Source organism: Meriones unguiculatus, chromosome 10, assembly GCF_030254825.1.
Source record: "Meriones unguiculatus strain TT.TT164.6M chromosome 10, Bangor_MerUng_6.1, whole genome shotgun sequence".
Taxonomy (NCBI): Eukaryota; Metazoa; Chordata; class Mammalia; order Rodentia; family Muridae; genus Meriones; species Meriones unguiculatus.
Window position 1 is genome coordinate 112204942 of NC_083358.1, and position 60948 is coordinate 112265889.

At 41.6% G+C, this 60948-nt stretch overlaps 1 protein-coding gene across 6 annotated transcripts; it reads left to right on the forward strand.

Moving 5' to 3' along the window:
* Nucleotides 1–24043: 24043 nt before the first annotated feature.
* Nucleotides 24044–60349, forward strand: Them4 (thioesterase superfamily member 4). 6 transcript variants are annotated; one of them, XM_021663415.2, is made up of 7 exons: nucleotides 24044–24254; nucleotides 30875–31061; nucleotides 35781–35940; nucleotides 36726–36833; nucleotides 41915–42039; nucleotides 49884–49952; nucleotides 52221–54664. In XM_021663415.2, the coding sequence occupies exons 1-6, from the start codon at nucleotides 24183–24185 to the stop codon at nucleotides 49949–49951; spliced, it is 720 nt and encodes a 239-aa protein (XP_021519090.2). In that variant the 5' UTR covers nucleotides 24044–24182; the 3' UTR covers nucleotide 49952; nucleotides 52221–54664. The 6 variants fall into 6 exon arrangements, with proteins under 6 accessions (XP_021519090.2, XP_021519093.2, XP_021519094.2 ...); XM_021663420.2 differs by lacking the exon at nucleotides 24044–24254 and adding an exon at nucleotides 24269–24573; XM_021663418.2 differs by lacking the exon at nucleotides 49884–49952 and having other exon boundaries at nucleotides 24045–24254.
* Nucleotides 60350–60948: the final 599 nt, after the last annotated feature.

Below are 60948 nucleotides of genomic sequence, written 5' to 3' on the forward strand. Positions count from 1 at the left end.
AAACTGGAAGGTTGATGGTGCCTGTATTGATGAAAGCAACTTCTCTGGCAGTGAACTCAGCTCTACAGGAACCCAATTACAATTACCCTGTACCACCTATGGCTCTGATAGAGCCCCTTGCTGGATGGAGATGCTCTGGGCACCTGGTGATGAAAAGGTATGGAGAAGGGTGAAGCTGCAGCCTGCCTTCCAGCCTAGTTGCTTCCCTCTTTTATCATGTGGGAAATTCCCTGTGTCAGATGCCAAGCCTGAACCCTGTTGTTCTGCCACTTGCTCCTTTTGCTTTCCAAGCACCCTTTAGTCAACAATTCTCTAGGTGCATAACCAACTCTGCAATCCTTTTCAACACCAGATAGTTTTGTGAACCTTCTGAGTTTCCAACGTTCCCTGAACCTTTTTCACAATGGTATATATGAAGACCACAAAACAAACCAGAAAATTAACTCCAGGAGCAAGACAGGAGACCACCCAGCAGCAAGAGCTGCTCTTTTGCCAATCTCCTTAAACAACATTGCCAACCTATCAAAACCTGAGGATTAATCCACTATGTTAGAATCAAAGTTACCCATTGTGCCTAAGTCACGTTGGGCACCTCCTTTAGATTTTCACTAAACCTACTTTTTTTAATGTTTTATTTTATTTTTTTAATATTTAAACATATATTATTTTTAAATATATTTTTTTATTTATTATACTTTATTCAGTTTGTATCCCAGCTGTGGACCCATACTGCTTCCCTCCCAATCCTGCCCTCCCTCCCTCCTCCCCTTCCTCTTCTCCTCCCATGACCATTCCCCAGTCCACTGATAGTGGAGGACCTCCTCCCCTTCCATCTGGCCCTAGCCTTTCAAGTCTCATCAGGACTGTCTTTCATAGCCTCCTCTGTGGCCTGGTCAGGCTACCACCCACCAGGGGTTGGTGATCAAAGAGCCAGCCACTAAGTTTATGTCAGAGACAGCCCCTACTCCCCTTATTAGCAAGCCCATTTGGAGACCAAGATGACACGAGCTACCTCTGTGCATGGGGTCCAGGTTATCTCCATGAATGGTCCTTGGTTGGAGTGTCAGTCTCAGAGAAGACCCTTAGACCCAGATTTTTTTGGTTCTGTTGTTCTCCTTGTGGAGTTCCAGACCCTTCTAAACCTACTTTATTTGGGGTTCTTAAACACCTTTAACACCCTTCCAACCACCCTACCTTAGGTAGATTAGAAGGAAAAGGGACTGTAGACCTTCTTTATCTACTTCCTGCTGTTAGGGTCAATGGGACTTGAGGGGATTACCACCCTCAGTCAGCAGGATGGCAGCAGTCCAGTCCAAATGCCAACACCAAGCAACAACATGAAGTCAGCGAAAGCCACAAGACTTTGTTGGATTCCCCCAAGAAGTTCTCTAGAATGTTTCCCTCTGCAAAGTCAAGTGTAGAAGCATGAAGATCAGTGCAGCACTCTCAATCCAAAAAGGAATGCCTCCCTAGCCATGGGCCTCTACGTATCTCCTCTCCTCAGAGTCCCCTCAAGGATGATCTCAGCAGGCCAAAGTCATACCCCTTACATGTGAGAGCTCACAGAAAAACATCACATGCCTTCTCTCAAGACAACCTACAGCAAAACATCATGTGCCCAACTTGCAGGAAAATAACCCATGAAAAAAACTCGGTCTTCAAGAAACCAGAAACTTCCACTTCACTGAATCCTAGATGCCAGCATAGAAACACAATCAATAACTGTCAATGCATTATGTTTCCATGACAACCCAGCTAGCCTATCACAACAGTCCCTGAATATTCCAACATAGCTAAAGAACAAAGAAAAGGACCATAAAAGTGCCTGTCTGAAGATATCCAAAACATTGACTGAAGGCATCTCTTAATGAAATCCATGAAAACACAAACCAGCACTGTGAGAAAATTAATGAAAATTAGGAAAACCAAACACTTAGAGGAAATGAAAAAAAAAAATGCTTCAGGACCTGAAAACGAAAATAGAGCCAATAAGGGAAACAAAAGTTGAAGAAATTCTGAAAATGTAAAATTCGGCATTTTAATACAAACAATCAGTGAAACACTAGTTGGTTCTTTGAGAAAATCAATAAGATCAATAAACCTTATCCAAACTAACTTAAAGCTATAGCCAGAATATCTAAATTAACCAAAACAGAAACAAAAAGGAAAATATAACAAATACCTAGGAAATCTAGAGATTCACAAGGGCCTACTTTAAAAGCCTGTGCTCCAACAAAACAGAAAAGCTAAAAGAAATGGATAATTTTCTCCATAGGTACTACTTACAAGAGCTATATCAAGGTCAGATAAGCAACGTAAACAGACTATGATCCCTAGTGAAATAAAAACAGTCAATAAAGTCACCTTACCTGCCCCCGCCTTCCAAACAGTCCACCCAACCATTGCTTGTATCAGCCTCCAACTCAGGCAGAGACTCCCTGATAGATCAGAGCTCATGCAGGCTGCCAGAAGTCCAGGTAGACCACCCACCCTCAGATCTCCTCCACTCTATCTGTGCGCTCTTCTCTGACACTATTCCCAATCTCCCCTCCCCTTCTCTTTATCTATTCCCAGCTCTCAACTATGGCAGAGAAACCGTGATCAACAAGAGACCACTCCAGCCACCAGAAATCTAGCCCCCAACTACTGTGGAGACTCCCTTCTCAACCACAGTCAGCAAAAGACAGAAGACCAGAAAGGAAACGGAAACCAAAATACAAAACACTCATCCAACAAAGACAAACCCAAAAATCAACACCTAGACCTATGATCACCCCAAGCACAAAGGCCTAGATGCCAACAAAAGAACATAATCAACAACAGCCGGGGCAATATGTCACCACCATAGCCCAGTTATCCTACAACAAGCCATGAATATTCCAACACAGCTGAAACCCAAGAAAAAGACCTTCAAACCAAATTTATGATGATGATACAGATCCTTTCAAAAGACATGAATAAATCCTTTAAAGAACTAAGAAGATGCCTAGCATAACTGTCTTCTGAGAAGCTTCGTGCTAGAGGTGATGGAAACAGATACAGAGACCCACACCCAAACAACAGGCATAGCTCATGAAGTCATGTAGAATAGTGTTGGAAATGATTGAGGGTGACAGAGGGGTCAAGGACCAAAAGGAGACCTACAGAGTAAACTAACCAGGGCCCATGGGGGCTCAAAGAGACTGATCCACCAACTAAAGCGCATACATGGGCTGGACCTAGGCCCCCTACACATATGTAGCAGATGTGCATCTTGTTCTTTATGTAGTTTCCTAACAATTTTAGCTTTGTTATCTTTTACTCTTGCCTGCATTTGGATTACATTCCCATAGCTGAGCAGCCTTGACTAGCCACAATAAGGGAAGATGCACCTAGTCCTACTGCAACCCAAAGTGGGTTGATATTCATGGGAGGCCTCCCCTTCTCTGAGGAAAAATTAAGGGTAGAATTGGGATATGGGAGGTGTAAGTAAGAAACTGGAATGGGAGGAAGGAAGGGAAGCTTCAATTATGATGTAAAGTTAATTAATTATAGTTAATTAATTAATTAAGGAAGAAAAATGAAGAGAATGGGCATGTTGAAAAATGTTAATCTCACATTAACATTAACTAGCAAAAATCAAAAGAAGAAAAGTACATACATACCACAACAACAACAAAATAAGAGGAATTATCAGTCATTGGACATTGTTATCTCTCAATATCAATGATATCAATTCCCAATAAAAAGACACAGACTAACAGAATGGGTGTGAAAACAGGATCCATCCTCCTGCATACAACAAACACACCTCAAAATCAAAGATAGACATTACCTCAGAATAAAGGGTTGGAGAATGCAAACAGCCCTAAGAAGCAAGCTGGGGGAGAATACTTCATACTCATAAAGGAAAAAATACACCAAAATGATGATCTCAATTCTCAATATCTTGCCCCTAATGCAAGAGCACCCACATTTCTTTAAAAACTTGCTAAAATCTTAAATCATACATCAACCCTCACACACTGATAGTACAAGACCTTAATACCCCACTCTCACCAGTGGACAGGTCATCCAGACAAAAACTCAACAGAGAAATGATGGTGCTAACAGAAAGTATGAACCAAATGGAACTAACTACATACTTGGTAACAAAGCAATCAAGTTACAATCCACAGACCCAGAGAAGCTAAATAACAAGGAGAGCTCTAACGCATATGTGTAGATCTCCCCAAGAAGGAGACATAGAATAGATTTTGCAGGTTGTCTGGGGGTAGGTGGGGATGGGAATCGGAGGGATCAGGTGGAGAAGGGATGAACAGAGAGAAAGAGTACAGGGAAAGACAATGGGAATTTGGAGCCTTTGTGGGGGAGATGTGGAACTTCATGGAACCCACACATGTGACCCTAGCAAGGACTCCTAGTAATGAAGAAAAAGGAGCCTGAACCATCAGTCTTCATTAACCAGGCAAGGCTTCCAGTGGTAGTACTGGGTCACCAACTCAACCATAAAACCTTCTACTTACATTTTCTTCCTGCAAGATGTGCTGGGGCAATGGTGGCTTAGAGTTTGTGGGAGTAACCAGCCAATGACTGGTCTAACTTGAAACCCACACCACAAGAAAGAGCCCATGCCTGCCTGACACTGCCTGGATGCATAACAAGATACAATAAGAGAAGCTGGATTGCCAGAAACCTAGAGTAGAACCAAACATGATTAGAAAAAAAAAGGAGAAGGAAGGAAGACAGAGAGAGAGAGAGTCAATAAAATGATTTCTAATGATATTCTGATTTACTTTTGGATTGGTGCCTAGTCCTATCATTATCAGAGAGGCTTCCCCAGCAACTGACAGAAACAAATTCAAAGAACCACAGCCAAACATTAGGCAAATATCAGAGAACACAGCAAAAGATGGGAAGCTAGGATTGTCAGAACCAAAGTGGTCAAAGGTACCAGTAGAATATGGCCTTCTGACTCTACTTAACAGGGCACATAGGGGCTCACAGAGACTGAAGCAGCAGTCAGGAAACCTGTATGGGTCTGCTCTAAGCTCTCTTCATATGCATTGTGGGGTTTAGCTTGAAGGTTTTCTCAGACTCCTAAGAGTCTGAGAAAGACATCTCCAACTCTTTTGACTGCTCTTAAGACCCTCTTCCTCCTACTGGGTTGACTCATCCAGCCTTGATATGATGGTTTATGCTCACTCTTATTGTATCTTGTTATGCTATGCTAGGTTGATATCCCTGGGAGGTCTGTTTTTTTCTGGAGAGAAACAGAGGAGCAGTGGATTTGGAGAAGAGGGAAAGGACAGGGGAGGGAGAAGGGACAGGACTTGGAGGGAGTAAAGGTAGAGGAAGAGAAGGCTGCAGTCAGGATGTACTGTATGAGTGAAGAATAAATAAAAAGGAAATAAAGTTACCTCATCCAAAAAGGGCCAGAGCCAGATGGTTTTAGCACAAAATTCACCAAGACTTCCAAAGAACAGTTAACACCAATACTCCTTGAATTATTTCACTAAAGAGCAACAGAAGGGACATTGCCCAACTCATTTTTGAGCCTACTGTTACACAGATACCCAAGCCACATAAAGTCCCAACAAAGAAAAAAATTACAGACCAATTTCCCTTATGAAAAATTATGCAAAGATATTCAATAAAATACTCAAAATCTAAATCCAAAAGCATATCAAAAGATCATCCACCATGCTCATGTAGGCTTCCTCTCAATGACACAAGGATGGTTCATATACAAAAACCAATAAATTGAATCTACCATTTCAACAAATTGAAAGACAAAAGCCACACAATCATCCCATTAGATGTAGAAAAGGCTTTTGACAAAATCCAACACCATTCAGAATAAAAGTCCTGAAGAGATTAGAGACATAATAGATATAACTAAGTATAACAAAGCATTATACAGCAAGCCCTTAACCAACATCAATTTAATGAGGAGAGACTCAAACCAATTACACTAAAATCAGGAACAAGACAAGGTTGTCTACTCTCTATATACCTACAGAATATAGTACTTGATGTCTTAGATAAGGCATTAAGACATCTGAAGGAAATCCAGGGTATACAAATTAGAAGGGAAGAAGTCAAATATTGTTATTTGCAGATATGTAAGAGTAGACATGTGACCCTAAAAATTCCACCAGAGAACTCCTACAGCTAATGAACACTTTCAGCTTGTACCTGAATGCCAAATAACTCACAAAAATCAGTGGTTGTCCCATATGAAAAGGACAAGCAAAATTAGAAATAAATCAAGGAAACAACACCTTTCACAATACCCTCAAATAATATAAATAGCTTGAGCTAACTCTGACCAAGCAAGCATAGGACTTGTATGATAGAATTTCAAGCCTTTGAAGAAAGAAATTGAAGAAGGTATCAGAAGATGAAAAGATCTCTCATGCTTATGGATTAACATAGTAAAAGTAACCATCTTACTAAATCTACACACTGGATGCATTCCCCATCAATATTGAAACACAGTTCTTCACAGATCTTCAAAGACAATTCACAACTTCCTAGAAAACCCAAATATTTAATAAAAAAATAAAATAAAATAAAACAACTATGGGAGTTATCCCCATTTCTAATTTCAAGTTGTATTACAGAACTATAGTAATAAAAACCACATGGTATTGGCTTAAAAGCAGGCATATTAGTTAATGGAGTTGAATTGAAGATCCAGACATAATTCCCCACACCTGTCTATGGACACCTGCTTTTTTTATTAAGAGGCCTGGAATACACAGTGGGGAAAAAAAAGACAGCATCGTTTACAAATGGTGTTGGTCTAACTTGCTCTCCTTCTCCTGCATTCCCTTGTTCTTTTGATACCTGTTTCCAAATTCACCTGGAGGAGTAAAGTCAGAGGTGAACCCCAGCTAAGAAGGGACACCCAAACTGCCTCTTGTGTTAGGCATCAAAAATAGAGTCCAACCTGACCATGAATGGAGAGTCCCAAGGTTTGGGTCAAATCACACCTATTTTACAGAAAGAAATGGCTTTTTCTAGTTACTCTTGCTATGTTTGTAAGTTTCTTTATGGGACACTGGCATTATTTGTTTCCAACACCTGTAGTTAAAACCAAGTCAAGATTTAGATAGATAGAACAAAAAGAAGCAAAAAGAAATCTATTTTATTATTGCATTGTGATATAACATTTCCAGCCCAGATTCTCCTGCTGTTTCCACATGATTTACACTTGAGTGGGAAACAGCCCAGATTAGCCTCTATCTAAGGCAACAATTCCTAAGCATTCATTTAGTCTTTTAGATGTTGTAGGTGGTTATTAATATTTACTACCGGTTTATCTTCTAGTAATGCTGCTGTTAATCCTCAGCAGCTGTATAACCAAATCACCACACAGAGACTGGGTTTTTAGTTAACCTAGAACACAGTGCTGGGCAATATTTACTCCCTCCAAAACCTCCAAGCCCTCAGTTTCCTAACATTTAGATTTCCCACATTATACTTGCTTTTTGTGAAATCTTAGGTCTGGTTCATGCACCAAGTCCTCCGAGCTCTCTCCTCCAGCTCTACTCTCCTCGTGCTCTGCTCTCCTCACGCTACTCCTTCTTCTCCTCCCACCCTTTCCTGTTCTCTAGCTCCTCCCCTCTTTCCTGTCCTCTGGCTCCTCCCATTGCACAACATTGTATCTAGTTGCTTTATTTGTGCCCTGTTTACACAAGAGTCGAGACAGGATGCTTATAGTGAGTATCACAGTGCAATATCCAGATTGAAACCAGAGAATGGGGGGTGGGGAAATCAGCATTTGAATTAACAAGTGTAAGGCATTTTAAAAGAACTTTATACCAACATTTAGACATTCTAAATAGGAGCTGGAGAGATGCCTCAGCAGTTAAGAGCACTAGCTGCTTTTTCACAAGTCTCAGCAGCCACATGGTAGCTAGCTCACAGCCATCTATAATGGGATTTGATGCCCTTTTCTGGTATGCAGGTGCTGGAGCCAAGGCCAACTTAGTGGGAAGTTACAGACAGCTGCAACAAGGTTGTAGGTGAGAGATTTACGTTTCCGGAACCTATGAGACATCTGTGCATCAGGCTAGACATTTTGAGATATCTTAGCTGACATTCTTGTAGTATCTCTTTTAGTAAACATCCTTGCAGTGTTCTGCATCATCATTAATCACCCTGTTATGTTTTGTAAACTATATTGCTGACACATTTTCCCTTCCTGCCTTCTCTCTATAAAGTTGTGTGAAATTTTTCAAATAAACGAGAGCGAGATCAGACTATAGACTTGCTCTCATTCCTTGTGTCTCTTGTCACTCCCATTCTTTTCACCCATCCTTAGGAACTCATTGAACTCCCACTGGACAATCCTTAGAAATTCATTGAACTCCCGCTGCAACTCCTGCTGCAGGCATATGTGCAGACTGAACATTCTGAACATTCATACATTAATAAACTTTTTTAAAAAGGAAATTCTAAATACTGTTATGGAAAAAGAAATAGAAGTAAATGGAAAGTAAATAATTAACTCTAAATTATCTTGTCTAGAAAGGACCCTAGGGACATCATAGCCTCTGACAGCTGAACTTATTACACATAATGTAAGGTTGGTAGTAGACACCTTTTAATGATATTTTTTCTTTTATCACTTATTTCCTTCTCTGCTTAGTTAGTCATTTACTCATTTGATAGGAGCTTTCTTCTAGTCCATGCTGCCCTCCCACTGTGAAGTCCAGAATGGCCTTGAACACCTGCCTTCCTATCTCCACTTCTGGAGTACTAAGGTCTTGAGACAAGAAGGTTATATAGTGTTATCAGGGTGGACAATGGCATCACAGGAGTCAGTAGGAATGGAGAAGAAAAACACAAAGAATCAGAGAATGATAGCAGAAGAGACTTTCAGGACTCTGCCCTGGCAGCTCAAGTCAGGCAGTGTGGCCCCATCTATAGGCTGAACCAGGCAACAGCCTCCAGTACACTGCAGATGGCTCCATGAGAGCCTTCTGAATTTCTGTCTCTTGTCCTGTACACTAACGCATTATGAAAAAGTGCTGAGCTGGTCGGCTCTTTCCCACAGCAGCATGAGAAAACTAACTTGTGCTCTTATTGGTTCAAGTGTACTTTGGTGAGAATATAGTCATCAAAATGGTCACCGAATTCTGTGAGTTCTTCCCTTTGTGTCTAGACAGTGAAGCCATCATAGCATTTCCAAAGAAATGGAAGCAACTGCTTCAAAAATAAAATTAAAAAGTAATAGGGTCCTAGGTTATCTCTATGAATAGTCCTTGGTTGGAGTATGAGTCTTTGGGAAGTTCCCTGTGTTCAGATTTTCTTGTTCTGTTGCTCTCCTTGTGGAGTTCCCGTCCTCTCCAGCTCTTACTATTTCCCACTTCTTACATAAAATTCCATTCACTCTGCCTGACAGTTGGCCATCAGGCTCAGCATCTGCTTTGATAGTCTGCAGGGCAGAGGCTTTCAGAGGCCCTCTGTGGCAGGTTCCTAACCCCTGCACAGATGTAGCCCATGGCAGTTCAGTGTCCAAGTGGGTTACATAGTAATTGGAAGAGGGACTGCCTCTGACATAATCTGATTGGCCTGCTCTTTGATCACCTCCCCCTGAGGGGGGAGCAGCCTTACCAGGCCACAGAAGATGACAATGCAGCCACTTCTGATAACTGACAGTCTAAGATCAGAAAGGAGAGGAAAACCTCCCCTATCAGTGGACTTGGGGAGGGGCATGCATGCAGAAAGGGGAGGAAGGGTGGGACCAGGAGGGGAGGAGGGAGGGACTTATGGGGGGATACAAAATGAATAAAGTGTAATTAATAATAACAATAAAAAAGTAAAAAAAAAAAGTAATAGGGTCAAGACAGTATGCTTCAAATGTCAGAGTTACACCCAAGGACAGAAAAGGCAGTAATTAAAGAATGCAAGAATGTGCTGGAGCTTCCGGTGCACCTCCACACTAGCTGGAATCAGTCACAGTTATCAGGAGATGGCTCCTCCCATTAAAGGCCCACTTCATATGCAGGAATCAGCCCAGAAGCCCAAACTGACAATGTCCCAGACAAAACAATGGTCCTTAATTGAGAGATAATGTAATGAGTTCACAGTGTGTTGCTGCTCAGTATCTATGAGAATGTTTTGCAGGGTTGTCTGAACCCCTTTGAAACCAAGATAATCTCTCACTTTGAAGGTCCAGCAGAGTCAGCATGACAGTCCTTAGTCTGAAAAGGATGGAACTCACCAGTGTAGGTGACTAAGTTATGAGGTATTGAGAAGCTGAGTCTTGTCAATCAAAGTAATTGAATTGAGAAACATTTAGGATATTCATGAACCACATCCTTAAGTAAATATAAGAGAGAGTTTCCAAGAAGGATTATAGGAGATGGAGGAAGATCACCACTAAAAATGGGTGGAGCCATCCCAGGTACTATGAGTCTAGGTGAAATAGAAGGCAGAAAGAAAGAGCCACTTTCAGAGGTTCCTGGCTCTGCTTCCCACACACCATATATGAGTTCTTCCACCTGTCCGCCATGTTGTGAACACTCAGACCCCTGACAGGTAAGGAGAACTCTCCTTCCCTGATGGTGTTTATGGCAGGAATTTTTGTAACAGCATCACAAGGGTAAATAATAGCTGTATAGAAATTGACAAGATCCCTTCATTTATGGAAGATTGACCACAGTAAGCAAAATACACTTTTTTTGAAATACGAATGTATAAAATGTTCCTAATTCTTCTACAGTTGTATATAATAGATAAAACTGCTTACCTATTGGCCCAAGATTCAATAGAGAAAAAAAAAAAAAAAACAACTAGCTTCTCTGAAGCTAGTATTGACATATGAATAGAGAATTTCAGAAAGACCTAAGTTTCCAGTCTCGTAGAAGAGGGAACAGAGGGCAGAATAGAAACTAAACATCTTGTAAGCATTGGTTATTATGTCTGAAAGGGTGAAGAGAAAACAGGTCCTAGATCTTTGTTTTGGATCCAATTTAACCTTCAAACTACCTCCAGCATGTTGCCAGACAAAGACCGAAAGACCCACTCAGAGCCATCAGTGTCCAAATTAAGCTGGCCAATGACTGCCTGGAGAGAAAACCTTTTCACAGAGCATCCCTGAATGCAAAAACAGAGAGTTTTTAAAGACAAAAAACACAGAAAAAAAAAAAAAAAGCATGCATCCTGGTTGGCAGTTGCAGGGGGAGCAAGCAGTTTAAAAGAGCCAAGAACTTTCAGTTAGCTAGGGCATTTCAATCTTGAGTTTTTAGAAAAGAGGTTGGACAGCTTCAGTTTAAACCAAAGATAACCTCAGCTGAGACAAGACAGGAAAACATTTTTCCTGTTACACAGCAGAAATGTCAGAGGACCTGGCAGCTGAGAGCTGGGGCTCCACAAAAAAAAAAAAAAAAAAAAAAAAAAAAAATCAGAGTCCTGAAATTTTCCTACAGGTGGACCATCAGCAACTTCTTTTGCCTGAAGAGAATGAGGAAAGCCATTAAAAGCGTGACTTTCTCATCAGGAGCCAATGACAAACTCCAATGGCTTTTGAAAGTTCACCCCAATGGGAGAGATGAAGAGAGCAAAGATTACCTGTCAGTTCACCTAGTGTTGCTCCACTCTCCAAAAAGCCCCTGTCCAAAAAGACTCTCAGTTTTGGATCGTAAACACTGAAGAATATTTTTGTGGACTTTTTGTTTATTTTACTTTCTTTTGGTATCTTTTTGTCTAACTGACTTATGCTTGCTTTTTTTTTTCCTGTGTGTGTGTGTGTGTGTGTGTGTGTCTGTGTCTGTGTATCTGTGTTTGCAGGGATATTTTTCTGTTTCTCGTGGGGAGGGTGTTGTTGTTTCTGTTTGTTTCTTTGTTTGAAAAACAGAGAAAGTAAAAAAGAACATAAAACTGGGTAAGGTAGGGAGATGGGGGAAATCTGGAGGAAATTGGGTGAGGGAAAAACATCAAAATGCAATGTATGAAAAAATATCTTTCAATAAAAATACTTTGGTAGACATTTAGAAAAGCAATTATTTAATTGTTAAAGCTTTTGTTAAATCCTCAGAAAAAATATATGTGTATATATATATATATATATTGCTTCACAAATTTAAATTCTAAAAGTTACTTCTAGGATTTGGCCCATGTGTAGAGGTAATGTTACTAGAAGTGTGGGCTCCGGATCATATGAAACATGCATGTATTTGGTCAATTTGAGATAGTCTACGTCTCAATTAGCATATTTGTTAATATATAGTACATTTTGACATAGATAATATTATTAGATTGGTTTATATTTAATTTTGTATATATGTACGCTGTAAAATCATTAAGATAAAAAAAACCAACAAGATAAATCGGGGGTAGGTAGAGTCCAAGATGGCGGTGACCAGTGTGCACCGTATCTGAGGGGCACAGGATCTGAAACTCTGAAATTGGTGAGTGGAGGGCCAGGCTGGAGCCAGAACATCAACATTGAGGCTTCTTGGGTGAGAGGGGACAAAAGTGAACTGGGACAGTTTGGATCCAGGTCATTCATGGATGTCTCTGGGTGACAGAGTGGTGAATATTCAACCCCCCGTACTTCCCCTTGCCCCAAGCACTGGCCTCCTGCTCAGAGGAGGCTGCAGTGGCTGTCCCAAGCCAGAGACTCCATGCTCGGTGACTGAGACAGCAGAGGCTGTGGCAGTGCCGACCTCCCAGGCCTACAGCTGGGCTGCCATTGGTAGCTTTACGGGACTCCCAGGTCTGTGGCTGCAGAGTGCTGCTGCTAGTCCAAGCAGGAGCCTCAGTCTTGGTGACTGAGACAGTGCTACGGACCAGCCCAGTCGGGCTCCTGTTGTCCTCGGAAGAACAAGGCTTTGGACAGGAAGACACGGTTTCAGTGAAGAATTGACAGACAGAGACACCTTGATGGTTTTGACTCTGCTGCAACTTTACTGAAATCAAGCTAGTATTTTTTATAATGATTTCACAAAAGGCACCTTAAAATTGGCATACTTCCCAGAACATTCAGACTTTTACCAAGAATACAAAGTTCACATTTTAACTCAAAATGCAGTCAAACATAAAGCAGTACCCACAAGTAATCTTGGCCTAAAAACTTTTTGATCAACGCAAACAAAAAACAAAAACCTCAAACTATGGTTCCATTATCACTGACTAGTGAAGAGGAAAGTCAGGAGCTGTAATAGCCCTCCGAGCCAAGTCAAATACCTGCCAAAGTCTAAACACACCTTTGTCAACCATCCTCCCTTATGTCCTGCTAAAGATTTATGATCTTCCCTAGGAACAAGGCATTGAAGGGATGGGGAAACTCCCGCCAGCTGCACCTCTCATGCTATTATTTCTTAAGAAGGAGCCTACCCTTATTATTTTACTATTCTTAATGCCTATTAATATTAAATCTAATTCATTACTTTCCTTAAACTTATTATTTTTATTAAAGCCTTTAACAATCTACTAATAATAAATTTCTTTATAAAGTTAGTTGTGCTGTTTCAGTAGTCACAGAGAAAGATCAAAGAATTCATTATTCCAGCCCCAGAGCGACAACTGAAGAAGCGTAGAAATCTCAGAACACGTCTCTTTTCCAAGTGGGATGAGTTTGCCAGGGACCTTCCAGGGGGCGTATTTCCGGAATTACGGAACATATCCCCCACCTTGTAGCTTATGCTACTATGGCGACACTGGCGTGGATGTAGCAAGACAGCAGAGGTGGCTGCCCCAAATATGGGTCTCCCTGCCTAGCAGCCAAACAGTGGACACCACTGAGTTGATGGATCTTCTACATTCTCATTTTCCCCTGCAGATCCAAATCTGAGAGTAAAGAACAGGAGGAACCCCTGCAAGTGAGTGAGTGCTCCTTCAAGTGAGTGTGTGCAGAGCCTCAGATCCAGGGTCCCTCTACATTAGCAGCCAGACATCAGATCCCTCCTACCCACAGCCCCACTGTGGGCAACATAGGGATCCTTGGGACAGCATTCTCAACATTGAAGTACGTGTTCTGTGGGTCTACCAGTGGAGTCCAGGCAAACAATTCCTGGAGTGTAGGCAGATCTGAAAAATGGAAGGACAGTACAACAGGCTATTAGGCCACCGAGACGTTGAGGCCACCCGTGAGCATTGTGCCTGCCTGCAAACAGCAGTGCCAGCACCCACACCCCCTCCCGCTCTTATGCTCTACCCTTCCAGGCATCTACACTCTCTAGCACCCTGTCCTTCAAGGCACACTTCCACCCACACTCCCACATTTGTGCACATGCACCTGCAAACTTCCTCCCTTAGCCACAGCTGAAACACCAACATCCACACTCAAACAGGTGTACCTCTCTCATCTTCCTGAAGAATACTGAAGACATCAGAGACAGATGTACAGACTCCAGAAGCAAACAGCAAAGGTTACTTACAAGCAGATGGCTAGAGGTCGACGTAAAAACACATCCAACAAAAATCAGGGCATTATGGCTTCACCAGCATACCCAAAAAAATCAATGGATATTTTAAATCATCAGAAACAGAAGAGAATTATCTCAAATCTATGTTTATCCAGTTATTATAGGCACATAAAGAGGAAACAAACAAAGCTCTCAAAGAAATACAGACAAATACAGCCAAACAAATAGAGGTACCTGTAGAGGCACAAGTAAGTAGTGGCATAGAGAGAAGAAATAAACAAAAAAATAGAGTTCATCATGGAAAGACAGGAATCCACATTCAAACAGATGAAGAAAACGTACAAGACATGAAAACAGAATCAGAAGCAATAAAAAACAAACAAACAAACAAAGAGAGAACTCTGGAGCTGGAGAACTTGGAGAAAAGATTAGGAACCACAAAGATAAGCATCAACAAAAGAATATAAGAGATGGAAGAGAGAATCTCTGGTGCTGAAGCTATACTCGCAGAAATTGATCCTTCTCTCAAAGAAAAAGTAAAATCAGAAAAGTCCCAAACAAAATATCCAAGAAATCAAAGATGCCATGAAGACAAAATCTAAGAATAATAGGAATCGATGAAAAAGAAGACACCAGGCTCCAAGGACCAGAAAATATTTTCAAGAAAATCATAGAAGAAAATTTTCCCAACTTAAAGAAAGTAATGTCCATAAATATACCTACAGAACACCAAATAGACTAGACCAGAAAAGAAACACATCATGTCACATCATAGTCAAAACACTAAATCTACAGAACAAAGAAAAGATACTAAAAGCAGCAAGGGAAAAAGGCCAAGTAACATTTAAAGGTAGACCTATCAGAATCACACCAGACTTTCATCAGAAACTATGAAAGCCAGAAGGGCCTGGGCAGGTGTGATGCAGATTTTAAGAGACCACAGATGCCAGCCCAGACTACTATAACCTGAAAGCTTTCAATCAACATAGATGGAGAAAACAAAATGTTCCATGACAAAACTAAACTTAAACAATGCCTACACAGCAATCCAGCCCTACAAAAGATACTAGAAGGAAAACTCCAATCTAACTAATTCAACTACACCCAAGAAAACACAGAATGTAGATAACTTCACAACAAAAAAAAATTAAAAGAAAACAAGCATAAAAACACAGTAAGACCACCAACTCCACAATAAAAGGAACTAACATTCATTGGTCACTATTATCTATCAACATCAACGGACTCAACTCTCCAATAAAAAGACACAGTCTAAGAGAATGGTTGCAGAAACAGGATCCAGCATTCTGAAACAACCTCTGCAACAAAAATAAACACTACCTCAGAGTAAAGGTCTGGAAAATGTTTTTCAAGCAAACGGACCCAGAAAACAAGCTGGGGTAGCTATCCTAATATCTAATAAAATAGATTTTTAACCAATATTAATCAAAAAAGATGAGGAGAGGCACTTCATTCTCAACAAAGAAAAAATCCACCAGGAGGACATCACAATCCTGATCATCTATGCCCCAAATACAAGAGCACCTGCATTTGTAAATGAAACATTAAAGCTTAAATCACAAATCAATCCCAACACCTATGAAAATCTAAGGCAGATGGCATTGCATTGGGGGTTGGGAGATGGATGAGGGGGTTATTGAGATGGTGTTGGTAGAAATATCAGCTCAAGGTAATTATAAAATCTAACAGGTGTCCGTGTCTATTTGTGATAGCCCTGAAATAATTTATAGAGCTAATAATAACAATAATTATAACCCAACACTCCCTTTTATTTACAACAACAAACCCTAAATCTGAAAACTTTCATGATCATTGATGTTAGTTTTTAAAACATTATAAGATATCTTAAAATACAAATTTATCTAAGAGTTTTTCCTCTGGTGAGAATTTGATGCCTCAGTGTAAATCTAAAACCAAATTCTTGGTGCTTCCTGTCTGAAGCACCAAGGCTTTTTTGGGGGCTAGTGTTCTGTCCTTAGTGACATTTACAAAATGTATTGTCTTGGAGGACAAGACTTTATGTTTTGCTTTTTAAAAATTTATAATTTCTGATGGGTCTTTTTTCAGGACATTGTATATCTTGTCCCTATTTTAACAAAGCAATGTTAAAACCATATGCTTCTGTTAAGTATTTTAAATGACCATTTATAAGCAAAGATTTTTAAAGTGATTTTAATATATTTAATGCCCTAGGCATCTTTGACTAGAAATGCAATCACTTTACTAATTGAGCTCCCCAGATACTGTAATTTTTTTTTCATTTTTAAGATTTGCTTTGTGCTGCAGATGGTGGCACATGCCTTTAATTGTAGTGCTCAAGAGAAAGAAGCAGACAGATCTTTGAGTTCAAGGTCAGTCTGCTCTATAGAGTTCCAAGATAATTAGGGCTACACAGAGAAACCCTGTCTCAGAAAAATAAACAAAAAAAGGTTTGTTTTGTGGTGTAATATGTCTACTTTGGAAAACTTTCATGTGTTGATAAAAAGAACTTGCACTCTGTCACTACTAGATGGAATATTATGTAGATATTTGTTAAATCTACTTTGTTTACTGTTGTTTTAAAAAATGAAAATTCCAACCATCCTGTTTTACCAATAAAGACTCAGGAGTCAGACGCAGGGGTAAAAATCTGCTAGTCAGAGAGGCAGAGAAAGCACCCAGCTGACCTTCTCAGTTCAAGTCCAGATGGAAAAACCCAAAAGGCTCACTAGCTCAGCTGATAGCCCAGGAAGAAAAGGCAAAAAAAAAAAAAAAAAAAAAAAAAAAAACACAAAGCCAAACAAAGGCTTGCTAGCTCAATGCCCAAAAGGCCCCAAAAGCCAGAGAACTAAAGCCTAAGCCAAAGAGCTAAAACCAAAAAGCACTTTCTTTTTTTTTTAACATTTTTATTTTATTTTATTTTATTTTTGTTTTTGTTTTTGTTTTTTTTTTATCAGTTACATTTTATTAACTCTGTATCCCAGCCGTGTCCCGATCCCTCATTCCCTCCCAGTCCCTCCCTCCCTCCCTCATCTCCACCGTGCCCCTTTCCAAATCCACTGATAGGGGGGACCTCCTCCCCATTCATCTGATCCTGTTTTATCAGATATCTTCAGGACTGGCTGCAAAGCCCTCCTCTGTGGCCTAACAGGACTGCTCCTCCCTTCGGGGGTGGGGAGACCAAAGAGCCAGTCATTGAGTTCCTGTTAGAAATAGTCCTTGTTCCCCTCACTTTGGGAAACCAATTAGTTACTGAGCTACCACAGGCTACATCTGAGTGGAGGTTCTAGGTTATATCCATACATGGTCCTTGGTTGAATGTCAGTCTCAGAGAAGACCCTGTGCCCAGATATATTTGGTCCTTGTGGAGCTCCTATCCTTTCCCCATCAGACTAACTACCCTTCTTTCTTATGATTCCCTGTACTCTGCCAAAGGTTTGGTCATGAGTCTTTGCTTTGAAAACACTGCTAGTTAGAATCTTTCAGATGCGCTCAGTAGACTCCTGTCATACATTCAATGCACATCCCATCTGTCTTTCTAAACGAGGATTGATCATCTAACCCAAGTCCGCTCAATTGATTATCTTTTTTTAGGTGTATAGATTTCATTATGTTTATCATATCTTATAGGTCTATATAAGTGAGTATATCCCATGTTTGTCTTTCTCCTTCTGGGATATTTCACTCAGAATGATCTTTTCTAGATCCCACCATTTGACTGCAAATTTCATGATTTCCTCCTTTTTGATTGCTGAGTAGTATTCCATTGTATAAAAATACCACAATTTCTGTACCCATTCCACCGTTGATGGACATCTGGGTTGTTTCCAGGTTCTGGCTATTACAAATAGAGCTGCTATAAACATGGTTGAGCAAGTGTCCTTTTTGTGTACTTGAACAAACTTTGGGTATATACCTAGCAGTGGTATAGCTGGGTCAAAAAGCACTTTCTTCTTCTCCACGCTGTCTGAAATATCCCTCAACTCAAAGTCCCTCCTGCTCTTTAATCCCTGGTTTCTTGCTTCGCCTCTTGACCTAAGAATAACTTTATTAAATCCTATGTACAGAAATCTCTTGGATTAAAGGCGTATGCTAGGGCTGGCTGAACCACACCATAATCACATGTTTACAATGAAAAGAAAGTTCTTGAATTAAAGGTGTGTTAGGCCTCAAACAAAAAACGGTTTTACAGTTCACAATTTTGGGGTTCACAAAGGGATCAAATATCCTGCAACAGTTTATGGTGTAAATTTATATTTAAAATTTTAAAGTTATAATTACATTGTTTCTTCCTCCTCCTCCCTTTAATTCTTCTATCATCCCACCTCCTCTCCCACTTCATTCACTCTAAAATCTATGGCCTCTTTTACTTTAATTTATATAGACATGATAGATAGATAGATAGATAGACAGACTGACAGATAGATATTTAAAAGTACATATATATTTTACACATGTATGTGTCACCTGTTTAATTTAGTTGCTTGAGAAGAGCAAGGAGAAAGTGATGAATTATATTTTAATTTTTTAAAAATTGCAAATAATACCTCCAAACTCTGTGTGTAAAGTGCATGGTGTCCTTAGCAATTGAAACTCACCTTCAGCTTCTGGGAAGCAACCAAGAACATCAGGAGTAGCCTATATTTGGGGAGTCTCTTTAGACTGCCCTGACCATGAGCTTAAAAGGAGGTCTTTTGTGCCTGACCTGGAGTTTTGGATAAGATGCTCTACAGCTCTTGGGTGGATCATTATCACTCCAAATGGCAAAACTCCGTTTGAACTATATACATGTGAATATACATACAGTTATATGTATTATATATAATTTTAGGTAAGTATAATGTAACTCCTATAGTGTTATTAACATCCTTACTTATCCCTCCTCTTTCCCTCTCCTTCAGTATTAGCCTCCCTCCCCCATATAAAACCCTACATTTCTTCCTTCATATCATCTTTATCTTGCTATTTCCTCTCTTGACTCCCACCACTATGGTTCCTTTTGTTTCCCTTGTTTCTGTAAATGCTCCAGGTTATATAGTCATAACTGAACATTTGGAGCTAGGAACCACAGATGAGAAAGAACATAGGGTGTTTGTCATTTTTGTCCTGGATAAGCATTTGAATAAGAATGGTCCCTATAGGCTCATATATTTGAATGCTTTGTCATCAGAGAATAGAATTCTCATAAAGGACTAGAAGGCCTTGTTAGAGGAAGTATGTCATGGGGGGTGGGCTTTGAGGTTTCAAAATCCCATGCCAAACCTAGATTCTTTTTCTCTCTTCTTGTTGCCTGGAAATTTGGATGTAGAGCTCTTTGCTCCTTCTCCAGCACCATGACTGACATGCATGCCACCATGCTCCCCACCAGGATGATACTGGACTAACCCTCTGAAACTGTAATCAAGTTCCAATTAAATTCTTTTATACCAGTTGCCTTTTATAAAAAGAAGGTTGCTTGCTCAGAGCAAAAGAACAGTTACTAAGATACTTGTTCTGTTGGTGTAATGTTCTTTTGGACATCCTGTTGGTACAATTTGCCTTGTTCATTCAAATGCTGATTTCTCTACCCCACTATCTGGTTTCAATCCAGACATTGCATTGTAATGTTTATTCTAAGCATCACCTGTCTCAAGTTTGTATAAACATGCCACCATTTGTTCTCTATACTGTCAATTAAACAACCAGCCCCAATGCTGAGCAATGGAGAGAATAGGGTGGGATATCCTGGTCCGGAGGGAAAAGAGAAGGAAGCAAGGAGGAAGCAGGAAGGAGGAGAAAGGTCAGCAGGAGAGAACTTGGAACAACATGGAGATATGAACCGGACCTAAGATATGACTAATAGCAAGTATAATGGATAAACTCTGAATAGTAAGAAACTATGCGGGTTTGGAGGTTTAGGATGGAGTAATCATTGCCCAGCATTGTGCTTTAGGTTAATTAAAATAATCTTAGTCACATTTTATTAACTCTCTATCCCAGCTGTATCCTGCTCCCTCATTCCCTCCCAATCCCACCTTCCCTCCCTCCCTCATCTCCTTCCTACCCCTTTCCAAGTCCCCTGATTGGGGAGGACCTCCTCCCCTTTCATCTGACCCTGTTTTATCAGGTATCTTCAGGACTGGTTGCAAAGTCCTCCTCTGTGGCCAACAGGACTGCTCCTCCTAGATATTGCAACTAAAGCAATATTGTACATTTCTGAACAAGTATCTGAAGAGTAGACTGCCAAATCCTTTGGGCATATATATGCCAAGGAGTGCTTGAGCTGGGTCATATATTTGTTATTAGCTTTTTAAAAAATCATCCACTGATTTCCACAGTGACTATGCCAATTTTCAATCATACCAACATGAGGATGTAATTTTCACTTTATTTACTTTTTTTTTTTTTTGAGATAGGGCCTCAGTATGTATTCCCAGCTGCCCTAGAAATTACTGTGCAGAGCAAGTAAGCCTTGAACGCACAGAGGCCAGTGTGCCGCTTTCTTTTGAGGCTAGAATTAAACATTCACTACCACACTTGACAAAACCAAAGTTTCTTAAGTAAAAATTCTGTGAAGAAGGCTACTCATCTACTCATGACACTTTATTCATGGCCACAATCTTCCTGTAACAGCTTTATTGGTCCATTAATTAGGTGTCTGCATCACAAATTCTACAGTGGCCTTTAAATTCAGCAAAAGCAATGTTCACAAGTATGAAGCCAACTCTGCTGGTCTGAAGATGAATGGTCCTCACAGGCTCATATACTTGAATGCATGGTCATTAGGAAGTAGCACTGGTTGGCAAGGATTAAGAAGTTTGGCCTCACTGAAGTGGATATGGCCTTTTTGGAGAAAGTGGCTTTGGGCTTTCAAATGCTCAAGCCAGACCCAATGTCACTCTGTCTGCCTGAACATTCAGATGTAGAATTTTCAGATACCTCTCCAGCACCATGTCTGTCTGTGTGCTGCTGTGCTTCCCACCATGATGATAATGGACTAAATCTCTGAAACTATGAGTATGTCCCAATTAAATACTTTTTTCTTTTGTAAGAGTTGTCATAGTCATAGTGCCTCTTCATAGCAATAGAAGACTAAGACACAAACATTTTGTAAAAGAAACAATTTAGAGAAACTTTTATTTTTTTAATTTATTTATTTATTATAAATTACAGTTTATTCACTTTGTATCCCTGCTGTAAGCCTCCTCCCTCATCTGCTCCCAATCCCACCCTCCCTCCCTCATCTCCTCCCATGCCCCTCCCCAAGTCCACTGATAGGGGAGGTCCTCCTCCCTTTTCCTCTGACCCTAGCCTATCAGGTTAGAGAAACTTTTATAAGGATGAAGTAAAATGCTTATGAAATCCTGCATTTGATTATAGCATGATGACATGTCGTTTTCCCTGGGTGCTTCAGCTGTAAATGGGGATAATAAAGGGCACCTTGCATAATTAACCTCACGATTAATGAAAAGAACTTTGAGCTAGGGATTAAAAGTTGGGACTTAAAACCATGAGACTTGAAAAGCTACAGAAAGTCTAGAGAGAAAAGATGCCAGCCCTCCTTCCAAATGTTCCTTCCTCATTATTTTTTCATGCCATAACCACTTTTGAGGGTAGGGAGGAGGAGAAGGGCTTTATGAGCGATATGATCATACCAAGAAGAACCAAGTCTAAAAACCAAAATCCGTCTTCAAAGTTCTTGCAGCAGACTCAGCATAATCTAGAAAAGAGAAACAAGGGCAAGGGCTGGGGAGTTCTGCATAGCAACACAGGCTCCTTTAGTCTGGCTGTGGTCTGCCCTATCATATCTCAGTTCATTATTTGAAAACCAGCCTTGCAGAGCTATGTTGGCACCAAGAAGGTCCCTGCTGCCTAAGGAGGGACCTGTCCTTTGTTTTTGTTCAGCAATTAGGTATGTAGTTCCTGGGATCTAAGGTAACTATGGGGAAGAAAGACTTGGGAGAAATCAGAACTCAAAAGGAAGGCAGTAAGGTTGAGTGTGAAACAAAATAGAATTAGGTAGATCAGTACTTGGGCCCTCTTTCAAATCCCCACTGTCAAGCCATCACTCTATTTTTTTATAAAGCACTTATTGATGTATGGTGTGCGTGTGTGTGTCTGTGCGCGCGCACTCGTGCGCATGTGCATGCACATATTTCTGTCACAGCACACATGTGGAAATCAGAGGACCATGCTTGAGAATGAGTCTCTTTTTCTACCATGTGACTCCCAGGGATTAAACTCAGGTCATTAGGCTTGGCAACAAGCACTCTTATCTACTAGGCTATCTTATCAGGCCCCTGATTCTATTACTATTGAAATAGTCTTAAAGTAAGACCCAGTTACAACTCCCCCTTTTTCTTGCCCATTCCTCAGTTTTGAGGGAACACAGTGTCATTGACTTGACTGTCTATTGCTAGAAAATAATAGACAAGACACCTGAAGTGTGTCAAGAGAAATCAGATGTTCCTGTTTGTAATTCCAGCCCTTAGAGAGCTAAAGAAGGCAGGCCAGTCTTTTGTAGACATTTTTGACTGTTGGGCCTGGAGAGGGTAAGAATCGAACCAGTGCTTTTAAACTTCTGAACCATCTCTTCAGCTCTATGCAGATCTTTGTTCATTTGTTTGGTTTTGGCTTTTGAGACATGGTATCACTGTGTGGTCTTGGCTGGCTTGAACTCTATGTAGACCAGGCTAGAACTCAAAGAGATCCACCTGCCTCTGCCTCCTGAGTTCTGGAATTAAAGGCTTACGACACCACTATCCAAATGTTAGAACACCCTAAACTGGGTAAAATGTTTGTTTACATAAAGACCGCAGCCTTCCCGTAAGTGCCCACCCCTTCCTTTATTTTTCCGTCGTCGTCGTCGTCGTTGTTGTTGTTTGTTTTTTTGTTGTTTTTTTTTTCTTTCATTTCCTCTGTAATTATTTTAAAACTAGCTAATCACACAGACTCCAGGCGATGTAAAGTTCTTGGGAGGGCAAGGGGGACAGTTGCCATCAGTCCCAAACTCTAACTGTGTCTTGGTGCACCCTTTCAACAAAAGAATTGCCTTGCTGAACTGCTCCCCTTGCTTCTGTGTCCTTTTGTGGGACATTGAGATTATCCTGTTTGTCTAGCAATCCCCAAGCATTGAAAGAAAACAAATTATCGAATCAATAGCTCTTTATCAGACTCCCATCAGACAGTTCAGGCTAACTATTGAGCCAGTCCAGGAGCAATTTCTTTGATAGAGACGGTTCTTGCTGGAGTAAAAGTTGAGACATTTTCAGTACACTAGACACACATGCGCGTGTGCGCGCATGCACACACACACACACACACACACACACACACACACACACACACACACATACTCACGCGGAGAGGGGGCAACTGAAAAGTGTGCATGTTAAATAGAAGGGACTGACAGAATTTTAAATGGGCAAGTGTCCTTTACTCAGAAGACCATATATCAACACCATCAACCGGCTCCCAGGGGTTATCCACTCCTGGTCTGAGCGCCTGTCTTCCCCAAGGCCCTGAGTCTTCCACCGGATGCAGAGTTAACTGCCTGGGGACAAGGAACTAAACGTGTCAGACGTCTCGCCTTGTGCTGGTAAGGGGTTGGGGGTCGGTGCCGTCAGTAACCGCCGCTGGGAGCCGGGCGCAAAATCTCCCGGAACCAAAAGCAGGCGGCGAGGACTCTGTCCGCTGGGGTTCGGGGAGGCGCCAGCATCCCGGGCAGTGCGTGGCTCCGCCCTCCACCCGCCTCCACAGTTAAAGCTCGGCAGCCGGCGTGACTCCTAGCGGATCTTTCCGGGTGAGCGGAGACTGCCGTGATTGCCCTCGGCTTGAACAATGCTTAGAAGCTGCGCTATACGCCTGCGCGCTCTTGGGTCCCCGCCTGCGAGGCCGCCCGAAGCTGCTAGGGTGAGTTCCCGGACGCTGCCTTCGCGGGGCGAGGAGGGAGAGGCCGACCCAGGCTAATCTAACACCTGCCCGGGCTGTAACGGGGTGCAGATTCTTCAGCCTTGAGATTAGAATCGGGAGGAAACGGAAGGGAACGTGACTAAGGTTGAAATAGGTCAGCAAGGATGGGACCGCCACCTGATATAATAAGAAAGGTTAAATAAGTTCACCCAGAAAATCGTGAAAGAACCAGCTTTTACAGAGCTGGAGAAGACCAATTATCCTCTCCAGGGATCTGATCCTAATGGTCTCTAATTCGTTACAGCCAATTTGGGAAGAGGTAGGAGTTTTCTGATTGTCAGGTAATCAATTACATCTTCTGTAGCCCATTTTCGTCACCCTAGAGGATGCTGGAAGATTAAATGGGATAAAGCCAGGGAAGCATTTACCATTTCTGGAATATAAATCGTAAATATTGTCTGCCCTTATTTATATCCCTGCTTTGTTTCATTGATGTAGTCAGTACTTGTTGAGCGCCAACGATATTCCAGGCGTAATTGGCCACTGATGATAAGTAAGATATAATACAGTTAGATAAGGGGTTGGGGGGGGAATAAAACATTCCTCCCAAGGATTGTATGGTCTAGTTTGGGAGAATGGGGTTAGTTTGCCAAATTCAAAAGTCTGTAAACCTTGTGTTGTGATAAATAACTAAAGAGCAACAGGGACCAGCTCTGCGTTGAGTAAGAACTGGAAGAAAGCTTTGGTTATTAGATCACTGTGGCATCTCTTTTAAGCTATTGGAGCTTCCTGCTAGGCCATAAATGAGGGCTGGAGGCATCAATGATGAACACACAATTTTAAAATAATAATGTGGATTTATTATCATCGGTCAGGTACCATCTTGCCCACTAGAAAAGAAAATGCATTGTGGTGATCTTACAACAGATACAAATTAGTTTCTTTAATCACATGTTGGTGCCTGGAAGTCTATGCTGAAAACATTTAAGCATAAGTATTTACAGGCTTTAATGTCATGCTGCTTTCGATACAGTAACTTATAAAAGGAGGCATGAAAGTCGTAACTTTATTACAAGTCCAACTTTTATAAATGTGTAACTAAAGATCAAGCATGACCTTTCCTCTACGGAGAACAAAGGGTAATGATTATCCCTACAATCCATCCTTCCCTCATAGTCTGTGCTTTGAATTTACAAGTACATTTACTGCAAGTGGCTCTTAGTTCTTGCCTCTTTGAACTGAAAATTAAGTCTTTATTTCCTGCAACATTGTCGTGTCCGTCTAAGGTGACTCAACATGCCTCCACTCCCATTCTCTCTGATTGCACTTTCACACTAACAAACATCTTTTCCCTCTAACCTTGCCATCAAAACCTCAACTCTGGTGTCATCCAAGACTTCTGCTTTCCCATTCCATTCCGGAAATTATTAACTCCCCACTTCCCTGGGTTCTAGTACTGAATATCAATTAAAACTTTTTTTCTTATTCCTCTGTACCTAGTTCAGCCTTGGACCATATCTAACCCAGACTTTTTAACAGCCTCGGTTGCTACTTTCCTGTTGTTGGTGGTGATGGTGGTGGTGGTGGTTTCTTTCACCAATTTAACTCATCCTTTGCACTCAGTAAAACTTTCTAAAAAAAACAATGTTTTACTTTCTGAAGGCTCATTATGGAAAAAGGCATTTCAGCTTTCAAGTACCACCTTCATGATTTTTACATGATGGCACTTTATTTTAAAAAAGGAAAAAGAAAGAAAGAGCAATGCATGCCTTTTATCCTAGCACTTGGGAGACAGAGGAAGGCGGATCTCTGAGTTTGAGGCCAGCCTGGTCTACAGAGCAAGTTCCAGGACAGCCAGAGCTACTCAGAGAAACCCTATCTAGGGAATAATTTTTTTTTTAATTTTTTGGGTATGTGTGTGTGTGTGTGTGTGTGTGTGTGTGTGTGTGTTGCCTCCTATATATCTTGTGTACCATGTGAGGCAGTGCCTATAGAAGCCAGAAGAGGATGTTGGAGGAACTAGAGCTTTGGACAGTTGTGAGGTCATGTGGGTGCTAGAAATTGAACCTGAGTCCTCTGAAAGAAAAGCCAGTGCTCTTAACCACTGAGCCATCTCTCCAGCCCCATGATTGCCTCTTCAAGTAGTTTCATCCTAAGTAAAAACACTTGGAATATAATGAGTGTGATGGGCTATTTATGTCCTTTCAAGTTATATAAATATGTAAAGTATTTTATTATTACTGAAATTATATATTACGTTATTTATAATATTTAAAATATATATCTATCTTTGTCTTTGTGCTACCTAAAATCTCCTTGCATATTATTTTCTTTAAACCATTGACCCAGAAGGTTAAAATTAAGGCCTGTAGTGTGATGCCTATTCTGCTTTGTCAGCCATGTCTTGGTTTGTCTCTTTTCTCTGCACTTTTCATCTGTGAAGGCTGAGATCCCAGCGGTTCTCCAGTGCACCATGTAGTCATTTCACCCTCTGTGTCTTTGCTTAGAGTAGCCCCTAGTTCTCCTTCATAAACTTTAGCTGCAAGAAGTAACTCTGGATTATTTGTTGTTATCACTCAGAGGTTTTTGTTGTTGATGTGCTGTTTGTTTAAATATCTCTGAAAACACTTGTATCTATATTGTGTCTAATATTTCCCATATCTGAGGTTGCTATCACTTAAAGGCAGGACCTAGCTATTTTTTTTCTTTCCTGTCCCTAGTATAAAAACAGGGTACATAATAGAACTCAAAACAATTTACTGGATTTCCCTTTAGAAGTTAAAATCGGGGCTGGAGAGATGGCTCAGCCGTTAAAGGCTAGGCTCACAACCATAAATATAAGAGTTAAAATCAGACTGGGTGTGGTGGAACAGGACTTTAATTCCAGCACTCAGGAAACAGGTAGAGTCTGTGAATTCCAGGACAGCATGGCTTACATAGTGCCTTCCAGAAGAGCTCCATGGTGAGACCCTGTCTCCAAATAAATCAGTAATTAATTAATTAGATAGAAGAGCCCAGGGAGTTGTTGTGATTACTAAAACTCTTCAATTAGCTGTATTTCATTAGCCCATAAAAGAATGTTAAAACTGAACTGAGCTGGACATGGTGGCATACCCCTTTAGTCTCAGCACTCAGAGAGACAGAGACACACAGATCACTGTGAGTTTGAGGCCAGCCTGGTCTACAAAGCAAGTCCAGGACAGCCAAGGCTACACAGAGAAACCCTGTCTTGAAAAAAACAAAACAAACAAACAAACAAAAAAAACTTGTTAAAACTGATCCAAGCTGGGGTTTCCTATTTGAGAAGTCTGAGTAGGGCCAACAAAATGGCTTGCCAGATATTTGTCCTGCAACCTGACAATCTGAATACAATCCCAGGAACACATGTAAAAATGAAGAAGAGAATTGACTCCACAAAACGGTCCTAAGTCCTCCACATAAGTGCCATGGCATGTACACACACATGCACACACACACAAAAAAAAAGAAAAAAGAGACCTAAGAATAAAATGAACCCAGATTCATAAATATGAACCAGCATCCCCAGTACTGTAGTGGTAGGATTCAGTGTTCTCCATGCTGTGGCTGGGGTTCAATTCCCAGTCAGGGAAGTGCAGACTTCCTGGGGAGGGGACCACACACCTGTGATCCCAGCACTCAGGAAGCAGAACAGGTGGATCTCTATGTTTGAGGTCAGCCTGGTCTACAGAGTGAAGTTCCAGGACAGCTAAGGGCTACACAGAGAAAACCTCTCTCTCAAAAAAAAAAAAAAGTGATTAATAAACCAAGCATTATGACACACCTTTAATCCCAGCACTTAGAAGACAAAGGCAGGCTGACCTCTGTGAATTCGAGCCTAGCATGATCTATTATAGAGTGAGTTCCAGGACATCCAGGGCTACTTAGTGAAACCCGTCTCAAAACAAAATGGTTATTACTGGTCCTGGGAATATAACTTAGTAGTTAAGAGTTCTTCCTGATTTAGTTACTTTTCTATTGCTGTGAAGATACCTTAACTGAGGCAACTTACAGAGGAGTATATATATGGTCTGGAGTTGGTATGTTTACATGAAGAGATTGATTGATTTTAGGCTGGACACCATTGTACTCGCCCATAATCCTAGCATTTGGGAGGCAGGAAGATCACAAACTTACAGCCAGCCTGGGCTATATAGCAACACCCTGTCTCAAAAACAAAATTTAAAAAATAAAAAACTTTTGTTTATTTTTGAGATTGTACTTTAATTACATTTCTCCCCTTTTATTCTCTAAGCTCTCTCATATACCTCACTCTCCTTTAAATTCATGACCTCTTTTATCATCAGTTGTTTTCATATGCTTATATGCATTTATGTATTCATACACAATTCCAGACACAGCCTGTTGAGCCCACATAATGTTACTTATATGTATGTTTTCGGCGCTGTTTGGGACTAGAAAGCCATTTGCTGCACTCCTCCCATTCCCAGCTTTACTCAGTTCCCTGTAGTCCTCTAGGTAGGGTTGAAGCCTCTTGGGCTGTTCACTGTGTGGTCTAACATGTTCATTGTTTGTCCGTGTTCAGGTCACGTTTAGGCAGTCATGTTTCTGAGACTTTACTGGGACAGATTTTGGCATTACTAGGAAACACAGCAAGGTCCTTGATCCTCTGGCTTTTAAAATTTTAAAGCCCTGTAAATTTTTTTTTTCAATGAAAACAAGCAAACAACAACAACAAAAAAAAAAACATACGGCATCTTCAAAGGGAATAAACAGTATAAAAAGAAAAAAAACTATTGAATGAAGTTTACTATTTTGTAACTATGCAAGAAGGTTTTGGCTGCGAGAAGCTGACCAGAAAAAATGTAAAATGAACTGCCTTAGGTATAAAGCAGGGTGCAGTGCAATGAATGAAAAGAACTTGGAGGAAACACATCAATATTTTACCATAGCTTTATTTAGAGGGAGAAATAATAGGTAGAGTTTTTCTGTCTTTACCAGTTTATCTAAACTAGGTTCTGAAAGGATAAGCTGATCAAAGCAACATAGAAAATGAGGTTACTTTTCCTGAACTACAGACAATGTTATTTCTGTTTGTTTCCTCACTTTTCTAGTACCACAAAGTCAGGTCTTCCTTTTTGTCTCCAATGAAGGGTTTTTGTTGTTTGTTTGTCTACATTTATTTATTTATTTGTGATTGGAACTTTGTGGGCAACTGTTATTCTCTCTTTCTCCTGTAAATGTTGCAGTGATGCAGCCGAGGTCATCAGACTTGGTGCAGGTTTTACACCACTGTGCCATCTCAACAATCCGGCTCTTTTTTTATAGAGTACTTGAGACAGGCTCCCTCTGTTCTTCCTATTGAATCAGGATTGGAGCCAGCCCAGACAGCAGCAGAAGCTGATTCCCCCAAATGTGGTATTTTGGTGTCAGGGGTATGGTCCACATGATATATACATTAGTCAAAATAGATTGATAATGGTGACTAGAAGTAGAATGCTACATAGTTGATACCTCCTGTAATCTTAACTGTTCTGGAATTTCTGCAGCAGCTCTCCTGTCTGCTGTCTCTGAACATTGTTTTATGAAACTCCATAGATCTCACCCTGTCTTCCTAGTCCTCCAACCTTCCAGTTGTTCACTGGAGTGGTGGCAATGCACAGTGCTCCAGAGAAAAATCAAGGGTGGAAGTCATAGTTAGCATGACACCAAGTTCCCTTCTCCCAGCCTCCTCCTTGTCCATCTTGTATTCCTTCTTGTAATTAACTGTCACTCCATGGTGCCATTCATATACCTGGGATTGGCTGTAGTGTTTATACTGTTTCTACATTTCCTTTATGGAAGTAGTTCCGAGTTCTGCTTTATAACCTCATGATTCTCACTGAGTTACCCCAATAGCCTCCAAGCAGAACCCTCTCTTTGCAGCCTTGGACATTACCACTGTCTTCCCTATTATAACCAAATTTGAGTATATTACTCCCTACTTAGATAATTTTGAGAGTGCTGCAGATACAATTCAAAAACAGTTAGCATTGAGGCTTTGCCTACACCTGTATATCCTTCTGCTCCTTCTCTTACACTGTGACACTGCTTCTTTTAGACTTTAATTTCATCATTATAAAGTGGGGACAATTGTTAGTTCCTGTTGCATAGAGTATAATAAAACCCTTCAAAACTATTTCATGCCTCCTTGTGTTTGCACAAATTGATTTTGGTTTTGTTGTTGGTTGGTTGGTTGGTTGGTTGTTTTTACATACACTACTCTTTCCAAATGGCTACGTTCAACTCATCAGTATTCAGGTCAAGGAGCCAAATACTGAACCAGTACTGTCTCCAGTTTCCTATGTGTGTCTCACCTGTGTACTTTTGGTAATATCTGTTTCATCTCTATCTCTGGTGACTGGCTGACCTGCGCTTAATACTATTTCTGCCAGTAACTAGCTGGGAGAAGTTGGGCAAATCACTGACCCTTTGTCACTCTCCCAATTCTGTGAAGGGGTGTGGGACAAATGAGCTATGAAGTTCCCAACCATTTTGAAGCGATCACTTTCTAGCAATAAGAAAAGCAGCATGGTATTCTTAGTAACTAGCAGAAAATATGAAACAGCACATATTCCTATTTTTCTTGTCTCTGTTTTTAGAGGTTATTTTCTTCGGAGAAAGCCATTCATAAGGACTATGCTCTCCCTAACCCCAGCTGGAGTAAAGATCTAAGACTTCTTTTTGACCAGTTCATGAGGAAATGTGAAGATGGCTCCTGGAAACGTTTGCCTTCATACAAACAAAACCCTTCTCAAGTCTTTCGAGAGTTCCAAACCCGTTTTGTTGGTAAGAATAGCTCATAAATTATTTCGCTTAAAGAATATTTAAGTGAGTAAAGTGTAATTAATAAAGAAAAAAAAAGAATTTTTTAAATATCCCTATAAAATTTAACAGACTGGAGCACTAATTATTACTTAACAAGAAGGAGGAGCCATACATGGTAGTTCTTCTGTGTGTATAATACCTCTCAGCAGGCTGAGGCAAGATCATGAGTTCAAGGCCAGGGCCACATAGCAAGTTCAAGACCACCAGCCCAGGAATAGTGCTATCCACCATGGGCTGGGCCCTGCCTCATTGATCACTAATTAAGAAAATGCTGGGAGAGAGACAAAGAAGGGAAGGGGAGGGGAGAGGGAAGGACTGAGAGGAAAGGAGAGAGGGGAAGTTCTGATCAGGCACATTCTATTTTTTAATTTTTTTTGTTTTGTTTTGTTTTGGTTTGGTTTTTTGGGTTTGGTTTTTTGTTTGTTTGTTTGTTTGTTTGTTTGTTTCTCCTTTGTGAATTTCATTCTCATGCACCGCAGTCCTACTCATCTCCCTGTCCCTTCATACCCATCCTGGCCCTTGCAACATCCCCACCTAAAGAAACAAAATTGCCAGGTTTTGTGGTACACACCCATAATCCCAGCACTCAGGGAGGCAGAGGCAGGCAGATCACTGTGAGTTTCAGGCCAGCCCTGGTCTACAAAGTGAGTCCTGGACAGCCAAAGCTACACAGAAAAACACAAAAAAAAAAAAGAAAGAAAAAGAAAGGAAGGAGAGAGGGAGGGAGGGAGGGAGGGAAGGAGAGAGAGAGAGAGAAAGAGGAAGGAGGGAGGAAGGGAAGGAAGAGTGTGAGAGGGAGGAGGGTAGAGGGAGGGAGGGAGGGAGAGAGGGAGGGGGTGGAGGGAGGAAGGGAGGGAGAGAGAGAGAGAGAGAGAGAGAGAGAGAGAGAGAGAGAGAGAAAATCTCGTTTGGAACTTGTAATGTGTCACAGTGTGTCCCACTGTGTGTTCACACAGCTTTACTTTCAAATGTTCATTGCAGTGAGTGTGGTTCTAAGTTCTTAGCTTCTGCTACACTTTCAGTTCTGAAACATCACTAGGACTCCTTTGACATTCTGTTGTTGCCCTGTGTCATGGAGATCCTGCAGTTTTGGATCTGTAGGACCAACCCCTTTAGGCACTCCAGCAGTTCATCAATGGGTTAGATGTTGGGGTGGGCCAACTCAAAGCCCTGGATCTGGGCCTGGGTGGTAGCTGAGCTGGTCAGCCTGTCAGCTGTCCAGGACAAGCTCTCTATCTAGCACTGCACCCTGCCTAGCCCCAGTTTATCCAGTGTGGCAGGCAGCAAGGGGCAGAGCCAGCTCTCTAGGTCTCATGCTCATAGAGCTGGCTCACTCGTGCCCACACTAACAGGGTCAGCTCTCCCACCTACTTCAGGGGGTGAGGGTCAGGGGAGAGGGAATCTCTCCCTTACCCACACCACCCCAGACAAGTGGCAAGACCAGCTCTCACATGCTCATGTCCTCCAGCCAGCTCACCTGCAAGCAGGGCCAGCTCTACAGTAAACAATATCCTTCCTCATTGTAATCCCATTCAGTCTCATGTCTTAGGAGCCATTCAAAAGTGGATCATTTCTCAATTCAGTCATTGGAACATAGTGTCCTAGCTTGCCTTCTGTTTCTGTAAACACCATGACTAAAAGCAAGTTGAGGAGGAAAGTTTACTGCTTAAAAACCAATCATAAAGGGAATGGAAGTAGATGGCTCAGAGGAAGACTGCTTACTGACTTACTAGCCAGGACCCAGGGGCGGCACCACCCTCCCAGAGCAGTCACTAATCAAGAAAATGTCCCTCAAGCTTGACTATGGCAGTATAATAGAGGCAATTCCTCAGTTAAAGTTCCCTCTTCCCAAGTGACTTTAGCTTGTGTAAAATTGACAAAAATACTAACCACCACACTTAATTTCACACATGTTTAGGTTGAAATTCTTGTCCTGCACAGTGTAGGAAACGGTGTGAGGTTGGGAAGAGTACTTTACCTTGCCATGTTCCGTGTCCTCATGGCTAAGGGGATGAATAAAACAAAAGTCAAATTACTTCAGCCAAAAATAACTGGTAACTTTCAGATTTCTGTTTAGATTGTTCAGTTTAGAGCCAAGAATTAGTCTATCTTATCAAAGGAAAAAATTATCTTAAGTAACTTACATTATTAAATCTTAACTATTAAGTTATTTAAAAGTACATGTTAATGCTGCTTATGGTAGGGAATGTCTATAGTTCCAGCACTCAGGAGCCTCATGCAGGAGGGTGAGAGTCTGAGACCATCCTGGCCTACACAGTGGGACCCGGTTTTAACTGAGACTAATCCCTACCCCATTCCACCAGATTTAACTTTTTTAGAGGACTTGACTAGTATGCACAGAGCCCTGAGACTCATCCCTAGCACTATAAAAATAGTATTAATGGTCAATTAAAATTATTCAGACATCTTACAATTCATTGAATGCCCTTCATCTGATGCAACCTGCCTTCTCCCTAGTCAGATTACTGAGATAGTCCATGTGAGAAACCATTACTGATCTACTGATTTTGGTGGCCATTGTTCATTTTATAGTGTGAAGCTGGCCCTTTTACCTCTTGTGCCTCTTCAAAGCCCTCCGCCCACCAGTAGCCAGGTCCTTCAGTGTGCCAATCTCCTGCTGACGTTCTACTGCCTTCAGCAGTACCCACTCTTGGACTTTAACCCAAATGTGAAACCCCTGGGAATCTTGTCAAAGAGCAGATTTTGCCTCAGTTAAACATGGGTAGAGCCTGAAGCTCAAATCCTCTTTAAAATTTTGTTTTCCTTATTCTTCTCAGTTTTATGAGATTTTTCACAGTTTGATACACTTCTGGTTTTTTGAGACAGGGTTTCTCTGTGTAGCCCTGGCTGTCTAGGCATCCTGGACTTGCTCCATAGACAAGGCTGTCCTTGAACTCACAGAGGTCAGCCTGCCTCTCCTCCCAAATGCTGGGATCAAAGTCATGCATTACCACCACCTGGCTCAATTTGATACTCTTAACCAGAAATGTTGAACTCTTACATTGGTTTCAGGAGCCCCAGTGGTTCTAACCCTGTTGTAGGTGTTTTTAATATTTATTATTGGTTTATCTTCTAGTAAAACTGCTGTTAATCCTCAGCAGCTGTATAACCAAATCACCACACATGGACTGGGTTTTTAGTTAACCTAGAACACAATGCTGGGCAATATTTACTCCCTCCAAAACCTCCAAGCCCTCAGTTTCCTAACATTTAGATTTCCTACATTATACTTGCTTTTTGTGAAATCTTAGGTCTGGTTCATGCACCAAGTCCTCCAAGATCTCTCCTCCAGCTCTGCTCTCCAAACTCTCCTTTCGCCCCTTCTCCTCCTCCTCCTCTCCTACCTTTTGGCTCCTCCCCTCTTTCCTGTCCTCTGGCTCCTCCCTGCTCAACATTGTGTCTAGTTGCTTTATTTTTGTCCTGTTTACACAAGAGTTGAGACAGGATGCTTAGAATGAGTATCACAATGCAATATTCGGATTGAAACCAGAGAGTTGGGGTGGGGTGGGGAAGAAATCAGTATTTGAATGAACAAGGGTAAGGTATATACATTAAAAAAAATTATACCAACATAACCCAAATATGGTGATTTATTGCGCAGAACCTCTTATGTTTCTGCTTCAGGGTAGCATAGTAAATTTACATCTGCCAGGAAAACTATTTCCTTCGTATTGGGTTATTCATTCTCATTAAAATCTATTTAAACCAGACTTACGCCAAGAAGAGTTTCTGACAGCACCTCACTCTTTTGCTCAGTTTACTATTAGAATTTATAAACATATTCACTAATTCGCATGTGTGTGTAGGTACTTTGTTTTGTTTTGGTTTTTACTCTGTACATATATGTTTACATATATGTTTATGCTATCCCAGAGAGCTTATGTTCTGTTATGTTCTGCTCAAGTGTGTTTGTTTTTGTTTGTTTGTTGGGTTGGTTGGTTTGGTTTGTTTCTTTTTGTTAGTTTGTTTTTGTTTGGTTTGGTTTTTCAAGACTGAGTTTCTCTGTGTAACCTGTGCTGTTGTGGAATTCTGTAGACAAGGCAGGCTTCAAACTCAGGGATCCACCTGCCTCTGCTTCCCAAGTGCTGGGATCACAGGCATGTGCTACTGCTACCTGGTGTTGTTGTTTTGAGATGGTTTCATGTAGTCTAGACTGGCCTCATTCTTGCCATGTAGCCAAGGATAGCCTTGAACTTCTGATCTTTCTGCTTCTACCCAAGTGTTGACATTACAATCATGCATTGCCACACAGTTTTATATGGTGTTCAAGAATCCAGAGCTTTGTGCATGCCAGGCAAGCACTCTGCTGATTAAGCTACATCCACTGTATGATTTCTTGTTACCTTTTCATTCCTTTCTTTGACATTTTAATCAGTTATCCATCTGTGTATGATTTTATCATCATACAGATGCTTAGTTCTAGTATAGTGTTTTTCTTTTTTCTTTTATTTTTTTTTTCAAGACAGGGTTTCTCTGTATAGATTTGGCTGTCCTGGACTCAGTTTGTAGACCAGGCTGGCCTTGAACTCACAGTGATCCACCTGCATCTGCTTCCCAGAGTGCTGGGATCACAGGTGTGTGCCACCATACCCAGCTGCTGTGACATTTTTTAATGTCTTTTTTTTTCCCCTCTGTTTCCATACCTCTATTTCTTTATAGACCCCAGTTTAAAGAAAGAAGAACAAATGTCAAAGGCCCAACAGTTCACCAGAAGCTTTGAGGAGGGGCTGGGCTTTGAGTATGTGATGTTCTATAGTAACGCTGAGAAGAGGATAGTCTGTTTCTTTCAAGGAGGCCTGCACCTGCAAGGTGTACCTGGGTAAGAGTACATCTTAGCAGCATGGAGCCAAAAGAGGGTTATTCTCACATATAAGGACTTCGAAGGTGAATTAAAGTGGTAATGTAGATACATATTTACTGATATAGAAAGATGTTTATATCATGCTATTGATAATTATACTGGTTACATTTAAATTTTTAACATAATATTAAATGATACATATAATATAGTACAATAGGATGTATGATATGTATTTATTATAGGACATAGGTAACAGAATATGATGAACATATTTGTAGTGGTTTGGCCATGACTTGGGGCCTTAAGGTTTCTTTCTTCTATTTATCTGCACTTCGTAAACTGTAAAAATTTCTTTTATTATTATTTTAAACTCTGTGTGCATATGCATGTGTGAGTGTAGGTGCCCAAGGAATCCAGAGGTTTTAGATCCTCCTGGAACTGTAGTTGCTGGTGCTGGTAAACCACCCAGCATGGGTGCTAGGAACCAAACACATGCGCTAAGTTAACTCAACTGCTGAGGCTTGGCTCCAGCCCCACTTTCTGAGCGTAAACAAGGAGTATGTCTATCAACTAGCAGAGTGTTCTTAATTAAATTTTAGCTTTTTCATGCTATGATGTGATTACTGCTAAGTTTCAGTTTCATTATAAGTACCCTTTCTGCTGTGGACAAAGTATGGATATGGATATTATTTAACATTAAATATACTACATAAGGTAATGTATAAAGACACTTGAATAATTTCTGTTGTGAGAGGCTGTTTCTGGACTTCTGAAACTTTCTCTTCCTCTGCTGTTGTGAGTAGATTTCTTCATGGAGGTGCCATTGCAACCATCATTGACGTTACTGCTGGCATGTGCGCAATTGCGGAGGGAATTGTCATGACTGCCAACCTAAACATCAACTATAAAAAGTAAGTCTATGGGAATTTACCTTATGTTCTTAAGTCAAATCTTTCAGCAGCAGACCCTGAGTCAAGGTGGATGTGGTTACTGTCAAGAAAGTGCTCCCAAAGGACTAGCAAGGGAGATGGAGAAGCAGGACAGTGAGGAAGCCACCAAACCTGAGCTCTCAAACTTCTGCACAGAGTAGCTCCAGCCAGACAATCAAAGAAATTCTGGGAAGAGAAATTCATGCTCCAGAATCATTCTGTGTATCAGTACAGAGGCAGGGATAATAACCAGTTATAGAATGAGGACTTCCCTGGCTCTCTAGATTTGAGAAAAGCATCATCTAGGGAAATAATTTGTTTTTATTTTTCATTAACTTGAAGGGCATGCCATGTTGTGCATAGAGAAGGCAGCAATCTCCTACCATGTTGATCCTACAGATTAAACACAGGCCCTCAGGTTCAGCCTCAAGTGCCCCCAACTGGCCTAACATATCAGTAAGATCTGGATGGAGCCCAAAAATTCCCTATATGTTAAAAGAGAAAGAGAGAGATTTCTCATAACTTTACACAGAGAAATCAAGTGGAAATAAGATGAGCTTGGATCCATTAAAAAGCAAAGTTCAGCATGATCTTCACCATCCAGCTACAGTCCTACACCAAACAGCATAATGGCTTCCAGCAAGGAGTAGAAAATGAACTGTAGAGCAAAACAGGGTGTAAGAACAATGGCTTCAAAGTATGAAGTCTCCAAGGGAGGTTTTGTGGGTTATTACTACAAACATCTTCCCTTTACATACCACAAAAACTGTTATTACTTGAGTAGTAGTTTTTGGAAGCTATGCTTCATAGATTATGAGTTTATTATCTATAGCTAATTAAAAGCTTATCGTCTATAGCTAATGTATTGTATTAAAGTCCTTCTATAGAAAAGTTTATTTCAGAGGTCAGTAAACTTTTTCTGTTAATATCTTATATTTGTGGTCTGTGTAGTTGTGACACAGCTTTTCATCTCAGCCTTGGAAGCACAGAAGCAGCTGTAGATAGTGCATTAGGATAGCTGTGTTCCCATTAATTTCATTTGTAAAAGCAGTAGCCAGGGCACTGTAGTTTGCCAGACTCTGGACTGTGTACCCAGAGGTCCAACTGGAAAAGGGACAGAGCTACTTACCTTCTGCTGTAGCTCCCTCTGCCCCTTAGCGCTCATCAGACAGAAGCAGGTAATTGCTATTTTAACTTCTTCCTATCTAGTAGCCAATAATGGTGACTTCAAATTATTTATGCAAGATGAAATTTATCATCTAAGGACCATCAGAGAAGGTACCCTAAACCACCAAGGTTCCCACAGATGAGGGGCTACATCCATTCTTTTGCATGTAAATATTCAGGTTTTTTTATTTGTTGAAGAGACTGTTTTGCCCATTGTGTATTCTTGATACAGCTGACTATGAGGTTGAGATTATTCAGTTGGTTAAGTTCATGCTGTTTGTGCATGAGGGTCTGAGTCCAGAACCCCGGCACCCACAATAGGTATAGTATCACAGGACTGCAATTGCAGTGCGGGGAGGGTCCCTGCACCTGCTGACCACACAGTCTGAGCAGGTCAGGGAGCTGTAGGTGCGTATGAAACCTTGGCTCAGAACATAAAGTGGAGAGTGGCTGAGAAAAACAGCAGACATTGACCGCCATTGCTATTCCCTTGTCTCTAAATACACTGAGATGGACAAAACAGCTCAAAACTGGTGTTGCTCAAAGGGGCAGTATCTGAGCCTATAACTGCTTCATGACATGTCAGGCCAGAAGCTCTCCATCAGACTTCCTGATTCTATGTGGCAGAAAAGAAATACTAGCCAGAAGGTGTTGGTGCACAGCTTTAATCCCAGCACTCAGGAGGCAGGTGGATCTCTGAGTTAGAGGCCAGCCTGGTCTACAAAGCAAGTTCCAGGACTGTTACACAGAGAAACCCTGTCTCAAAAAAACAAAGGAAAAAATACTGAAAGACATTCTTCCTTTAAAATGAGCAGATCCTGCATCAAATACATACATACATACATACATACATACATACATACAAGGAGGATTGGGCTAGAAAGCCAGCTCAGCAGTTACACCCATGGTAGGTGGCTCATAACCACCAGCAACTTCATCTCCAGGGGCTCTGACATCCTCTTTTGGCCTCCACAGTCACCTTTATATACATGGCGTACACTTTATATAAACACACAGTCACTTTTATATACATGGCATACACTTTATATAAACATACACAAAGAAATAAAAGATAGAGGTAAATTTTTTAAAGTTTCAAAGAGTATCAGCAAAAACAATAAATAACAAATTTAGATCCTCAAAGGCTGTAGATATCCTTATGGGATAATCAAATATATACTACAATGTAAGATAGTATTGTTTTCATTAAATAAATGAAAGAAAAAATCATGAAAATAAAAAGCAAAAAGCAGCTAAAGATTATTAATTAGATTTACTGTGGAATTTAATAGAAAGTTTACATGAAGGTGTAATTATTTTTAAAGGGGGGCGGGGAGCTATTTAGGTACAACTGGAAGTGACCAGAAGTATACAACTAAAGACATCTTTACCCTGCAGACACAATGCCAATGAAGCTCAAAACGTTTTTTTTGTTTTGTTTTGTTTTGTTTTGTTTTGTTTTGTTTTGTTTTGTTTTGTTTTTTTGAACCTATTTAGAAACTCAAGCCGGGCAATGGTGGTGAATGCCTTTAATCCCAGCACTTGGAAGACAGAGGCAGGCGAATCTCTGAATTTTTGAGGCCAGCCTGGTCTATAGAGTGAGTTCCAGGACAGCCAGGACTACACAGAGAAACCTTGTTTTGAAAAACCATACAAAAGGAAAAAAAGAGGGAGAGAGGGAGAGAGGGAGGGAGAAAGCGAGATTCAAAACCACAGCTCAAGCTTTTTTCAGTTTTCTGTTATAACTGCCTCTTGTGGCATATCTGATAGAGGGCTTCACTGCCTCATGAAGGTTTTGGAAGTGGATCATTCATTCTTGGGAAGTCACTCTTTAATAGGGAAGCTTTGCTTCTGTTCTTTAAGAGAATGGGTGGAGGCATCTTAGCTCTGTGGGCTTCCTCTTAAGGTTTAGGTTACATTTTGTTCTCTCTACCTTTCAGAAGTTCAGATCAGTGTGTAGCAGTTGGTTTCACACTTGGAAAGTTTACTCCTCTAAAATGTACAATTAAATACCACCCTGTGTATTTCACTGAAAATTCACTTACAAATTTTATAATCTCATAGTTTTTATAATCTCACATCCCAGTGAAACATCAATCACATCTCCCTACATGATAGTTCCTCCTTTGTTAAGATTTTTTCCAGATTCCATTCAGCAGACCTGTATGCTCAGTGGTAGTGGTGGTCAGTATTACTCATCTACTCCATTATTTCAGTGAGACATTCAATCCGGGTCCACTGCAACTAAGCTAATGCAGACATACCAAGCTTAAGTGCAAAATGAAACGAATTATTCCAGTCAGATTGACATGGATTCTACCAAGTTGCTAAAGCATTGGCTACTCTCTGACCCTGAGATGGCTCATCCAGTAAGAGGTGAACAATTTGATATGTTGAATAGTGGCTTGAAATTATTTTCAGAATGGGGGGATAGATACTTTGAATCCAGTAAAGAGAGTATAGAAAGAAAAGGAGATGTGATATAATGGTAACAGTTCAAAGCTGTAGTAAGAGCAGTAGGGGGAAAAATTGTTTCCAAAAGAAGAAGAATGTATGAACATATTCTTGTCTAGAAAGAATAACACAAATCCACAAAAAATACAACAAATATCAATCAGGATGAATAACAATAATCTATGCAGCTATTCTAGAGAAGTTACAGAACTATTAAAAGCATCAGAAACAAAGGAGCATAAGACAACTGTTTCAGAAGCAAGAAGGCACCATTGCTCTATCAATAAACCTCCCAACAGCAACAGCAGAGAGAGGCTCAGACAGCGTCTCCATTTCACCCAGCTTGGAACCGTGCTCCAAGCATACCGATATTCAAAGGGCAACATCAAGTTGTTTCCATTGAGCCAAAAATTGAGAAAGTTTGTGGAAAAAATAGGGCAATGCCCAGGGAGCATATAGAAGACTACCACAGAAGGAAGAAAAGCAATGCCAGAATGACCAGAGGGAAAATGATGGAAGCAGACAGTGAGCATATAAATGGTGCATGTGCAGAACATGGGTCTCAGCAGCAAGACCAATGCCTGCATCCTGGAGAATAGCAAGAAGCTGGAACACTTACACAGTGACAGAGCTGGGGAGAAGGCAAACAGAAGTCCTTGTGTTTTTTCAGCAAGGAGGAGATTAAAATGAGTGATAACTGATATGCAAAGCACTAGAAAAGTACAAGTAAATAGTTAAGAAAAAAACCTAATTCTTTAAAACAAGAAAAACAAACAGAGAATGTGAATCAAATAGAAAGCAAAAAGTAAGAAAGTACAGCAAGTGAGGTAATAACTGACCTCAGTCCAAAGGCAGGTTATAAAATTGAATATAAAAAGCTAAAACTATGTGAAACATCTAAAAATACAAAAAAAAAAAAAGGTGGTTTTTTTTTCTTTCTTTTTTTAGTTGTTCTTTCAAGATAGGGTTTTCCTGTGTAGCCTTGGCTGTCCTGGACTTACTTTGTAGGCCACGCTGGCTTCCAGTTCACAGAGATCTGCTTGCCTTTGCCTCCCAGTATGCTGGAATTCAAGGTGTGCATCACTGCACCCGGCCCAAATAAATACATATAAATAAATAAGGTTTGCTGTTACTGTTGTTGAGACCAGATCCCTCTGTATAGCCCTGGCTGACTTGGAGCTCCGTGTAAAGACCATGCTGGCCTTGAATTCACAGAGGTCTCCTGCCTCTGCCTCCTGATTGTTGGGACCTCATGCCCAATCCTCCCTGTAGGTAGTAGTGTGTAGGGGAGAAAGGAGGCAAGAGAGACTGCTGGTGTCAGAGCTCCACAGGAACAGCCTAGCTAAGATGGTCAGCATTCACTGGCATCCACCTTGCTGTGCACCTGGTAATCTCTCAGTACCAGAAATTTAACAAAATGATTTTTTTTCTTCCTTCTGTAGACCCATCCCCCTTTGTTCTGTTGTGGTGTTAAATAGCCAGCTTGATAAAGTTGAAGGAAGGAAAGTTTTCATTTCCTGTACTGTTCAAAGTATTGATGAGAAGACTGTACACACAGAGGCAACAGGTGAGAGGCTGTTGTTTTCATTTTATAACTTACTGAAGTTTTTAATTTCATGCCATGCACAAAACAAGTCAAATGCTTTGGTGTTGGGTTTTAGTTTGAGTATTTATTGTTTGAGACAAGGTTTTGTCTAGCATATGATGGCCTTGAAATTGCTATGTAGCAAAGGCTAACCCTGAACTCCTGATCCTCCTGCCTCTACTTCCTGAGTACTAGAATTACAGATTTAAGTCATCCCATCACACCTGTCTCAGGTTGATTGGGTTTGTTTTTGTTTTGGGAGTGGGGTGTGTCTTCTATGCCACAAACCCCAAAGATCTGTAGATGCTAGATGCTAGATGCTAGATGAGGACTCTGCCACTGAGCAACAAACCAGTGCTGTGGCTAGGGGCATTCTTATAGATTGCTAGTGAAAGGCCTACTTGCCAATATCCATCAAAATTGGAAGAGAACCTTTGATCCAGTTCCAGGACTGTATCTCATAGGTAACATAGGTGGTTGGTATGGTTACAGTATTGATGCATCCCAACCTCACTTTCAATTGCAAAAAGGAATGAGCAAAGCATAGACTCACGTTAGTGGAAAACTGGCTAAAAAACTACTGTTCTTCTCTAATTTATTTCATTAAAATACCATCAACTGCTTTAGGACCGCAGGCAAAGTGAGGAAAGTCTTTGATGTGAAGCAAGCTTATTAACATACTGGATGGAAAGCACAAAGGGCAGGACAGAAATCTAAGATGTTTTTACCAGTGTAGATGTCCTTCCATTTCTTCCCTGTTCTCCCCTTCCCTTGCACTTGCCTCATCTTTTGTTAAATTCTAAGAGCCATATGTAGAATTCAGTGTGGTGAGCCCAGGGGCATGGAGATCCACATACCAGGGAAGAGCAGCAGCAGTATCCCAGCAGTGACAGTGTCTGGACAGGATGTACAAGGGAGCGGCCCACCAGAGGATGCCAAAGCCCAAGGGAGGAGTCCTAGAGCGCAGCAGCAGTGGTAGGAGCAGGCCTACTCTGGCACACAGTCACAGGCATGGAAAAAGTAATAATTAAAGAAATCCCATGGTTGTACAGGAACTAGAGACCCTGGACATGTGTGTTTTCCCATCTGTTCTCCTTTGAAATCGTGTCATAACTTTTGGATTGTCATTTTACATACACTTCAGTAATTTATTCTCTGATAGTTTAGAGAAATATATAACTTTGTCCCACTCTCACGGTTGTTCTCTGAGGAAATATGCAACAGGAGGACAGGCAAGGTCTACAGAGTGTTTGCATGCCCATTGAGCAGTTCTTGGGAAGTGCACAGGTGACTGTTCTGGAAAAGGGCCTGGGTGGGCTGGGAGGGCAGTTCACTGTAGGCCCTTTGTGCATCCTGAGAGTAAAGGTAGGGGAAATGATGACCAGGGAGTTAAATGTTATGAATCCAAAAACTTATAAGAAGTACAATTAAAAAAAAAAAAAACAGGATTCAGTGTTGGGTATAAACATGAAAATTTAGTCACAATGAAGAAAGAAATCAGGACATATGCTTGCTGACTTAGAGATATTGGTTCCCCCCTGCTGAAATCTCTATAAGCAGCTTGCCCGAACTCTCACCTAAAAATGTCTTCTGTTTGTACTTTGAATCTAACAGGGACTTCACAGACCAGGATTCTGGAAGCCTGAGCTTCAGATGCAGATAGCTTACACAGTACTAATTACATTTTCATTTTTTTCTCAGAACATACATGTACCTCAGACATACATGTTTATATTAATCATAATTCTTGAGTTATGACATGGTCATATAACTGTTCATCATTTATTTATTCATCTTCTGAACATAATAATAAATAATACCCTGGGCTTACCATCAAACAGGAACGAGACTCTTAATCATGTTTATCTCTATATAACTGCTAACCTCATCTTTTCTTCCTGCTTAATGATAACTGATACTGAATTTAGGAGCTTGCATTCTTTTATAGCTTCTGGCTTTTATTTTTAGATTTTCTTTAAGAATGGTTGAGTAAGCCAGATGTGGGAGTGTACACCTTTAGCCCCAGCACTGGGGAGGCTGAGGCAGGCAGATCTCTGTGCGTTTGAGGCCAGCCTGGTCTACATAGTGAGCTTCAAGACTACCAGGGCTGTGTAGAGAATCCCTGTCAAGGAAGAGAAAGAGGAGGAGAAAGAAAAAGAAAGAGGAGAAGGAGGGGGAGGAAAGGATAAATAAATTAAATGGTTCATACCCATAATCCCTGCATTAGGAAAACTGCAGCAGGATTGTGAATTTGAGGCCAGGATGAGCTATAATAAGACTCTCCCTCAAAAATGAAAAGGAAAAAAAAAAAAAACTACCATACATCTAAGGAGTATGTATTCTTTCATTGTTCATTTTTAACTTTGTAAGGAAGTTGTGATGTGTGGCCTTTTCTGGGTTTGGCTTTCACTTAACTGTACGTTGCTGAGATTGAGCCAAGCGCTGGGCTGTGTCATTCTCTTGTTTTTGCTGCATGAGCTGCCATGCCGCAGTGACTTGGCATGTCTGGTGATGGGCACTGTTGCTGCTGCTGCTGCTGCTGCTGCTGCTGCTGCTGCTGCTGCTGCTGCTGCTGCTGCTGCTGCTGCTATGCATGTTCTTGTTTGTGTCCTCTGCATGGCAAGAGATTGACATCTGCTTGGAAGCAGAGTTTCTGGTCACAGCTATATAAGTGCTCAACTTTGCACAGGAGCTCACCTTGTTTTCAAAAGCTGCCCACAAATGTCAGACATTCTGATCCCTGTCTTCTATAGCAATTGACAGTCAGATTCCTCAATCTTCACCAATAAAAGGTTATAAAATGGATTTTTTTTTCTTTCTGAGACAGGATCTCACTATGTAAACCAGGCTGATCTCAAACTCACAGAGATCCACCTGCCTCTACCTCCCAAACACTAGAATTAAAGGTCTGTGTCACCACATCTGGCTAAAATGGGATCTTAATGTCATATAGATTTGCATTTCCCAGGTAATCAGTAGAGATGAATATCTCTTCATATGTTCAAAGACCATGTTTATTTCCCATTCTGTGAAATTCCTGCTGGTTCATTTTTTCTTTTCTTTTTTTCTCATTCTTACCAGTTTACAGGAACTCTTCAGATATTTTAGGTTAAGCTTATATCAGATAGGTAGAAACTGCATGCATCTTTTAGTGTGCAAGATGGTTTTATTTGCTTTAAGGTATCTCTTTATGAACAGAAGTTTTGGTTTTGGTTTTGTTTTTTACTTTTCCACATGGCATATAGCTTTTGGGGTTTTTTGTTATTTTTTTATTAATTACACTTTATTCACTTTGTATCCCCCATAAGCCCCTCCCTCCTCCCCTCCATATCCCACCCTCCCTCCCCCTTCTTCACACATGCCCCTCCCCACCACTCATAGGGGAGGTCCTCCTCTCCTTCCTTCTGATCTTAGTCTATCAGATCTCATCAGGAGTGGCTACATTGTCATCTTCTGTGGCCTGGTAAGGCTGCTCCCCTGTCAGGGGGAGGTGATCAAAGAGCAGGCCAATCAGTTTATGTCAGAGGCAGTCCTTCTTCCCATTACTATGTAACCCACTTGGTATGAACAGAAGTTTTAATGTTAATATAGTCACATTTATTGTATTTTCATTTATTAGTGATGCTTAACAAATTCATATTTAAGAAATTCACTTTTCCCCTAAGTGTCAGCTTTTCACAAGAATGATGGCTCAGGGAGCAGGAGGATGACATTACTGATTTGAGTCCGCAGTTTGTTTACAGCTCCATTCTAGGCTGTAAGCTCGTAATCCAAGACTTTCTAGGCTAGATTGCATCTATTGCTGTGAAAAAACACCCTGACCAAATTCAATTTAGAGAAAGAAAAGGCTTATTTCATCTTACACTTCAGGTAACAGTCCAACCTTGAGGGAAGTCTGGGCAAGAACTCAAGGCAGAAACCATGAAGGCACACTGCCTCAGTAAGCAGCCTCATGCTGAGCCTTCTAAACAGCTCAGAACTACCTGCTCCCACCGACATGCTCACAGACCAATCAGATACAGGCAATCCCTCAATTGAGACTCCCTTCTCGGGTGCCACGGCTGACAGGTTAACAGTTAAAGCTTATTATGACACTCACTAAACCTGTCCATATCATTTGGCTCAGCTGTAAACTTAAACTTACTTCTCATTTATGGGATACCTCTTTTTTTTTTTTTTTTTTTAGTTACATTTTATTAACTCTGTATCCCAGCTGTATTTCGCTCCCTCATTCCCTCCCAATCACTCTCCCTCCCTCATCTCCTCTCTGCCCCTTTCCAAGTCCACTGATTGGGGAGGACCTCCTCCCCTTTCATCTGACCCTGTTTTATCAGGTATCTTCAGGACTGGCTGCAAAGTCCTCCTCTGTGGCCTGGCAGGACTGTTCCTCCCTTGGGGAGTGGAGAGCTCAAAGAGCCTGCCATTGAGGTCATGTTAGAAATAGTTCCTGTTCCCCTTACTAGGGAAAACCCATTAATTACTGAGCTACCACGGCTACATCCGAGCAGAGGTTCTAGGTTATGTCCATACATGGTCTTTGGTGGAGTATCAGTCTCAAAAAAGACCCCTATACCCAGATATATTTGGTCCTTGTGGAGCTCCTATCCTCTCCACGTCATACTAACTCTGGGATACCTCTTAATAGAAGTATTAAGAAATCATGAAACAGTACAGGACCTGGTGAGGGGAGGTGGCTGCCCTGGAACTCACTATAGAAATCAGGCTAGCTTTGAACTCGCAGAGATTCCCCTGCCTCTGCCTCCCATGTGCTGGTATTAAATGTGTATGCCACCACCCCCAGCCAAAAATTAATTCTTAAGTTTTCTAAAAACTGAGAGTAGAAAGATAGAGGCATAAGAAATCCCTTTCTGTTTTTTTCCTTGGGCTCATCAAATGGAAAACAGTTGGCTTACAATCATTTATTGTTTTGCTTTAGCTTTATTTATAAAACTGGATCCTGACAAACGTTTGACATAAAAGAACTTCTGGTAAATTCCACACTGTTCTGCATGAGGTTCTTCCTCCTCCAGAAGCGACACCTATCTCCACTCCTGTCACAGCTGCTAGAACCCCAGGAAAGCCTGCTCTCACAGACCCTTCAAAATGGCCTCTGAAATACAGCTGCAGGAACCCACTCTACACCTTCCAGACTGCAATTTTCTCTATCTCCCTAGGACACCTGTGTGGTTCTGACATGTGAACAGACTAAAGCTAACAAACAGCCCTTGATGTCCTACAGACCGCAGGAAAAAAATTTGTACTGAAACTTTTACTGCAAACATGGAAATGCAAGAAAATCATAGGCAGGGATAAATTATGTGGCAGTGTGTGTGCAGTGCATACATGCATAAGTACATACTGTGTGTTACAAGCTACACTTGTTGTATCTGCACAAACATCTCTCTGGCCATGTTAGGGTATACAGCTTGATCCTGTGAGAATGGATCTTACACATTGTCTGGGGTCCTAGAGATTAAACGCTGTTCATTTTTTCAACAGCCTGTGCTGTTGTCTCTTACAACAGTAGTTTGTCATTGTCGGAAGTAGGCTCTGTTAGCTGTCTGGGGCTATATTAAAAAAAAAAAAATAACTACAAACTAGATGGTTTAAACCAACAAAAATTTCACTATCACAGTACCAGAGGCCAGAAATCAAAGAGTATTAACAAAACCTCTTCTTCTTAAGGTTCTGGGAAAAAACTTTCACATTTCTCTCCTGGCTTCTACCACGGAAGCCTCCAGCTTTTCTTGGTTTTGAGACACAGCATGATTTCCCATTGTATTTCTATATCATCTCTCTTTGTTATCCATGGATCCAAATTTCACTTTGTAAATATTTATTTGTGTGTGTGTGTGTGTGTGTGTGTGTGTTCAAGAGCTAAAATAAATGGGGAGATTAATATTCTAGAAAGCATATTTGCTTCTTGTCTTCATTTGTGTGTGTGTGTGTATGTGTGTGTGTATATATATATATATATATATATATATATATATATATATATGGAGCATGTATGTGCCATGACAGTAAGGTATCTCTTTATGAACAGAAGTTTTAATGTTAATATAGTCACATTTATTGTATTTTCATTTATGAGTAAATGTCAGAGGTCAGAGGACAGCTTGAGGGAGTTGGTTCTCTCCTTCCAATATGTAGGTCCCAAAGATTGAACACAGGTCCTCAGAGTTAGTAGCAGTCACCTGTACCTACTGACCCATCTCTCTGGTCATCTTGTTTGTTTGTTTTTGTTTTGGTCATTTTTGACAGTTTATTTTTGTTTTGTTTTTGAGATGGTGCCTGGAGCTTTCTAAGTAGACCAGGCTAGCCTAGAACTTACAGAGGTCCACTTGCCTCATTCTCCAAATACTGGGGCCAAGGGTGTTTGTTACCACAGTGGGGTTAGCCACCATGTTTTGCTACTACTTTGTTTGTTTGTTTACTAGCTTTCATTAAGATTTGTTTTTCTCTGGGTGTGGTGATATACATCTTTAGTCCTATCAGTCAGGAGTCAGAGACAAGTGATTTCTATGAGCTCAATGTCAGTCTTCATAGTGAAACCCTGTCTTCAATAGATTTATTTTTATTTGTGCATGTGTGTATGTTTACCATATATGTGGGGGCCTGAAGAGGTCAGAAGGTGTCTGATCCTCAGGAACTGGAACCCAAACTCGTCCTCTTGGAAGAGCCATTCTTGCTCTTTAGTTGACATGCCATCTCTCCATCCTCCCAGATTTTGCTTCTTTTTAATATAATATTTTTATTAATTCTTTGATACAATTTTATACATGTATGCAATATATTTTGTTCATTTTCTCCCCCATGCCTCCCTCTAACTCCTTCCAGATCTTCCCTTACTGCCTCCCAACATTTTATACTCTCTCTTTAAAAAAAATAATAATCCACTGAGTCCTATTTTTGTTACCCATACACTCATGAGTAACCGCTGGAGCATGGCCAGTCTACTATAAACCACACTTAAGACTCTCCTCCCCCAGAGGCCATCCACTTGTCAGCGGCTCCTCAGCTAGGGCTGGGGATTTGTGAACTACTCTGGGGATGCTGACTGCTATGATCTTGTACAGGTCTTATGACAAGAACAGCAGCAACTGTGAGTTTACAGGCTCAGTGGTCCTATCATGTCTAGCAGGCCCTGTTTTGCTCCAGTCCTCCCTGAGCTCTGCCAGCCTTTCCTTCCCCCTTCTCCACAATGGTCCCTGAGCCTTGTTGGGGGTGGATATGGTATAGAAGACCCATTTGTGGCTGAGCATTCCTTATTTATGCTCTGTACTTTAACCACTTGTGAGGTTTGTTGTTGTTGACCACTGTCCACTGCACAGAGAAACTTATTTGATGAAGTCTGAGATGGCACTGATCTGTGAAAAATAACAGTAGACTCCTGGGGGCCACCAACAATGGGTTCTTAGGCAGATTTACAGTACCAGGCATATGTTCTGTCCTGTGGAACAGGCCTTAAGTCCAATCAGAAAGCAGTTGGTTACCCCATAACATTCATACCCCATAACATTCATACCCCATAACATTGCATCCACAGACATCATCAGTTATTACTATAACTTACAGGGTCTTGATGCCTCTTGATGCAGGCAATAGATACTTTGAGGGCTTCTGTTTCCTTTCTTTCTCTCCCTTTACTGAAAGTTTAGACTAAACCACAAGAGACTGACATTTTGAGGGTCAGAATGGTAAACCATCAACAACTTCCAGTATCTTGCCCTAATAATTTAGGGATAGCTGTTGAATACCAAACAACCTGAGGCTTTCCCTAAGCCCTGATAATGTGAAGAAACATAGCTCCTTTTCTAAATCAGGAACCTGCTTTGGCAGAGCCAGTAACAGCCTGGTCCAAGACCTTGGGAGCTTTCCACTGAGGCCTTGAGGTATGTATGTATGTATGTATGTATGTATGTATGTCTGATGTTCCTTCTCTAAAACCAGGAATATGCGTGGCAGAGCCAATAATGCCCTGGGTCCAGAGCCTTGGGGGAGCTGCAGCTTCAGATCCTGAGAACCCAACTCTTCCCACCTTAAGGGACTCTGGTTATCAGTCCCAAGGCTGCTGTGTGTTTGATCCATGCAGCTCTTGAGATATCTTGCATTCTCTTTGTGTAACATCGCTTCCTGCTGACTTCATCATTAAGGCTGAAGTTTATATGACCTTTGAGTATGGTCTTCTCATTTCCCAGATACTTTCTGAAAATGTCAGGAATGAGCCCATTAACTTTTGTTTAGCCTGAAAACATCTTCTGGTAAAAGTCTCATGAGCTAAGTTTATACACAGTAACCACCCTGTGATCTCATTTAAGTTTCATAGCTTTTCCAAGAGAATAATTTCAAAACCCAACAAAATCCCATATATGGCTATAGAAAGCCAATGAAATATAACTCTTCTTTGAGAAGCCCATGGCCATACCCTAGGTGTTTGCCTCACATTTCTCTGAGTGCCTCTCTTTCTATTAAACCACACTTGCGTGTGTTTTGGGGTCTGTGAGATCACTTAGCAGCTAATGACCCTTGCTGTCAAGCCTAAAGATGTAAGTTCAATCCCCAGGACCCACATAGTGGAAGGAGAAAACCAATTCCTTTGTCTAGAGAAACCAAGAATCAGCTTTACCTGACTGGAGGTCTCTAAATAAGGGAACTCTTTAGGTAGCTGTGATGCCAGCATGGCTCTGTGTCTCACCACCACCACTGTATAGAGACAGTTTTCCGTTCCACTCACTATAGAAAACATGCTGAGAGAAGAGACAGCACCTCCAGGAATACTGGCCCCTAGTACCAGAAGAATACAGTAAGAAGCCAAATGCAGCTATGTATGGCGGCTCATTTTTGAGTGCCTTGTCATTGTTTTGGTGGAGAGAGGGGTGCTGTTTGAGACAGGGCCTCACTACATAGCTCTGGCTATCCTAGGACTCTCTATGTAGGCTAGGCTGGCCTCAAGCTCACAGACATTGTCCTGCCTCTGCCTCCCTAGTGCTATGATTAAAGGCGTGCACCACCTCACCTGGCCCCGTTTTTTAATGTCGTTAGATACTCAGTATCGATCTCTCTAAAGATTTGCTGTAGTCTGGATTATATATGTGTAGGGTGGGGATATGTGCACATGAGTGCAGGGCATTATATCCCCTGAAGCAGTTGTGAATTGCCCAGTGTGGGTGCTGGCAACACAACTAGGGCCCTCTCAAAGAGCATTGTGCACTCTTAACTGCTGAGCCAACTCTCCAGCCCCTCAGCTGCTTTCTCTTGAGAATGTCTTCATGCCAGGGTGGTTACATTTCCCCTACTCTGTTTTTACATCTCAGTCTTAAGCTAAATATGTTTGTGTCTGAAACAAATACCTTTAACAGAATGTAAGCAGGAGCTATGGCAACAGTCAGAGCCATTTCTCCACACTTATAGAAGGTGTTATGAGCACATTGTGCCAGAAACATAGATGAAGGTGTTTGTGATTTTCCACAATGTCAGAGTTTATTGAATAACAATAAATTAACAAGGTATAATGGTTCTCATGACAGCAGTTTGCCCAGATACTACTACCTATCTTGGTAACCTGGATGAGATAAATTCTTTTATCCTAACCTTAACTGCTATTAACTCCTGTATAACACAGCGACAGCACTCAGGAAGTATGTGTATGTGCGTGTGGTCTACAGAGAAAATACAAGTTAAAGAGTGGAAGCAGGATGACAGAAATGTGAGTCTGTATTGATAAGATAAACCCAAAATCAACCACAAAGAAGTGGCTGTTGCTATGGAGACCCAGCTGCAGAGAATTCTGGGTTGAGAGTGTAATCAGGTGAGAGAGCCAAGCTAGGTTGGAGCAGGGAGCAGAGGGTTCAGGTCCGAATGGACAAACAGGTAGGTGGGCAGATAGCAGTCAAGTAAAGCATGTCAAGCCAAGATGAAGTTTCAGGGGCGGTTGGGAGACCTCTAGTGGTCCTTAATGTACACACCAAGTATTAGATGGCAGGTTTGTGTGGTCCCTTGTCATTGCAGGAGTTCACCACTGTGTGGCGTCCGGGTGAACGGGTTATTCCTTTTCCCTAGGCTGGCATTTCTGATAGAATCATGTGTCCATGTGTCCCTACACTCTCAATCCTCCCTGAATACTTTATAGAATAAATTCTTTTTTTTTTTTTTTTTGACAGCTAGGAGTGGGCTGGAAGGTGGTGCCAATAGATGGTGATGTTCACATGTCTATCCCGGAGTGCATCATCTTCCGCCCTCAAAATGGTGTCAAAAGTCCTGTATAACATGGAGTTTGTCAGGGCAGAGCACAGTAAAAAGGAGTTGTATACAATGGGGAGTAACCTAGCGCTCAAGTGGCAGGAATAGCCTGCCCTCACTAGAGGACTGGCACAAGCAATTTCATCAGTGCTGGCCTGAGATAGTCTCCCCCTGTGAAGCCCAAGCTGGGCTGAAAGTCATGACCCTCCTGCCTCAGCTCCCCAAGTGCTGTACAGAAACATTGCCATGCCCAGGATGACTTCATTTGGACAACTGCCTGCCCTATGTCTCTGAAGACATTGTTGATTCACCATCACTTGCCAGGTTGAGATCCATCATACTTGGTCTGATCATAACCCATAATATGTGGGTAAGTGATATATGTCAAGGACCTACTGTCAATAAAACAATTTGTAACCAGTTTTAAGTAACAGGGTTTAGAAGAAGTGGATATTTATCTGTTCATTTATTGAAACACAGTCTCTTACATAGTCTGGCTGTCCTGGAACTCACTCAGGAGACCAGGCTGGCCTCATAGTCACAGAACAAGCTCCAGGACAGCCAGGGCTACATGGAGAAACCCTGTCTCAAAAAGTGAAAAACAAACAAACAAACAAAATCAGGCACACCCTGGAGTTGATTCTGGAGTTGATTCTTGCATTTTCCTTTTATCTATCCTATGTATGAAATCCAAGCATCTGAAAACGACTGCGCAGGTCATTTTGTTAAAGGTTTCATTTCTGCAGAATATTAGTGGACAACATTTCCTTAGGAAGCTTTCCAAAAACAGCCATCAACTGGGTTTGGTGATCCCCTCCTTTAATCCCAGGACTTGGGAAGCAGAGGCAGGAGAATTTCTGCATTTTTGGCTAGCCTGGCATACATTTCAAGTTTCAGCATAGCCAGACTTGTGTAGTGAGACCTTGTCTAAAAACAAACAAAAAGCCCAATACTGCTATAGAATGTTAGTAGACAATAAATCACAAAGTTTTACAAAAACACAACCAACAAAAACAAATGTTTAAAGAAAACTAGCTTGAAAATTCACTACTAATTTACAAATATATTTTCTATTTTAAGTTTTATCTTTATTTTAATGTATGCGTGTGTATATATACAAAGCATGAGTGTAACAGAGCGCTGGAGTTGCAAGTGATTGTGAGCCACCCAATAAAGGTGCTGAGAGTGAAACCCAGGACCTCTGGAAGAGCAGACCTCACTCAAAACCACTGAGCCGTCTCTGTGGCTTCTACAGATTCTTAAGTGATGAGTACTTCTTAGTTACTAGGATGGATTGCTCAGACTGCACAGTGTTGATGTTACCAGGTATTTCAGACACTTTGTAATGGGCTTCTCGGACAGGGACGCAAACACTGAGGCTTCTTTTCCAAGATGCAGTTCCTTATGACCTCACACAGACTCAGCAGAGTAATAATCCAAAGTCCTAGCAGAGTGCCAACAGCAGGAGGCCCCTTTTTCAGTTTCCATATTTGGTATCCTAAGTTGCTTATTTATGTGTAGGGTAGGTTCTTTGTTCTGGTTCTTTTTATATTATATGTACATACCTGGTATTCTCAGAGCCAAGAAGAGGAGCCTGATCCCCTGGAACTGGAGTCACAGATGGCTTTAAGCAGCCACATGGGTTCTGGGCTTCCAAACTGGGTCCTCTGGAAGAGCAGCCAGTGCTCTTAACTGCTGACTCATCTCTCCAGATCCTGACTGGGTGTTTTCAAATAGGGCTGTAATACTAAAAGCATCTGGAATGTGAGGACAGAGACTTGCCGGGGAGATGTGGCAAAGTGGCAAGCCCTTGACAGACCCTGCGTAGACCACACTGCTGGTTACCTCCCTCTTCTCAGCCTCAGGAGCACTCACCACACTTTGTCCCCATAAACGAAACTCCTGAAAAGGGGCTGTGTCTGCAGAGACTGACTGACTGATTATAATTCCAGCACTGTGGAGAGGTTGGAATGTTGCAGGTCCAAAGGCCAGCTGCTTTGTCTTGAGCTACTTCTAGCCCTCAGGGCCATTCCTTGCCCATCTCTGTGTCAGAACTAACATCTTGTGACTAATAGATAGAAACCTTCCTTCTGGAATCGTTAACTTAGCAGACCACTCATCTCCACCAACCCAAGAGCTGAGACAGCATCTGGGGCCTATAGAAAAGTTTCTCCCATCTTGCTGTACCTGCCTCTCTGATGTACCCAGCAATGTTTAAAAACTTGCCTTGTTTTCTGACATTTTTTATTCTGTAAAACTTTATGGAACTGCTCCCACATCGGAACATGTAAATTGGGGTAACCTATGTGTTCTCCGTCACTTAAAATGGTTCAGAATAAACTATCTTCTTACTCCCTTTTAGATGAGAGCTGTAGGTTTGGCTATCAGATTATTGAAACAGTGCACCCCAAGAAACTGGAGCCCTCCCAGTAATCTCATGCTGAGGATAGCCTAAATATCACTGGCAGAAACAATGGTGATGTCTCTGACATAAGAAATGACACAAACAGCTGAAGCAATGCTGGGAAGGGGAGGAGTACAGAGGAAATATGGCATGGTGTGTGGGGATCAGGAACTGAGGGGAAGGAGGCTAAGTGGAGACGGAGCCCACACAGAATCCCGGGAATCAGACTCAGGAGACCAGACTCAAAGGTGCAGATCTAACTTCATTGCCCAGTATAACAGCCCTTAAATGACTGAAAGGCCAATCAGACCATCCTGTGCTAGCTTCAAGCACCAGTAACAATCAGCCAGGTTGGTGCGACTATAAGGAAATGTGGGAGATGTGGGGGAGCAAGATCACCTTAGGAGAGTTCCATAAAGAAGAGGGAAGCAGTCACTCTACTAGCCTTTGATCCATTTTGAGACTTCACTAGTGTGCTTGGATGCTACACCATAACCAAGGCAACTTAGAGAAAAAAGCATGTAATTGGGGCTTACTTTCAGACCATCGTGGTGGGGAGCATGGCAGCTGGCAGCCAGGCTGGAGCAGTAGCTGAGAGCTTATATCTTGATCCACGGGTTACAGGCAGATATAGCGCACGACTGGGCCTGGCGTGGGCTTTTGAACCTCAAAGCTCCCCACCTTCTCCAACAAAGGCTGCATCTCCTCCAGCAAGGCTCCTACTCTTTCCTAAATAGTTCCACCAACTGTAGAACTAAATATTCAAACATATGAGCCTATAGGGGTCATTCTTATTCAAAACCACTACACCTCTCTAGGATTTTTAGCTCCAGAGGCTCTAGAGACCTGTAAAACAATGAAGGAATTGGTACTGTTGCTGTTTGCATACCAGAGCTGATGGTTCAACTTTCTTGCTAAAGAGGCTGCATGCATTAGCTGCCAGACCTGGAGAAATAAAGCCAGGACTGGGCCCAAAGAGTCCCTTCCCTCTGAGCTAGCTCCTGTAGTGCCACAAGTTGCTACTAAGGATGCTACTAAGGATGCTACTCCTCCATCATTTTTGTGATTGGAGAAATACCCACAATACCCAACAACCTGAGGAGTTTCCTTAGACTTTGGGGAACCAAACCAACTGTTGTAGCTTCAATACGAAAAGTAACTTCAAGATTAGTTGGTGTAATAAAGCAGAGTTTGATAGCTTAAGAATGTTCTATTACAAGCAAAAGCACAAGGCTCAAGAGACAGGCCTGAAAGAATGGGCATGGTTTTCCAAGAAAGACAAAAACTTGCCTGTCATAGCATTACCTGTTTTAGTGGCTCCCAAGTTATGTTTCAGAAGATTGCTGAGAAAGTTGTTTTGTTTGGTTTGGTTTGGTTTGGTTTGGTTTTGTTTTCCTATTTTCTCTCTCTTGTTAGTGGATAATTGAAGGGGCCCTGGAGATGCCTTGGATGAAATTTTATAATTCCCAAAGCCATTATGCTTGCATAAGAGACTTAGGATTGGTTATTTCCCTGTAAATGGGGTTTCTGGTGAGATTCCTACAAATTTGCTGGTTTAGAAAGGGAGAAGGGCTTTGCAGTTGTTAATGTTATCAGGGAAACCAAGGTTGTTAGTCACATCACATTAACAAAAGAATTTAGAAAGAAGCCCAAAGACTATCTTACTAGTATCTGGGCCAGCGATAAATCTTGGCAGCTTCCAGGAGAAAAGCAAGCAAGCTAGCCATGCCTTTGAGTTGGGGTCCAAGAAAGCCAGCTTGTTCTGCCCAGAGGCTGGCAAGCCACTGCATGGCTGAAGGGGAGGGTGGTCCTCAAAGAGTGAGAAGGCCCCGAGCTTGGGGAAAGCATGGTCAGACTGTGTACAGAATCCAGAAGAAAAGGCGAAAAAAGGAAAAGGCATGCTTTTTAGCGTTAGAACTCAGAAATGTGGACAGGCTTGGCAGTGTGGCCTTTGGGAAGCTCTGTGAGCTCATGCAGGGGCTTCTGGGAAAGGTGAGTACATTATCATTTTAAGGGGGTAAATATGCCTCCCATCCCCTTAGCATCACATATCCCAAGGGACGGTCTCCTGACCAAATGATTGACAGGCCCAGATGAATTGCCTTTTTATTTAGTTAGATTGTATGTTCGTGTGTGTGTGTGTGTGTGTGTGTGTGTGTGTATGAGAGAGAGAGAGAGAGAGAGAGAGAGAGAGAGAGAGAGAGTACTTGTAATTAGTTCTAAAGAAATCTAGTAGAGTCAGTTCTCTACCTTCATCCTTATGTGGGCTCTGGGCACAACTCAGGTTGTCAAGTCTGTGGGGGCAAGTGCTCTGTCCACAGAGCCATATCACTAGTCCCAAATTAACTATTTTTTTTTGAGACAACTTTTCAAATAAGTTGATTTGAAGCAAAATAAACTGCTGCCGAGAAAGTTTATGAAAGTTCCATCTCAAAAGGGTCAAAAAGGAATCAACTACTATGAAGTCTGCATTCAGGGCTGTAGAAAATGACACGTTACTTAAATCAGTTTTATTTAAGAATTTCCAACAATGACAACTCACACACAAAAAAATCAAGCACAGGACACAGAACTGCAGCAAACAGCATTCTAACTGACGTGAGAACTCCCACCCTCCTTTGCAACACCTGTGCTCACTGGAGAACTCCGCTTCCAAGTTCTGCAAACTACTCTACAAGCTCAGCCCATGTTCTCACGCCTCCAGATCAGTAACGGAGGACACACAGCACACAGCATTCACAGCATTGGACAGAGGGAGAGGGCAGTACAAGGATTTCACTTAACACATTCAGCTGATGTGGACTTTCTAAGAACAAAACTCAAGTCTTCCAACAGATGTGGATGTCCTTTGAGGAAAAAAAAAAAAAAAATTGCACATTATTCACTATCATTGCTCTCTGGTTTTTCGAGACAGGGCTTTTTTGTGTAGCCTTTGCTGTCCTGGAACTTGCTCTGTAGACCAGGCTGGTCTCAAACTCAGAGATCACCTGTCTCCGCCTCCTGTGCTGGCATTAAAGGCATGAACCCCTACCACCCAGCCCAGATTAACTCTTAATGGAAGAGAAAATAATAGATATATTCTCGTCTCTGGAACAGATTTCAATGCCAGAGCTTCATCCAGGGCCTGAGGTAGATCCCAGTCTTTTGGAAAGAAAGCAGTTCCCACTTAATGGGCATAAACTAAGCCCTTATATCTCTGTAATGTTCCTGTCTTAGGGTTCCTATTGGTATGAAGAGACACCGTGACCATGGCAACTCTTATAAGGAAAACATTTAATTGGGGCTGGCTTGCAGTGTCAGAGGTTTAGTTCCTGTCAGCATGGCGGGAAGCATAGCAGCAGGCAGGCAGATGCAGTGCTGAAAAAGGAACCGAGAGTTCTACATCTACATCCTCAGGCAGCAGAAGACAACTGTGTCCCACACTGGGCAGAGCTTGAGCATGTGAGGTCTCATAGCCTGCCCCCATAGTGACACACTTCCTCAACAAGGCTATACTTCCCTATGGGCCAAGCATTGACACACATGAGTCTATGGGAACAATACCTACTCAAACCTCCACAATTTCCTCTCAAGACTTGAGACCTTAAAATCATTTAGATGTGTGAGTCAATCCAGTTACTTCTGGCTTCTGTCCAAGAACAAAAAATGTCTGAGGAAATACCAACTTCTTTCTTCTAAAAGCCAACGGGAAGGGCACAAGTGAGTCTTTAGAATATCTTCATTCCTGGGGCTGGCAAGATGACTCAGCTAAGAACACTTGTGCTTTTCCAGAGAGCTTAAGTTCAATTCCCAGTACACATGTGACAGCTCACAACTATTTGTAACTCCAGACCCTGGGATTGGACGCCCTCTTGACATCTGTGGGCACCTGGTAGACATGTGGTGCATAGACACACATGCAGGCAAAACACACAAACACATGAAATGAAGTAAGACCATTTTCTTTCTTGCTAGGTAGTTACAGTCTCAAGCACAGTGATGGGAGCGAGATCTTTCTTGAAAGTGTTACTGGAGTTTTAGAACAAAAGCCTTAGCTCCAGAACTCCCACAAACTAGGTGTAGCCACTTGACCCAGGATACCAATTAGAGGGATGCGTGGTGGGGAAAGGAGGTCTAACCAGTGTGGTCTGGCTGGTCATTTACTCCGTTCTGGTTCAGCAAGGTGGTTCAGAGAAGCTCTAACCCTCCTGTCACTTGAGAGCAATCGGGTTCCCATAAGTTGACTGTTCCTGCTCAGTGGTGCAACTTCTCCTTCTCAGGTAATTACCCTTATCAGAGAGGTAATCTCCCTGAAAGGCTCACTGTTATTTGGGAGTGGTTTCAGTTCCTTGTCATAAGGATGTTTTTTACTTATTGAAAAAAATTTTTATGTATTCTGACCGTGCTTTTCTCCTCATCCAACTTCTCCCAGATCCTCCCGGCCTTCCCACACACCCAACTCCATGCCCTTTCTTTCTCTCTTTAAAAAAAACAAGAAACACACACACACATGTGTGTATATGTGTATATGTATATATGTGTGTGTATATATATATATATATATATACATGTATATGGGTACATTTGTGTGTATATATAGATATTACATGTATATGTACACACACATGAGCGCACACACACACACACACACACACACACGAGTTGCAAGCACTCCCTAACAAAAAATGTACAAAGCACTGTGAGACAAATATCTAAAAACTTGCATTGAATTCATTTTGTTGGCCAACTACTCCTGTTTAAGCCAAACAGAGTCCCACAGCTGAAATGAGGAAGTGGATAAGGGCTACCCTCTGACCAAGAGCTAGTTGCCATGGATAGCCATTTGCAAAGGAAAATTAGTTTTCCATTTGCAAAGGAAAATTAGTTTTCTTCAATGACATCTCACTGGGTATAAAGATGTTTATTAATCACTTCTGTTGTTCCTGGAATTCAAGGCAACTTCTGAAGTGGCTCAGGAGAACAAACTTAAAGAGAAAACTAAAGCCAGAGAGGACAAAATGAAGGTATGTCCAGTGTGATGCTCAAAATGACAAAGGATTGACTGTAAGTATGTGGCCTCTTATATCTCATGATTATTTTGAAAATAACTATTAAAAGCAAGTTGTTGGGCTGGAGAGATGGCTCAGTAGTTAAGAGCACTTGTTCCAGGGGATCCAACAGGCACACATGTGGTGCATATACATGCAAAACATTTATACAGATAAAGTAAAATGAATAAAATCTTTTTTTTTTTAAGATTGTGCTTTGGGGTCCTTGTCATTCTGCATTTGGTGAGGGCCTGGATTTCAGTTTCCAGATTGTAGAGAATGTTGAGGTAAGCCTTTTGATGGCCCACAGGGAACGGCAAGTGAGTGTCAGCAACTCCTGACTATTCAAAAGGTCCTGATCCACTGCACACAGTGTTGATCTACTAGGGACTCCTAGCACACTCCTAGACTCCTAGAAGTCTCAAAATAGATCCAAGGCTAGGGTGGTGACTGCTTCCCCCTTCTTTACGGAAGTCTCCTAAGGTGACCTTGACGCCCCCCCAACATACACACACTTGATTGTTACTGGTGCTTGAGGCTGGCATGGAATATTCTAGTTGGCCTTTCAATCATTTAAAGGCTTTTACACTGGACAATAAAGTTAGTTCTGCACCTTTGAGTCTGGTCTCTAGAGTCTGATTCCCGGGATTCTGTGTGTGCTCTGATGACACTCACCCCCCACCCCACCCCACCCCCACACAACCCAGTTCCTGATTCCCACACCAGATGGAGAGCAGGGATCTGTTTTTCTCAGGAGCAGCCAGAGTGCTTTACAGCAAGGCACAGCGGTCAGTGAGAGATGCAAGCCCTACAGGCCTAGTGCAGGACTGGCCTGTGCTTTACCAGAGGTCAGCACCAATCTAGCATTGATGCAGCAGGCTTTAGTGGATGCCTGATGCTGACATGCCCAGTAGCCAGCAGAACTGTGGCCAGCAGCATGTAGCAGTCAAGCCTGGCCCAGTGGTCAAGCTCCAGGCGGTCCAGAAGCTCTTGGAGGTCAGGCAGGCTCCAGCCAGCCTAACTGGCAGCCAGGTCCCAGAAGTTCAGCATCGAATACTGCAGGGAGAAGGGAGCCCTCCCTCCCTCCCCGAAAATAGATGACAAATCTCAGGCGGCCATGGTGGAAAGCTGATGGTATCATGAAGCACCCATCACACTGCACACACATCCAGCACATTTATTTGAAATCAAGTTTATAAATAAATCAAGTTTATTTAT

Bases quoted from the DNA above. Each gene is read 5' to 3' on its own strand.
- Them4 (XM_021663415.2), top strand. From the start codon at position 24,183: ATGCTTAGAAGCTGCGCTATACGCCTGCGCGCTCTTGGGTCCCCGCCT. The intron at 24,255-30,874 runs GTGAGTTCCCGG...CTCTGTTTTTAG, and splicing joins GGCCGCCCGAAGCTGCTAGG to AGGTTATTTTCTTCGGAGAA. The intron at 31,062-35,780 runs GTAAGAATAGCT...ATTTCTTTATAG, and splicing joins GTTCCAAACCCGTTTTGTTG to ACCCCAGTTTAAAGAAAGAA.